Source organism: Prenolepis imparis, unplaced genomic scaffold (genome assembly GCF_030444845.1).
Source record: "Prenolepis imparis isolate NDT839.2.m4 unplaced genomic scaffold, iyPreImpa1.0 SCAF_12, whole genome shotgun sequence".
NCBI lineage: Eukaryota > Metazoa > Arthropoda > Insecta > Hymenoptera > Formicidae > Prenolepis > Prenolepis imparis.
The window spans coordinates 13,664,545-13,736,633 of NW_028141170.1; the positions used below are offsets into that span (position 1 = coordinate 13,664,545).

The 72,089-nt window shown below is 40.7% G+C and overlaps 4 protein-coding genes and 2 pseudogenes across 4 annotated transcripts in view; 1 reads left to right on the forward strand and 5 right to left on the reverse strand.

Moving 5' to 3' along the window:
* Positions 1-1,858, reverse strand: part of LOC145943374 (uncharacterized) — a 2,559-nt gene extending 701 nt beyond the window's left edge. Inside the window, exon 1 of the mRNA XM_083050891.1 lies at positions 532-1,858. Coding sequence (XP_082907017.1) covers positions 532-1,858 — 1,327 coding nt within the window. The remainder of the gene's footprint in view (positions 1-531) is intronic.
* Positions 1,859-31,647: 29,789 nt separating this feature from the next.
* On the reverse strand, positions 31,648-32,775 carry LOC145943375 (uncharacterized). Its single transcript, XM_083050892.1, has one exon. It carries the CDS (start codon positions 32,773-32,775, stop codon positions 31,648-31,650), a length of 1,128 nt encoding a protein of 375 aa, XP_082907018.1.
* A 321-nt stretch (positions 32,776-33,096) lies between these two features.
* LOC145943377 (uncharacterized) lies at positions 33,097-35,256 on the reverse strand. The gene has a single exon (XM_083050893.1). The coding sequence runs from the start codon at positions 35,254-35,256 to the stop codon at positions 33,097-33,099; it is 2,160 nt and encodes a 719-aa protein (XP_082907019.1).
* Positions 35,257-35,384: 128 nt separating this feature from the next.
* LOC145943378 (uncharacterized) lies at positions 35,385-36,917 on the reverse strand. Its single transcript, XM_083050894.1, has one exon. The coding sequence runs from the start codon at positions 36,915-36,917 to the stop codon at positions 35,385-35,387; it is 1,533 nt and encodes a 510-aa protein (XP_082907020.1).
* A 4,431-nt stretch (positions 36,918-41,348) lies between these two features.
* LOC145943704 (uncharacterized) lies at positions 41,349-42,849 on the forward strand (annotated as a pseudogene).
* A 24,453-nt stretch (positions 42,850-67,302) lies between these two features.
* On the reverse strand, positions 67,303-68,671 carry LOC145943379 (uncharacterized; annotated as a pseudogene).
* Between the last annotated feature and the right edge of the window lie 3,418 nt (positions 68,672-72,089).

Consider the following 72,089-nt stretch of genomic DNA (forward strand, 5'->3'; position numbering starts at 1 on the left):
TCTTAAGAACATCTTCATCCATGTAACAATAAGAATCAGCTTCTTTTATACAAGATAATGTAAAATTCTTAAATTTTGCTACTCGATGAGAATGTGTACATCCAAAAGGTAATTTAACATTATTGGCTTTTTGAAAAATAGGATATTGTTCAGCCTCATATTCAATATTTATTACATTTTTAGATTTTTCCATTAATCTTCTGTGTAACTGCTGTAATGGTTGTTCACTTTTTCTTAGCATTTGCTTCAATTCTTGAAAATAATTTTCAAAAGGGAAAGCACTGAACATATCTAAACATCCATAATTCTTGACATCCTCATGCAAGTGAATCAAGTTATGCATGTTGTACGTAACGTAAGATTCAGAGTATAATATTTTAAATGTTTGTACAAAATGTACTAGCAATTGATGTGCATATTCATTATTATATATACAATCGGCAGGATTGCAAAGAATGGAAATTGCACAGTGTAGAACATAAAAATGTTTTACATAATCATTTGGCAAATATGACGACAAAGTGACCAAACCTGTATATAAGAGAAATAATCTTAATTCCGTCGCTTTCCAGCGATCCAATTCATCTAGACCTCTTGGTTTCCTGGAAAATTCCATGGGTATGTATGGTATTAACAGTTTCAAATCTGCAGATAATTGCTGAATTTGAGAAGCACGTAATTTAATACCCTTTATTCCATGGATCCAAAATTTTATAAGTCTTTTCATGACACCGAGACAAATGAGATGCATGTAATCCAAGGGAAACTGCGTTATCATTTTCAATCCAATTTTTTCCAAAGGTGAATCATTCAAATGATGGTCTTCATTATACCGTAATAAAAATTTTTCATCCGTGCGTAATGGAGCATTTTCATTAAGAAATAACATTCGATTATCCCTCCACTCACCTTCCTCTTCACATTTGTCACATCCATAATATCCTGTATGGCCTTTAATGCATTTCATGAATGCTTTAGCAGGAGCATCGCATATTATAGCATTTACCACAACCTTGTATTTGTTTCTTCTATATTGAAATCCTTTTTCTTGAATGTCATTATATTCTTCAATAAATTGATTAATAATTTCATCAGGGTTGGTTGGTTTACAGTATCCATGGAATACTCCAATAATAAATGGTTTTTCCCGATAATCTGCGTGAATAATTTGTCCCAAAAGTGGCCAAAATTGTGATTTTGAACTTTTTGCTAAGGGTAATCCGTCAATACTTAAGTTGATTTTAATTGGATTTTCAAGATGTTTATAAAGAGGTTTAGTTTGTTGTAAATGATCTTTTAGTGCTTTTTGTAATCCATGATAATAAAAAGTGCCAGATTGATTAATCATTGATGTTATTGGAGTTTCCAATAATGTTCGTGCATCACAAGGAAGATTTTCATGTCCATTAGCTCTGAGACCTTTCAACAATTTTGTAAGAGCTACATGAGTAATATTATTTTCAAGACTCCATGACCGTAGAAAGTTTCGTAATGGAAGTTCTTTCTGTGGATTAATATTCAAATCTTCATAATATTGATTATTGTCAGTCAATTCTTCGTCCAATTCTATATCAGATTCTTCATCTTCACAATATTGATTATTATCAGTCAATTCTCTATCCAATTCTATATCAGGTTCTTTAAAATTTGAATAAGAGTCAGTCCTATATTCTTCGACATCTTCAGACACGTCGTTGTTATTTGAATTACTATTTTCTATAAAAACAATGTTGTCAATGGGCCCTTCTTGAGGAATCTCAATTTTTGGATGTGTAATATTAATTGTGCAATCTGTTTCTTGTCGCCGATGCCATTGTTGAAACCGACTCAAATCCTCGTATCTTTTTCTTTTCGGCATTATTTTCAAAATTATTATATCTATAATTATTTATTTTCAAAAATTACTTTTTACAAATAATTTGTTATTATTCATTATTTTTTAGTATATTTTATTATTATTTACTATAATTATTATTTTATTATTATTATTACTATTTTATTGTTTATATTATAATTATTATTATATATTATTATTATTACTCTTATTATTATTGTTATTATTCGATATTACTTTGCACAAATAATTCGTTATTATTATGCAATATCAAGTAAAGTATAAAATATCGTAAAAGTAAAAAAAAGTACTTTTTAAATATTTTTTACTTTTAAATTTGCTATCATAACATGTAATAAGAGATACAAAAAATGTGTTTTTAATACTTTAGTTTAAATATAAGTAATACAGTTTCGGATGTTACATTCTAAATTTTATTGCTATTCTAAGTAAAGCATGAAAGATGGACATTTTTTGTGTCTTTTATTATGTTATGATAGCATATAAAAAATATTGGAAAAATTCTTTTTAAAAAATAGAAAAAAGAAAATAGAAAAAATATAGATATAAACATAAGTATAACAATATATAAGTGTACATATAGACACACATTGTAAAATAGACACATTTTATATTTATTATACAGGATGTATCATAAGCCATGTCTTCTTTAAAGAGTTATCAAATAATCGAAAAATTTATATAAATTATTATTATTATTAATATTTCAATTAAAATATGTAACTGTTTTGATAACAATAAATTGTTTTGATAACAATAAATATAATATTAATTAACTAACAAATAGTAAGATTAAAGATGTTCAAATAATTTGCTATCATTGTTTGTGACAGAAATTGTGATCTGAGAGACGTAAGAAATGCTTCAAAAAGTGGCTTATAATATCCTATATAAACTGTATATTTATATCGTCATATACTTACGTCGCAGAATTTACAGCTGATATTTGCTTTAATTAATATACTATCGCAGATTTCCTTCACAGTCTGCAAATGTGAATAATTGCACTGATAATGAACGATTTTCGTCGTACCGTTCCTCTAATCCAAAGGAAATCCTGTAACCGAAAGCGAATGACTCAACAAAATATGAAAACGATCAACTCTGACATGTCAATATCAAATGACATTGTAAATATGTTTTGAATCTACCAACAAACATTAATGTATAATAGATTTTTTTATATGTAACTGCAAAATTTATATTAACGTTGTTTGTTATTGCACATTATATTTATAATTTTATATTAAAATTTTTAAAGGAAAAACATCTCTTAATTTTATCTCTTATCTAATATTAAAGTGAAACCATATATAAGTTATTCTTGACGTATATCAACTTAAAGATGTATTTTAGAAAAAATAAGTTTTCTAATTATTATCATTATTAGAATAAGTAATTTAATCATTATGTTACTATTAAAATCTGAATCTATTTGGAACGAATAACCCATAACATACTGTTCAAACTTGTTTGGTGTGAATAGAGAGAAGATATAAAGAACTACTTGAGAAAGTGCAAGGTCTTTTCCACGGATTCAAATAAATAAGATAAATTAAATAAATTACAATAACATAAATTATTTTAAACAATTCAAACAGATAAAAAGAATTGAAATAAATGTATACCTTGTAACAGCAATGTTAGGATATCATCCAGGATGGATAATAAAAGACATCTTTAAATATGACGAGCAGCAAATATTGGTTCGATGCAAGAAAACAGTGCTATCCAGAGAGTCATTTTTCCTATTAAAATTTTTTTATGTTTATACATATACAATATGTATAATATGTATAATAAATAGTAATAACAAGAGTGGTCTTTAGGGGCTGCGCACAATAAAAGGAGTAAGCAACAGGAATAAATAGACCAAAAAATTTTTCTGCGTTACTACATTGCATATGTTTCATATTGAATTGTTCCTTATTCTCTGCTCTTGTCTTCTGTTTCTTAGACTCTGTTCCTTATTCCTTTTATTGTGTGCAGCCCCTTATAAGTAGCATAAATAGTATGACCTGTTTTTGGATCAAATGGCAGTTGTGCTAAATAATAACTCGAAGAAGTCGAATATCCTAGTTTCCTCATCATTCTTATCACTGAAAAGAAAATATTACAACTACATAACCTCAAATATGTAACAGAATAATGTAGTTTAAAATAAATTATTTTATGTATGTAATAAATATTACATGAATATATTATAAAAATATTCTTTATAATTTCATGTAGCATTCAATAAAAATTTAATTAAAAGAAAAAGAACAATCGAAGTCACACACTACTCATCTTAGGAAAGTCGTTCCTCGCAGAGATAATTGATCCGCACAATTAGAAGATATCCTACTCGAGCTTAGCACATTGTGAACACTCGCACAGTTTTACACATTACATCACTTTTCCACATAATAACACACTTTTGTCATTCATTCACGCATCATGCGTGAATCGGAAAGCACAACACCTTAGACATATATTGTGTGTCCGTCAGCGAGAAATAAAAAGAAAGGTTAGGTTAGGTTAGGTTAGGTTAAGTTAGAAGTTTAGTCCCTCTCGTAGGGACGGGGGCGCTGCCTGCTGCCCAATCTTGGGGGACCTGGCGGAAGTGTTCGAAGACTGTATGCTGGGACTATTCACGCCATGCTCCTGTACGGAGCCCCGGTATGGACGGAGCGTCTGGAGGCCACCCGCGGCCCAAGAAATGCCTTAAGGCAAGTGCAGAGGCGGGTGGCCAATAGAATTTGCCGGGGCTACCGGACAGTGAGCTGGGCAGCTGTGGGGGTGCTCTCCGGAGTACCCCCTCTGGAGATGCTCGCCCGCATGTACGCGGACGTGTACACGCGTACACGCGAATATCAGCGGGCGGGCATCACAATGACGGAAAGTCTCCGGCATGCCGTGAGGGTCCACTCCCGACGGGCGTTGATCAGTAGATGGAAAGACAGCCTCGCAGATCAGAGGCTGCCAGGTCAGCGCACCGTCGGGGCCATAAGGCCCTGTCTAGAAAGCTGGCTAGACAGGGTCAAAGGAGGGGTGTCCTTCCATATGACGCAGGTGCTCACCGGACATGGTTGTTTCGGTGAGTACCTGCAAAGGATAGGGAAAGAACGCACAACGCGGTGTCATCACTGCGGCCACGAGTGCGACACCGCCCAGCACACACTTGCAGACTGTGTTGCCTGGGCGGGTGAAAGAACGGAGCTCGTGGCCGCTGTAGGGAGGGATCTGTCATTGCCCTCAATAGTGAGGGCAATGACAGATAATCAAGAAGTTTGGAAGGTGTTCTCCTCCTTCTGCAGCAAAGTTATGATGCAGAAGGAGGAGGCTGAAAGAGAGAGAGAGGGAAGGAGGAGAGAGAGAGAGAGAAACGGAGGAAGGGGACGTGCCCCCTCTTTCCCCGGCATCGGCGGCCTTGGCCGTTTGTGGTGTCGGGGATCGGGGGGGGCACGCCCCCAGCGCAAGTAGAGGAGAAGATAGCGAGGAGGAGGAAGGGGACGCGCCCTCTCTTTCCCCGGCATCGGCGGCCTCGGCCGTTTGTGGTGTCGGGGATCGGGGGGGGCCCGCCCCCAGCGTAAGAAGGAGTAGCGAAGAGGTGGAGGACGTGCCCCCTCCCGCCCCGCCGTCGGTGGGCTTGACCACTTGTGGCGGCGGGGATCGGGGGGGGTACGCCCTCAGAAAAAGGAGGAAGATGGGAGACGAAAGTGCGGAGGACAGGGGCGGGCCCTCTCTTTCCCCGCCATCGGTGGGCTTGCTCACTTGTGGTGGCGGGGATCGGGGAGGGCCCGCCTCACACATACCCGCGTCGAAATACGACGCGGGATGAGGTCTCCGGGGGGGGGCTAGGGACGTCTAAGTCCCGGGGCTCCTCCCCGAAGACCTCTCGAGAATTGGGGGCGCGGGCGCGTCGGCCTCGCTTAGGCGGGGCCGGTGCGGTCGCGCCCCCAAACGGGCAACCCCCTCGGTTGTGGCCAAATCCTAACTCCCAAGGGAGGGGAGGGGGCCGCAACCGGGGGGGCCGAGGGGAGGGGTCTTTCGCCTGCGGGGTCGCGCTTTGCTCGGCCTTGTGGGGTGCGACCTTTCCCCTCACGGACGTAGATGCGGCGGGAAGGCCCTCTCACCGGGAGCCGCAAGGCACCGGTGGGAGGGCATCAACGCCGTAGAGGGTACCCTTCCCCTTCAGGGAGGGGCTTCCCTGGTGAGGGCCTCCGGGGTGTTTTGCCGAATCCCCATTCCTTCGGGAGGGGGAGGGGGCACCACTCTGGAGGCGGGGGTGGCGGCTCGAGCGGGATACTCGAGCCGTGACCCCGCCCCCTAAACTCTTTGGGAGGGCGCGACGTGGGGTTGATACCGCCCTGCGTCGCAACCGCGAGGACCCCGCACGATGCAATACGCGGGGGGGAGAGTGTCGCCTTCAGCGGCACTCTCCTAAGGAGGGTTAAGGCGGGGGGGCGGCGAGACGGCATGGGAAACCAGCATCCTCGCCGTCCCCCATTAACGCCCGAGAAGGTATCCGTAGTGGTTTTAGTGGGTAGGTCTTGCCCCCCCTGACCGATCCATTCGTGGATCGGCCAAGGGGAGCAAGGAGTCCCACATAACCACCCGTCCTCTTCCCGGAGGCGGGGGTATCCATGAGGATTTCCACTACGCAACAAAAAAAAAAAAAGGGACGGGGGCGCTCGGCCGCCTGCCCGCCCGCCGGCGACTCGCAAGAGTTGGCCGGCGGGGGGGTGGGCGGCCTTGCGCCCCCCGTCCAGCCGGGGTTTCTCCAAGGAGAAACCTCGGCGTTAGCGCCGGGCGTCGATGGCCGAACCCTAAACCCCTTGGGGGAGGGGGGGCTGCCACGACGCCCGGCAGTGGGGGGGGCCGCGGGGGGTCCAAGCTTCTGCTTGATCCCCATTGCACGCGGTCCTCCCCCGCGAGGGAGCGAGGGTCTGCCGCCCTCCCGCCGAGAAAGACGCCCAGGGTCGGGCGTTCTCGGCTGGAGGGAGCAACCTTCGCGAGGGAAGTCACCCCCCCGGGGGTGGTTTCCCTGAGAGGGCCTCCTCGGTTGACGGTCGAACCTGGCTACCTTTAGGGAGCCGGGGGGAACCCCAACCGGGGAGGCGGGGGGTGGCAGCTCGAGCGGGTAACTCGAGCTGTGACCCCGCCCCCCAAATTGGGAGGGCGCGGCGTGGGGTTGATACCGCCCTGCGCCGCAACCGCGAATACCCGCGCTTGCGGGGGGGAAAGTGTCGCCTTCTGCGGCACTTTCCTCAGGAGGGATAAAGGCGGGGGGGCGGCGAGTTGGCATGGGATACCAGCATCCTCGCCGTCCCCTGTATAACGCCTGCGAAGGTATCCGTAGTGGTTTTAGTGCGGTAAGCCTTGCGCCCCCTGGCTGATCCATTCGTGGATCGGCTAAGGGATGCAAGGAGTCCCACATAACCACCCGACCTCTACCCGGAGGCGGGGGTATCCATGAGGATTTCCACTACGAATCAAAAAAAAAAAAAAAAAAAAGATGGCTCTCTCGTGGGATGCGGCCTTGCCGTGGCGAGAGGGCTCACCCCTTGCAAGAGGATAGTCTTGCAAGGGGTGCTAACAGCATCCCGTACCCGAGTAACGTCGGGTACATCAACTCCCCGAGTCTGGGGAGTTTCCCCAGTCCCGGGGAGCCCTCCCTATGGGAGGAGGGGGCCCACTTCCCCTATAGAGCTTCGGCTCGTATGTGGTAAGGGATGGCGACCCGGAATACAAACGCCCGGTGGCATGGCATCGTTAGGAGAGGGCATTGCACGGCGCTTCGGCGCTTGCTCTCCCGCCATGCATTTTTGCGGCCCGGGCCGCGGGGTTCGTACTCTGTTTCTCGGGGGGGTATTTTTCGGGGGTTTCTCTCCCGGGGGTATTTCCCCCGGGGTCTCGGGGTGGGGATTTCTGCGGCTGGGGCCGCGGGGGAGGGGACCAGCTGTGATCACCCGAGGGGCCTTGCCCGGAGGGTTTAACCCGAGGGGCATCGCCCGGAGGGGATCACAGCGGTCAGTCGCCGGGGCCGCTCGGACGTATTCCGAGGCGGGGCCCGGCGACAAGAAGTACCCCAGGGTGCTGGTTGGGAGTCCCCAGGCTGGGTAGCCTGGGTCTCCGTCCCAGCGTCCCTGGGGGGTAGCCGCGCCCGGGCCACTCGGACGTATTCCGAGCTTGGGTCGGGCGCGGCGTGGAGGTCACGCGTGGTTACCCGAGGGGCTTTGCCCGGAGGGGTTACCCAAGGGGCATAGCCCGGAGGGTGCCACGCGGACCTGCCGCCGAGGCCGCTCGGACTTATTCCGAGGCGGGGCTCGGCGGCGAGAGCAGGTACTCCTGACCGGTCGGGACCGTTTCCCCTTCCGAACCGGCCGGTCAGGAGAGGCGTAGTCCCTTCCGCTGGACGTGATTCCCGGTGGGGGGACGTGCTGGTCGCCACGGCGGGCAAGGTGTGGACGGGGAGCGGCGTCCTCACCCCAACCGTCCGTGGGGCCCCCTGGGTGGCGCCACCCCCAGCGGTGCCCGCGCTGTCGGAGGCGCGGGACCCCCGAAAAACCCGTGTGCGGTGTCACAGCTTCACACGGGGGAGTAAGGGGCTGGAGTCGGGCCAGGGGGGGTCTTTATCCCCTCTGGTTTCGGCATAGGTGGGCTCCCGGTGAGTCCACCGGGCCCGGCCGGCGGAGTGTGCCGGTCACGTTTCGGGCACTTCGTCGGTCGGTGGGAGATACGCCGGCCCACCGAGCCGCTGGGGGTAATGGGATCAATTGAAATGGCAGACACAAAAAATACAAATACAAATACCACAAAGCATGAAATTAAAACTAAAACAGAGGGCGGACTTCAAGTCCACAAAAATGAAGACTCCCCCAAAATACTGGAGGATCACACAAAGACGGACGAACAACTCCCACAGTGCCGAGTATCTATGAAGAGATGTGACTCGGATGGTAGTGCAAGGTCGGACTGCTCAATGTTGAGCCAAAGAGGTAAAAAGAACTCTGCTAAACCAAAGGGAGCCACACGAGACCTCCCCTGCGAAAGCAAGAGAGTCACACGGAGTGCAATGCATAACAAAAGGAGAGGACTTTCAGGCATGGAAATAGAGGGGGACACTGATGGTGATACTGAGGTGGATACCGTCAGTATGACAAGTACCGTCGGTATGACAAGTGAGGGAGAGAATGCCACCGAGGAACCAGGAATGGCGAATACCTTCTGTACGGAAGAGTTCCCTGCCCTTCCCAGCACGGAGCATGCGGCACAGCAAAAGGAGACAGAATTGGTGGTCGACAATCCTTCCGTTTTGACGGGAGTAATTGAGACAGAGAAGAGGGGTCCAGGAAGATCTCCACACGACCCCGCAAAAAACGAGGGAAGAAAAGCAGCGGACCAAAATAAGGCCTTGAGGAAGGAAAAACAAGAGGAGTTAGAAATCCTAAGCCCTCTGTATAAGCCAAAGGAAGGAAAATCCTTCGATAAATTTCGGGAGATGATTCAGTCCAAACGCGAGGAGTTTAGTGACAGATCCTCAATTAATATAGAGGCAGAGGTTGCTGAATGTATGGAAATGATTTATAAAATAGCGGTCAAATCCGGGAACCTAAAAGGAGAATTCCAGAAAGAACTGCAGGAGTCAGCCGCGGCAATGGGCGCAGCAGTCACCGAATTCTCTCTCCGAAACAGCCAAAAGGAGGAAGGGAAAAGAGACTCCGAGCTCGCTGAAATTAAAACGAGGCTGGCGAATCTGGAAATAGAACATAGCAGGCTCAAAAGAGTGAACGAAGAGCTAAGGAAAAGGAAGGTAAGATACAGGAAAGAGAAACCCACAACTTCTCGGGGAGATGTTTCCTGGAGGGAAGCTTCGGAGACACCTTTACCGTCACCCGAGGAAGGTACGTCCGATGAAGAAGGAAAAAAAAAGGACAGACCACGCAGTCCTAGGAAGGGAAGGAAAAGAACCCCACATCCATTCAGAGATGGGGAGGTCCTTAGAGGACAGGAAGGAGCCTCACTTCCATCCAAAGATGGGGAGACCCCAGAAAGGAGAAGGAATAGGGAGATGGGAGATTCACTTCCACCAACTAAGGGTGGGGAACCCTCCAGATACCGAGGAAAAGAGAAGGAATCGGAGGAGGAAAGGATGGAGGTGGAGATAGAAGTGGCAAATCCCTCCATGACTTTTAATGATAAAAATTTTCCTGCTCTAGAGCAAAAGAAAAATAGGAAGGGGAAAAATACCCATCCCATCTTAGAGGAGAACGTTGTGAGGACATATAATCCTCAGCCGCTCCAGACGACAAGGAAAGGGGCCCTCGATAGAAGCATCGGGGGTCTCTTCACGTTAATGGAATCGCTGCAATCCGAGGTGAAATCCATGCGGGAAAGCAGCGTTCCCAAAATAGAAGGGATAATCGAGAGAATTCTCGACGAGAGATTGGGGGACACCCACGAGGAACTTAAGTACAAGAAAGGTTCCGCAGTTGGGAACATTCCCCAGAAATCAGCCAGACAGGAGGCCGCTCCAGTAATAACAAGCAAGGGAAAGGGGATCAAGGTCACCAAGATGACGACCCTTAATCCCCCAGCCAATATGGGAAAGTCTGCTGCAACAACAGCAAACAAGAAAAAGAAGGGGAAACAACAACAGCAACCGCCTAAGCAGGCGAACGCTGTGGTGCGACAGGCTGCTCCAGTGGCCGCGACAGCTCGGGATCCATGCGAAAGTGAGCAATGGACCACCGTGGTCAAGAGGAAGAGGAAGGAAGGAGATATGAAAAAGGTGGAGGAGGGGAAGACTCGCCAGGCCATAAATAAAGGTCAAGGCCAATCCAACCGACCCCAAACTGGCCAAGAGGCCAAAATAAAGTCGGCGAGAAGGAGAGAGCCGCGTACGGCGGCCATCATGCTCACATGCCCGGAGGGTAAGTATGCCGAGATACTAAGGGAGGCTCGAGCAAAAATAGAGCTTCGGGACCTCGGCATCGAAAAAATAGAAATGAGGAGGTCAATTACAGGGGCTATGGTATACGAAATACCAGGCGAGAAGAGGGGAGAACTTGCAGACAAGCTTGCCGGGAAACTGCGAGAAACTCTCCAAGGAAAGGAGGGGGTCCGAGTAAGTCGCCCGGAAAAAATGGCGGAAGTCCGGTTGACAAGACTGGACGAATCCGTCACAGTAACCGAGGCGATTGAAGCAATTGCTGATTTTGGCAAATGTGAACAGGAGGAGATCCAAGTGGGAGAGATCAAGATCTCCCCGAACGGATTAGGGTCCCTTTGGGCTAAATGTCCGCTCGTTGCGGCTAACCGCCTCATGAAGGAAAACAAGGGGCGTATTAAAATAGGCTGGGGGCACGTTCAAGTGACACTATTAGAGGAGAGACCTCTGCAGTGTTACAAGTGCCTAGAGGGAGGACATGTTAGGCAACGTTGCCCCAATCGTGCAGACAGAAGCAACCAATGCTACCGTTGCGGTCAAGAGGGGCACGTTGCCAAAGACTGCAAGGAGGACTTCAACTGCCCGGTGTGCAGAGACAGAGGCCTTCCCGCAAAACACCGAACGGGAAGCAAAGCCTGTACACCGGTGCAGAAAGGAGTTAGAGGGGTGGCGCTGAACAAGCTGGTTGAGAAGAACCAGCCATCAACACAGCCCACTCCGAGAAGGAAGGAGACTCCTGGAGAAGAGCGAAAAGATAAAGGAAAGAAGGAAAGAGGTCATGAAACCGCAATTGCTGCGTCAAACGACAAGAGTAGGACACGACATCTGGAAGAAGAGGAGGGAGTGAAGGAATCGGGAACAAAGAGGAGAAAGTTAAGGAATAAACATGGAGGGAGCGAGGCAGATGATGAGAGTGACGGGATGGAGGTTGAGCAGGAGGGACAGCCAGAAAAACGACTATGAGCCGTGTGATACTGGCAAATGTAAACCACTCCGGGCCCGCACAAGAGATGATCCTGCAGCATATGTGCGAGCTCAACTGCGGACTCGGAGTGCTTACGGAGGCGTACAATGCTCTGCAAAGAGCAAACTGGGCAACCAGCGCCGACGGGAAAGTAGCCATCATCAGACGCGAGACCAGAACCTCCCCGCCATGCACCTTATTATGGGCGAGGGAGGGATATGTCGGCGTCTCCTGGGGGCAATTGGTGGTGGTCGGCATCTACATCTCACCCAACGTCGCGGTCGCGGAATGCGAGGCCAAGCTAGAGGCCCTGTCACGTGACCTGAGTGGGTGCCGAGCGCCACCAAATGTAATAGTCCTGGGGGACTTCAACGCCCATTCGGGCGTTTGGGGTTCCCCCAGAGAGGACTGGAGAGGAAGGGCGGTCCTCGACTGGGCGTCGCGGCAAACATTAGTGTTAGCCAACAGGGGGAGTAACCACACCTGCGTGAGGCCACAGGGGAGGTCCATAATAGATTTAACATGGGCAACCCCCTCTGTGGCTGGACAAATTACAGGGTGGAGGGTGGAGACGGAGAGGGAAACACTATCTGATCACCGATGTATAACCTTCTCCGTCTCCGCCTATAAGCAAGAGGTGCTGCGACGCCGCAGAGTCTTGGACGGCCTTCAAAGAAGATGGGCCCTCAGGAGAATAGACGTCGACCGATGGATGGCTGCTGTCGTCGGTGCTGGTGCAGCAATGGAAGGGTTTGATGAGTGGGACCTGTCCACGCAGCAAGAAAGGCTGGCGCAGGCCGTTGTACGGGCCTGCGACATAGCCATACCAAGGGTCAGGTTCCGCCCATTGAAATGTGTGTATTGGTGGTCGGAGGAGATCGCGGAGCTACGACGTGCCTCCGACCACCAGAGAAAGAGGTTGCGAAGGGATCCTACGGACCCTAGGTACGAGGAAGGATGGAGGGCGTACCGAGCCGCACGGGACGCCCTCCGAAACGCGATAAGGAACGCAAGGGCGAGGTCCTGGGAGGAGCTTCTCCTCTCCCTGGATAGGGACCCGTGGGGACGGCCGTATCGTATGGTCTTGAGGAAACTCAAAGGCGCGGCGTCCCCACTGACAGAGTCCTTGGACCCCCAATTCGTCGAGCAAATAGTCGAAGCCCTCTTCCCGGTCATGCACGCAAGCGTGCATCCTATGCGTGATAGAGAGTTTGACTGGGAGGAGGAGGAAATGGGGGTCAAGGGAGGGGAGCTCATGGGCGCCATCAAAGGGATAAAGAACGGGAAAGCTCCTGGCCCCGATGGCGTCCATGGGAAGTTGTGGGGCCTCGCCCATAATGAGTTGCGAGAGGAGATGAGGCAGTTGTATAATAACTGCCTCAAGGAAGGAAAAATCCCCCCAGTCTGGAAGAAGGCCAAATTGGTCCTTCTTCCAAAGGAGGGAAAGCCGAGGGACCAGCCCTGGTAAGATCCTCGAAAGGATAATTCACCGCCGTCTCGTCGGGCACCTGTCCCGGAGTAGATCCACTGATCTGCACGAGGAGCAATACGGCTTCCGCACCGGGCGATCGACAATAGATGCGATCAGTCGCGTCCGCTCGGAGGCGGAGGCCGTCATGGAGGGGGGTGGGGTGTTGTTGGCGGTATCGTTGGATATCTCCAACGCCTTCAACACCCTACCCTGGCACCGGGTATCCGAGGCGCTCGACATACACGAGGTGCCTGGATACCTGGCTGCCATAATAGTGGACTACTTCCGGGACAGGACGATAACATATATCGATAGAGAGGCGAATGTATGCGAGAGGGCAATGTATTGTGGGGTTCCACAAGGATCTGTACTTGGTCCGCTCATATGGAACCTCACATACAACTCGGTCCTTCGGACTAACCTCCCCCCCGGCTGTAAAGCTATATGTTACGCGGATGACACGTTGATATTAGCCGGGGGAAAGGACTGGGGGGAAGCCAAGGCGATGGCAGAAATAGCCGTAGGAAGGGTCGTGCGCTGCATTAAGGAGCTAGGACTAAGGGTGGCGCCTCAAAAAACGGAAGCTGTTTACTTCTACAACGGACGTAAAAGGGCGCCACCCAGGACGGAGCTAATGATAGAGGGAACCCCTGTCTTGGTAGGGGCACAGATAAAATATCTGGGCCTCTACTTGGATGGAAAGTGGACCTTCCGCGAACACTTCAACCGCATCGCCCCGAGAGTTGAGCGGGCGGCAATGTCGCTCGGCCGCCTCTTACCGAATCTCGGGGGGCCGAATGCGGGTGTTCGCAGGCTGTACGCCGGGACAGTCCACGCGATGGCGCTGTACGGATCCCCAATATGGGCCGCGAAAATGGAGGCCACCCGCAAACTGCGAGACACCATGTGCCAAGTGCAAAAGCGGGTGGCCAATCGCGTGTGCCGGGGATACCGTACGGTGAGTGCGACAGCCGTGGGACTGATGGCGGGAATCCCTCCCCTGAACATCCTTGCCAACATGCATTCAGACGTATACTGGCGAATACGGGGTGTTCGGGAGGAGGGAATAATTCCCACGGAGAGAGACCGGCGTGCAGTGAAGGTCCACGCCCGACAGGCCGCTGTCGACCAATGGACCGAACTCCTGGAGAGACCGGGGCTCCCGGGGCAGCGGACTGTCGAGGCCATCCGGCCCTGTCTACGCGAGTGGATAGACAGGGCCAAGGGAGGGGTTACCTATAGGATGGCACAGGTGCTCACCGGGCATGGATGCTTCGGTGTGTACCTGTGCCGCATTGAAAAGGAGCGCACGACCCGTTGCGTCCACTGTGGACACGAGCGGGACGATGCGCAGCACACACTCGAGGTGTGTGCTGCGTGGAATCAAGAGAGGAGGGAGCTCGTGTCCGCAGTGGGCGCGGACCTCTCGCTCCCGGCCGTAATTGCGGCGGCGGTCGGGAGTGAAGACAAATGGAGGGCCTTCTCCTCCTTCTGCGAAACAGTAATGCGGCAGAAGGAGGAGAAGGAAAGAGAACGAGAACAGGAGGGAAGAAGGAGAGAGGCCCTTGGCGAGGAGGGCAGCGAGGAGGAGGATGCGAGTGACGGCGGGAGCCAGGATCGCACTTTGGGGTCGGCGCCAGATGCAAGTTATGGCACCGACCCAGGATGAAACTAATGGGAGGGGAGTTTTTGGGGATGTACCTAACATCTGCTCCCCAGCTCCCCTCCCAGGCCCGGTGGGAGGGAATTGGTAGAAGCGAGAGAGGTGATAAAGAAAAGGTGGAAACGAGGGGGGGGTCTCTTCTAGCGCAGCTGGATGAGATCCTCCCTCCTGCGGGGACGGGGGCCGCCTGGCCGCCGGCCGTGGGACTTAGGTCCTTCGGCCGGTGGTTGGGTGGCTCTCGCCCCCAGGGTGCCGGCCTCCCCCCTTCCTCCCTGTGGCGGGAGGGGGGTGCGCCGGCTTTTCTCCCTGGCGGTGGAGGCCAAACCTCAACTCCTTTTGGGATGAGGGGGAGCCCCACCGCCGGGGCTGTGGGGGCTAGCGTTGTCGGGTCTTAGGGCCCGGCGTCGCTGACCGCCCACGTGTAGGAGGGACGGGGGCGCGTGGCCGCCCGCCCGCCCGCCGGCGACTCGCAAGAGTTAGCCGGCGGGGGGGCGGGCGGCCTCGCGCCCCCGTCCAGCCGGGGTCTCTCCATGGAAAGACCTCGGCGTTAGCGCCGTGTGCCGATGGCCGAACCCCGAACCCCTTTAAGGGAAGGGGGGGAGCCGCGACACCCGGCAGTGGGGGGGCCGCGGGGGGTCCAAGCTTCGGCTTGCATTCCCCATTGCACGCGGTCCCCCCCTGCGAGGGAGCGGAGGCTTGTCGCCCTTCCGCCGAGAAAGACGCCCAGGGTCGGGCGTTCTCGGCTGGAGGGAGCAACCTCCGCGAGGGAAGTTACCCCCCCGGGGGTGATTTCCCTGAGAGGGCCCCCTCGGTTGACGGTCGAACCTGGCCACCCTCCTGGGTGCCAGGGGGAACCCCAACCGGGGGGCGGGGGGTGGCGGCTCGGGTGGGACACTCGAGCCGTGACCCCGCCCCCCAAACTTATGGGAGGGCGCGGCGTGGGGTAGATACCGCCCTGCACCGCAACCGCGAATACCCGCACTTGCGGGGGGGAAGGTGTCGCCTTCCGCGACACTCTCCTAAGGAGGGAAAGGCGGGGGGACGGCCAGACGGCATGGGATACCAGCATCCTGGCCGTTCCCCATTAACGCCCGAGAAGGTACCCGTAGTGGTTTTAGTGAGGTAAGGTCCTGCGCCCCCTGACCGATCCATTCGTGGACCGGCCAAGGGGAGCAAGAAGTCCCACATAACCGCCCGTCCTCTACCCGGAGGCGGGTGGTATCCATGAGGATTTCCACTACGAATCAAAAAAAAAAAAAAAGGTTAAGTTAGATGCGAACTTTTGGAGTCGAAAAATATACTTTTAGAAAACGTAATCCCGTGTAATTATTAAATTATATAACATATAACACTTGTTTTAAAACATTGGTTTTAATTAATATATATATATATATATATATATATATATGCATGTTTCTTAAAAATCTTAATATGTTTGAGATATCTTTAAGATGTATAATAGATATCTTTTAATAATGTCTTCAAGACATATTTTAAGAGAAATCATTTAGATATCTTTAATAGGTCTATTACAAACATGTTAAAGATATCTTTTAAGACGTCTTTTCGAACGCGTATAGATATCTTTTAGAAATTCTACAAAGACATCTTCAACAAAATCTCTTTAGACATCTAAAAGATGTCTTCTAGATGTCTTTTAGAAATGTCATAAAGATTTCTTTAATAAGATATCTTTTAGATATCTACAAGACTTCGATGTTATGTGGGAGCATGCCATATATATAATATTAATGAAATATCCGATAATGAAAGTGTGTATATATAAAAAAAAATATATATTTGAATAAATACCTTTTATCTAATGTATACTCTTCTCTCCTTTTCAATTTCGCTATATCCCGCGAATTTGCTCTATATCCCGCCGCCTCTATTCACTTTCCGCCAAATCTCGATATATCGATGTCACTGCGAGTCGCTAATATCGCTGATATATCTTTTGCCACAACGTTGTCTCGCTAATTTCAATCTGCGCTCTCGTATATATCTTCTGTACGTTCGTACGTTCACACGCTTCTGTACAACTCGCCATTAAATAAAATTGAATAACGCGGACAGCGTCGACTGTTAAAATGACAATCGACAAATTATTTCATAGACGTCTTTAAGACGGCCTTAAGACGTCTTTAAGACGGTCTTAAGGCGTCTTTTCATAATGCCTTAAAAACGTCTTTTTTCCGAAAAAATAAGGGAAATGCATTATATATGCACTTCATCCCATCAATCAGTGTGATGAAAGAGTGTGAAACTCTCACCTACTAAAAATCCCTCTATATATATGCAGCTATCGATATAGTCTCTCCTGTTGTAGACTCGGAATTATTTTTCAGACGTCTTCAAGACGTCTTTCTGGTAATGTCTTAAAGACGTCTTAAAAACCTATCTTTAAGACGTTTTTAATACTTTTTGATATATGTCTTAAAAACGTCTTAAAAAATTGTCTTTTAGACGTCTTGAAGGCGTCTTTTAATAATATCTTAAAGACGTCCTAAAAAACTATTTTTAAGACGTTTTTAAGACTTTTTTTGATAAATGTCTTAAAAACGTCTTTAAAAAAGTCGTCTTTAAGACGTCTAGAAAATGTCTTTTAGTAATGTCTTAAAAACGTCCTAAAAAAGTCGTCTTTAAGACGTCTAGAAAATATCTTTTAGTAATGTCTTAAAAACGTCCTAAAAAAGTCGTCTTTAAGACGTCTAGAAAATGTCTTTTAGTAATGTCTTAAAAACGTCTTAAAAAATTGTCTAAAAGACGTCTAACAGACGTCATTCGGTAATGTCTAAAAATTGTCTTTAAAAAGTCGTCTTTAAGACGGCTTTAAAATATCTGTAGGACATGCTTGTTGTCTGGGTAGTTATTATTATGACAGAAATAGTAAAATGATAGCGTAACAAGAAAGTAGTTGCAAATACCATTATATATACTACATACATTTGATTGACATTCAATACTATTACTATACATATATGTGATATACTATATTTCTTTCATAATATAATAACTGTTTTCTTATTATACGCTATACCATTCTATCTTATTTCTTTTATAAGTACATATTTTCTTATTAAGCTACCATTCTATCTTATTTCTTTTATAAATATTTATTGTTGGTATAAAATAAGGAAAAATTAATAAATTATCACTTTTTACGTTATTTATTATTATTTCTAAAAATATATAAATGTTCTTATCCATATTCTTGGAGAAAATTAATAATGTTATATTTGTTAAATTATTTAATATTTACTTTTTCAGTTACAATATAGATAAACGGAAGAAAAAGAGGAAGAGGATAACAAAAACAACGGAAGAGGATAATAAAGAATATAATTTCTATATTATTCTCAGGTATGGTTTATTAATTAAATTAATTTCTAGGAAAATTAAAGAAATCATAGTAATTAAACTCATTTTTAGGAAAAATAAAATAAAATTTATTTCTTAGAAAATTTAAAAATTTAATTTAATTATAAAAAAATTAAAATTGAAAGATAAAAAATTAAAATTAAAATCTCATTCCACAAAATTCCATATCTTTTTCACCATGTCCATATACATATAACATTTTATATGAGATTTCATTTGAAATTATAGTTACCCCTTGCCTTGCTTGAAAAGGGAGCGGGGGCGACTTTACGTATTATAGTTAGAAAGTTAATTGACCATCCCTAAAATCTTTTATTTTTAATTGTACAACAAAATGTTCCAGAGAAAAGTTGTTTAATTTGAAGGGAGACAGAAAATGGCGCTACTAACTTTTTTCTGAAGGGCATTTATGTTTTTTTTAAATATAGATCGAATCCTCGCAATTTTCGGCATAACAAGTTATAAGGTAAGATGGCCAAAAATGAATAGTTTACGAGATATTTTATATTTAAATATTTTAAACAAGGTTTTAAGATTTTATTGACCAACACTGACTAAAATTAATTCTTATATTATAAGACTTTATTTGGGAATAATCTCAATTCGAGATTTATTTCCCGACTCCCCTCTAACCCCCCTATAAAATTATAGGCGAGAAAAATATAGATCCGAAAGTCGCTGAATCGGGAATCGAACCCGAGACCTTTCGCTTGCCGGGCGACTGCTCTCACCAACTGAGCTATTCAGACCCTTCGATTCTATACCCCTCTCTGCCTTGATAAACAATTTCAATCAACACCATTATTTGGTCCAGGTGTGTAAATAACAATATGTAAGATGTGATTTGCCAGTCGAATTTTTAAACAAGGTTTTAAGATTTTATTGACCAACACTGACTAAAATTAATTCTTATATTATAAGACTTTATTTGGGAATAATCTCAATTCGAGATTTATTTCCCGACTCCCCTCTAACCCCCCTATAAAATTATAGGCGAGAAAAATATAGATCCGAAAGTCGCTGAATCGGGAATCGAACCCGAGACCTTTCGCTTGCCGGGCGACTGCTCTCACCAACTGAGCTATTCAGACCCTTCGATTCTATACCCCTCTCTGCCTTGATAAACAATTTCAATCAACACCATTATTAGGTCCAGGTGTGTAAATAACAATATGTAAGATGTGATTTGCCAGTCGAATTTTTAAACAAGGTTTTAAGATTTTATTGACCAACACTGACTAAAATATTTTAGTTTATTAAAATTACTGTTAAATTTAGATATAAAATATTTCGTAAACTATTCATTTTTTGGTTACCTTTTTATAACTTTTTATGCCGAAAATTGCGAAGAATCGATTTATATAAAAAAATTATAGAAGTTTCATTTAAAAAATTATAAACTTAAGAATGACCTTATATCTTCAAATGACCTTAAAAAGCGCCCTTTAGAGAAAAGTCAGTAGCGCCATCTTCTGTCTTCTTTCAAATCAAACAACTTTTGTCTGATTTCATACACATTCATGTATTATTATTAATAAATATATAATTAGATATTTAAAAACATTTAGAAAACGTAAAATTTGAGAAAGTAATTTCTTAATGAACAGTTTGTAATGTTTGTTCACATTCTTAGCTAACAGTATTCTCTTCTTTAATTATTTTTAGTCGTGGTAAAACTGGAGAAAGTTGTATTAATCCATGTATAAATTATAAATACTAAATAATAAATTCATTTATATTTATCAAATAATTTGTTGTTTAAAGGTATGTAATTTCTAAAGATCCACTCCCTTTAAATAATGTTAATGTGAAACAAGTTTTAATTTTCCGCGCAGACCAAGAACTCCATAATGTTAATGTGAAACAAGAAGTTTAATTTTCTGCGCAGACCAAGGTCTCCAGAATTGACGATTTCAGTTGCGGCTTCTCACGTGGATATACATATAGGTAAGTATAATCAATTTTAATTATTTAAAAAATCACAAAGAGGCTCCTGTGCGCCGATACAGAGCTGCTGTGCGCCTGTCAAAAACGATTGCTGTGCGCCGAGATAGGGCTGCTGTGCGCCTGTCAAAAGCGGCTGTTGTGCGCCGATACAAGGCTGCTGTGCGCCTGTCAAAAGCGGCTGCTGTGCGCCGATACAAGGCTGCTGTGCGCCTGTCAAAAGCGGCTGCTGTGCGCCTGTCAAAAGCGGCTGCTGTGCGCCGATACAAGGCTGCTGTGCGCCTGTCAAAAGCGGCTGCTGTGCGCCGATATAAGGCTGCTGTGCGCCTGTCAAAAGCGGCTGCTGTGCGCCGATATAAGGTTGCTGTGCGCCTGTCAAAAGCGGCTGCTGTGCGCCGATACAAGGCTGCTGTGCGCCGATACAGAATACTGTGTTTATAAAAAAATTGTTATACAAAATATAAAAGTAAAACTATTCTATATAAAGTAAAAAGTCTATATAAAGCTATTGTTTATATAAAGCGTTTATCTTATATATATACATACGAAAATGGCTGTAAAGACAAACAAACAAATAGTTCTAATGCCTAGAGAAAAAGATATAATTATGCGAGGCGAATGGTTAACCGATATACATATGGAACATTTTGACAATCTTTTAAAAAATTGTTCAGATTATAGACCTGTCCAAACGTGGCGATTACAACTTCCTGATATTATTCAGGCTATGCCAATTGATAAAAAACATATACAAATATTACATAGTTCGTCAGGTCCATCAGATGGACATTGGGTGTGTAGTTATTACGATACAAAAAAAATATTTATTTATGATTCATTAAATAATAAAAAATTGCATAGACAACATGAACAATTCTTAAAAAAATTATTTCCAACATTTAAATTTGAAAAAAAATCTGTCAAATTTCCTACTGTACAATACCAATCAAACGGTAGCGATTACGGGGTTTTCGCAATAGCCTTTGCAATTTCATTGTTATTCAATATTAAACCCGAAAAAATAAAATATGATCATAGTTTAATGCGTTTGCATTTAATTAAGATTTTTGAATCTAATGTTATTGAGCATTTTCCACAAGATCCACAATATGCTCCTCAAAAGGTGCTTTCATTAGTTGTAATAAAAGCAAGAGAGACTGAAGCAGATCGTATACGTACGATTTAAACTTTGTTGTTCCGTCTCACATCGACGTATATACATCGATGTGAGACGGAACAACAAAGTTTAAATCGTTTAGAAAAGCAACGTCATATTTACTAATCTAAAAAAGAATTTGTATCGTCGAATTATCGACGTCCCAGTTATTCGTCCACAATTTCGTTTAAAATTTGCTGCTCGATATATAACGGCCGTTTGGTTCAAGGACAAACTGGGAATACTGGTGTTATAGCCCGAACTATAACCAGTAGTTATTAGGAATAATAATATTGTAAAACATTTTTACTTATAAACGAGCGCTCTCGCCAAACGCTCGTCGAACGAAAATGCTAACGCAGCGAAATACGCACGAAGCACGGAAATCACGAGCTGCAAGCGAAGGCCAGGGACTTCGACCTGCTTCGCTTGCATTTAGACCAAAAACGCGTGAGTATTGTTAACCAATCGGGGACTTGTTTCCAAGGGCCTCGCCCGTTAAAAATCAAAGAACAAAAGAAGATATAAGACGGAGAGCCCGCCCGCGAAGGCAGTCTCGAATACAATTCCTAAACATCAAGACGTGGTCGCTAATAAGAATCCGGAACATCAGGACGAGACTCACTAATAAAAAATCTGAATCATTAAGAGAATTACTAATAAACGCTCGTTAGTCAAACATCGAATGTTACGCGAATATATATATATATATATATATATATATTTAAAGAAAGGTCGAGAAATAAAGTGAAACCAAATTTAATCAGAAATAAGAGTCGATTTAATCAAAAGAAGAGAGTATAGTTCTCCTAACACCCTACGACGTCCCGGTCGACCCGAGGATCCTCATCCTTAATTCGGCGCATCCTTAATCAACCCCAGTGCCTTGTTCGAGGCACACAACAAATTGGTGGCAGCGGTGGGATTGCGCCGACGGACCGCCAGGACCAGCAGGAACCTGAAGACCTGAAAACAATACAAAAGTATTAGAAAAATCAGGCACGTCGAAATAATCGACGGACAATACAGAAAGCAGCATACTAAAAAATAAGACCCGCAATACACACATACACAACGTGTGGAAGCAGGCACGTCAGTTAGAAAAACAACTGACGGAAATAAGCAGAAGCCACAGTGCAGTGAGAGAGAAGGACGGACAACGCAAGCAGTACGAAGAGCGATAAGCAAGCAGCTGAGAATCGAGTAGGATCGCCAACGTCCTAAGGACAACGCCGACCTGCGACAATCTCACGGACAACGCGTCATCACGGAGCGACGACCTGCCGTGTCAAGCACGAGCACCGAGCCGCCAGCCGTTATCAGCCCACGAGCGATTGAGTTGCAGTAGCAGCAGCCAAGCCGTACCGAGCGATAAAGAGCGTAACGATGCGAACCGTAATACTGTAAGTCCGATCCTTATAATATTTCTGCGTGAATGTCGGAAGGGAACAAGACATCCCCGAAACCGATAGCGAACAAATCTTGGCTACATAGCGACTCAGCCAAACGAGCGATTCAAGCGTTACCCTTAACTGTAGAAAGACTCGAGCGAGTTCGTAGAAAATTAGAAAACGAATATTCAAGCGAAAGCGAAAACGAATTACCCGCGAACGTCATTGTTAAGCGCGAGTTCCCCTTCGATAGCTTTGACGAAAGTATACTAAAGACGCGAACAGACGGTAATAACGAAAATATAAAAGAAATTAAAATACGCGCAAGCAAAACCCCTAGCAACGCGTCACAGAAAAGCGGATGGTCAACTACGTACGATAGTAGCGATTTTGACTCTAACGAAGATAACATGTCGGTAATGCACACTCCACCAAATGGTGCAGCGGACGTATCCGTGGGTGCTGTGGACCGCGAAATTGGTCGCCTACGCGAAACTATAGAGCGCGGAAACGTACATCGCGTAGAAGTCGACGTACACAGGACACCCGCCGAACATAGGACACCCGTCGAAAACAACGCGAACGAGGAAAATCCTTTGATGCGCGACGTATTACAAGGCCTACGAGATTGATGCGCGACGTATTACAAGGCCTACGAGATTTACGAATCGAAATGCGGACAGAAATAAATAAAATGTACGATTGGAGGTCACGCGGAGAGAGATCAGACGACAGTCGTCAAAGCTCCCGCGAACGCGCACGCAAACGGGATGCAAATAGGCACCGCGATAATCGACATCTCCGTGAACACACCTGTAATCAAGATGCGGAAGAGAGATGCGATAGTCAGCAAGATTTACGCGAACTCACTTCCGAGCGAGACAGAAATAATCAACGTGATCACCGCGACTACCCTCGCAATCGAGACGCAGGAGATCGACGGAATCTACGCGAACACACACGCGAACAGGGAGCGGATAGGCGCTTAGACAATAGGCAGATTAGATCCCGCGAACGCGCTTATGATCGAGATTTGGACGAAGAACACGAGCCTCGTATGGCTTACGGACGAACCGAACGTGACATACGAAACCGGCGGAACACCGCACAACGCTACATGTCATTAAAAGAAGCGCGAATAATGATACCGGAGTTCGACGGCACAACGCGAACCCGATTACAAGAATTTTTAAACTCCTGTACGTACGCAATTAAAAATATTCACCCCGATGACGAGGAAGCGTTAATTCAAGGAATATTATTTACTAAATTACGGGGAAAAGCCATGCAAGATTTCGAGACACGAGACATTCAAACGTTCGAAGAATTGAAAGACCAACTAGAAAATTCTTATCAAAGTAAGCGGAGTACAGCGCATTTACAAATCGAGTTCAATTCGCTCAAGCAAAACTTTAACGAACCGGCACAGAGTTTCGAACAACGCGTCGACAAACTTGCCAGGAAATTATATAGCTCAATGATTGAGGGAGAAAAGCGTTCGAGCACCTATAAGCGTGCTATTTTAGAAACCATATAAAGCCAAGCATAACTAAATTTCCAATTCGGGTTACGTAACGAATTGAAAATACTCGTGCGATCACAACGATACACAACACTCCAAGAAGCGATAACGGGCGCAACCGCAGAAGAAAAGTTAATAGGATCTAACGCATCGCGAATGACAAATGCATCGCAAAGCAAAACTGGGCAACAACCGCGATAAAGTCAACATAAAATCACGCAGTGTTATAAATGCGGAAAATCGGGACATTACGGACGCGATTGCCGCAGTAATAAATACGTGCTCCCAAAACCGGACAAGCCCCCTCGCGCAAATACCGTAGAGAAATTCTGCAATTATTGCAAAAAATGCGGACATAATCGCGACGAGTGTTGGACTCTAAATGGAAGGCCGAAAACAAATACACCGGACCGCGATAAGGGAACCGATAATAAAAAATCGCGAAGCATAAATAAAATTGAAAACCGTAAGAAACCACAATCGCGAAAAAGAGATACCGAATCCGAGTATAGCAGTGACGAAGAAGAATGGCAAGAAGAAAAGAATAAAAAGACACGCGCGATAGAATATCAGGTGACTCACGTGCGACAGACGCCTCGTGGAGCAGCGAGCCTGAATTCAATAACTCTACCTATACGCGAAGTAAAGAACGGCAAGATTAACATGCTCTACGATTCTGGAGCTACTGTCTCTTTAATAAAAGTTAAACATCTGAAAGGTGAAACCGAGATATACAACGACAAAATTACTTTGATCGGCATAACCGGGCATAAAGCGCGAACAATAGGAAAATTCTACGCGACTATCGATCTAGGCAGCCGAAAAATCAAACACGCGATTTATGTCGTAAAGGATGACTTCCCAATGGAATACGAAGGGATCATAGGAATCGATTTTCTACAAAAGCAACAAGTCACGTGCGATTATAAAAAACAGGAGATTCAAATAGGAAACGCCGTATTAAAATTACGACCGTACAATAAAATTCAATTAAAACCGCGTAGCGAAACGATAATACAAGCGGCAACGAATTGTAATAAGATAGGCGTGATAAAGGCCGAAGAAACAGCACCGGGAATATATATCGGACGATGCATGGTAGAACCAAAAAATTTTGTGTGCCCCGTCAGTATAATTAATACGACTGACGAGACCGTAGAGATTAGTACGCCGCTCGTAACCGTAGAAGACATATGTGAAGATAACGCACACAAAGTATACACGATACACACGAGCGACACTCATAACTCGTCAACGCGCGACGAACGAATCTGACAATTATTACGCACGGATCATCTAAACGTCGAAGAAAAACGCTCAGTACAACGGATATGCGAAGAATATAGCGATATATTTCATTTAAATGAAGAACCACTGACATGCACCGCGACGATAAAGCACGAGATAAACACGCGCGCCAACACCTCGCCCGTCAACGTAAGACCATACCGCCTTCCCGAGAAGCATAAAACAGAAGTAAATAAGCAAGTGCAAGGAATGCTAAAAGACCAAATTATTAGAACAAGCATGAGTCAATGGAATGCTCCATTATTAGTAGTGCCGAAAAAAGCCGATGCGTCAGGAAAACAAAGACTCAGGGTAGTAGTAGACTTCCGGAAAGTTAACGATTTAACTATAGGCGACTCATTTCCTCTGCCTAATATTACCGATATATTGGACCAGTTAGGGAACGCCAAATATTTTACGACGCTTGATCTAGCATCAGGATATCACCAGATACCGATGGCCGAGCGCGATAAAAATAAAACCGCCTTTTCAACCCCCTATGGACACTACGAGTTCAACCGAATGCCGTTTGGATTAAAAAACGCGCCTGCAATCTTCCAACGATTAATGAATTCGGTACTAACAGGAATACAAGGGCTCAGATGTCTCGTTTATCTCGACGACATCGTAATATACGGATCCAGCTTAGAGGATCATAACAAAAGACTCGTGGAAGTACTACAGAGATTACGAAAACATAATTTAAAATTGCAACCAGAAAAGTGCGAATTTTTACGTAAAGAAGTAATATACTTAGGGCATATTATTTCCGAGAACGGCATATTACCCGATCCGTCGAAACTAGACGCGGTAAAAAATTTTCCGACACCACAAAAAATAAAAGACATACAATCGTTTATCGGACTAGCGGGCTACTATCGCAAATTCATTGAAGATTTCTCGCGAATCGCGAAACTGTTAACAAAACTAACAAAAAAGACGGAAGTTTTTGTATGGGGAAACGAACAACAAATCGCGTTCGACACCCTAAAAGAAAAATTAATGACCGCGCCAGTGTTAAAATATCCGGACTTCATCGAAGAATTCAACGTGACCACCGATGCCTCCGACTACGCAATCGGAGCCGTGCTGTCACAGGGACCGGTAGGCAATGACCGACCTATCGCTTACGCCAGCCGAGTGTTATCTCGGGCAGAGCAAAATTATAATACGACCGAAAAAGAATTGTTAGCAATCGTATGGGCAGTTAAACATTTTCGACCATATGTCTATGGAACAAAATTTAAAATAATAACCGACCATAAACCTCTAATTTGGCTATTTAACGTCACGGACCCCGGATCAAGACTCATCCGCTGGAGATTAAAATTAGAAGAATACGATTACGAGATAATTCACAAGGCCGGACGAGCAAACGCGAACGCCGACGCGCTAAGTCGACACGTAACTCGAGATGCAAGCGAGAGAAGAAAGAGAGAAATCTTCAAAGTAGAAGAAGAGGAAGAAGAGAGAGAAGAAAAACTCGCCGATAACGCTAGAGTATATACCGAAGAGGAGAAACAACAAATACTCTACGAATATCATGATGCACCCACAGGAGGACATCAGGGAATCGAACGCGCACTAAAAAGAATTCGATTAAAACATAACTGGCCAGGATTAACAAGAGACGTCGAAAAATATATCTCGAAATGCGAATCCTGCCAGAAAAATAAATTATCGCGACGAGTAAAAGCACCCCTCATTATTACGGACACGCCGAGTAAACCATTCGAAAAATGCGCGTTAGATATAGTCGGACCGTTAACAATTACTAATAACGGAAATAAATATTTACTAACTTTCCAAGACAATTTAACCAAATTTAGCAAAGCGATACCGATCGCAAACCAAGAAGCTAACACGATCGCGAAAGAATTCGCCACGAAAATAATTTTCGAATACGGAATTCCCGAAAAAATTCTAACCGACCAAGGAACAAATTTTGTAAGTGAAATATTTAAGAATACGTGCAAATTACTTAAAATCGATAAAATTCAGACAACAGCTTATCACCCCGAAAGCAACGGAGCATTAGAGCGTTCACACCGTACGTTAGCCGAATATTTAAGACACTATATAAATGCCGACCAAACAGACTGGGACGAGTGGATTCCCTACGCAATGTTTACGTATAACACGACCCCACACACGGCTACGGGGCATACACCTTTCGAATTAGTATACGGACATCAAGCGGACCTACCGACAGCCCTAGCGAGACCGCCTAAACTAGCGTATAGTTACGACGACTACTCACAAGAATTAAAAGAAAGAATACGGGCGTCAAACCAACTCGCGAAAGAAAATATTAAAGAAGAAAAAATAAAAGCCAAAGGGTACTACGCTAAATCCACGAAAGAAACAAAATTTAAGATAGGCGACAAAGTACTAGTATACGACGAAACGCTCCGACGGGGACGATCGAAAAAATTAGATGCACTATGGGCAGGACCGTACGTAATAACCGAAAAGAATTCCGACGTAAACTACACAATTAAAAAGGGAAGAAAAGCAGTGCGCATGCATACGAATAGACTAAAACTATTTATAGAAAACTAATACTTACTCAATCATCATCCGCCTCGCAAGCATCTCGACGGTCAGGACCGTACGGCTAGGGCCGCCCTTGTTGTTGGGCCTGCAAGATCCGGTAAACCGGAATCAGGAAGGCCTCCTCCGGAGGCACAGGCACTACCTCCTGTACGGTGCGCACCCCCGTGGAAATGTCCACGGACACCCGCAGAGAAAACGGGGTGCCCGCAGCCCGGCGGATAGCTGCATGGGCCCGCCCCAAACGGGTGGCCGGTAATTCCGGCCCCACCACAGGCGAGCGACGCACGACACGTGCACGCACACATGCGGAGCACGTAGGCTCCCACCAGGGGGTGACCTCATCACACCCCAAACAATAGAAAAATAAGCCGTCACTGAACATTTTTTTTTATTAAAAAGAATTTTGTTTTTTAATATCTTTAAACCTTGCGGCACAAAGGTTGTCATAAGACTAAACGATGAGATGCAGAAGCACCCCAGGACTCAAGAGTCACACATGAAACTAACACCTTTCTCACCTGATAAAAGTTGCAAACTAAAGAGATACCATTAACGATAAAATAAACACTCAATATATTATTACAGGACACTCACACTCTTAATCTGCAACGTTGCAGCATCCGCGAATCAACGCGAGAAGAATCGACCGTATGAAATAACGGAATTCAAGCATAGCCCAGGGATATACTTTGAGCAAATTGGTCAACTACACTATTCCAAGAAAACATTGAAATTAGTAGTAAAATTAGACCTAGCACCCCTAAACTACAGACAGGAACAAATAAAAAGTTATCTAAAACAAACAGAAACAATGTGCGTTTCAACTATTTTGCGACTCCCTTATTATAAGAACATATGTATCAATTCAAATAATATCGCGAAACGAAAATTAAAATATTTGAATAACATAATGAATCAAATCAACACTATATACAAAAGACCTATAAACAAACATCGAGGACTAATAAACGGAATAGGCTCAATAGCGAAAACATTATTCGGGACCATGGACGCAAATGACGAAAAACGCATAAACGAACAGCTAGAATTATTAGAAAATAATCGACAAGTAACAGAACACGCGATTAGAAACCAATTAAAATTAGTAAATGCTACTGTAGCGCATTTAGATAAATTAGAAAATATAATTGAACATAACGAAAAAATATTGCGAAAAACCGTAACCGAATCTATTTCTTTTAGAGGAAATACGTGACCATTTCAGGGCCATAGATACAATTATAAGCGAATTAGTAAAGGATGCAGAAAATATAATGGAATATTTAACATATATACGAAAAGGCGAAATGCACCCTAAATTAATGCCAATTAATGACATTGTAATTCATTTAAAAGAAGCGGCAGCGCAACTACCTGAAGGATTATATTTTCCTTTTAAAGTCCGCACAGACGACTGGTCAGCGATAGAAAAAAACACCGCGATAACAGCGTACTGTGATCCGACAACAATATATACTATTTTGCGTTTCCCTTTAATTGCGCAACCGACCTATGATTTTGTAAATATGATAAGTAATAAAATTCCCCACACCATCTTATAATAATGTATACAATTATATCAAAATAGATAATCAAATAATTGTTATAGATAAAGAAAAATTAACGTATGCGACAATGACGGAAAGCGAATTACGAAACTGTAATAAAAGTAATACACAATATGTATGTAAACGCAATTCATCTGTACACCGCGTAGATTTAGACGCACCATGCGAAATTCAAATGTATACGCAGCGACAACATTATCAGAGCAAATGTAATGTAAGACACTATGTCTCAACCCACATGTTAAGGATAGCATTACACCAAGAGCACACTTGGTTATACTCGACGGACGCCGAACAAATGATAACCATACAATGTGACGGTCGAAAATAAAATAATAAGAAATACCGGCGAAATTACGCTAAACGGAAATTGTAAACTGACAACACCAGACACAATAATAGAAACAGAAGAAAAAACATACGAAACCGTTCTAGAAACCTTTCTACCTAGTATCAATATAACAATTCCAGGAGACGGAAATATAACAAGACATAACGAAGACACGCTAGAAAACATCTCACAACATCGCTTAGAATTAACAAACCTCAAAGCCAAATTGACAGACATAGATAACGACTTACAAAACAACGAACAAAACTTCTACGCAACGAAACAATTTATCTATCCGATGACATCTAGCGGAATAATAATAATATTAATTATAATAACCATTATAGTATTTTGGATAATAATACGACAAAGAAATAAAAACAAAAGACGACCATCAGTTAGGATAGTCGACTTTGGCATACCAAGATCAATATTAAGAAGAAGCCAAAGTACTAGATTTTAGAAATAAGAAACGATTATAAAACTACATTGTAAACGGGAATTATAATTGTAAGTAACATTAGAAATAATTTTAACGTAAGATAAGAAAGGAAGCGAAAAACTTCTTACCTCCGTTTTTCTTTTTTTTACGGGGGAGGGATGTTATAGCCCGAACTATAACCAGTAGTTATTAGAAATAATAATATTGTAAAACATTTTTACTTATAAACGAGCGCTCTCGCCAAACGCTCGTCGAACGAAAATGCTAACGCAGCGAAATACGCACGAAGCACGGAAATCGTGAGCTGCAAGCGAAGGCCAGGGACTTCGACCTGCTTCGCTTGCATTTAGACCAAAAACGCGTGAGTATTGTTAACCAATCGGGGACTTGTTTCCAAGGGCCTCGCCCGTTAAAAATCAAAGAACAAAAGAAGATATAAGACGGAGAGCCCGCCCGCGAAGGCAGTCTCGAATACAATTCCTAAACATCAAGACGTGGTCGCTAATAAGAATCCGGAACATCAGGACGAGACTCACTAATAAAAAATCTGAATCATTAAGAGAATTACTAATAAACGCTCGTTAGTCAAACATCGAATGTTACGCGAATATATATATATATATATATATATATATATATTTAAAGAAAGGTCGAGAAATAAAGTGAAACCAAATTTAATCAGAAATAAGAGTCGATTTAATCAAAAGAAGAGAGTATAGTTCTCCTAACACCCTACGACGTCCCGGTCGACCCGAGGATCCTCATCCTTAATTCGGCGCAACCCCAGTGCCTTGTTCGAGGCACACAACACTGGATATAATTTATTCAGTATGGACTCGATTCTTGATCTCGCAAGATTTATTGTGAAGAAAAAAAACGAGCTCGAATCACGAAGCTCGCAGTCGTTACAATTAGATAGCCGCGCGTATAATACATATAATGAACATGAGGTTAATATAATGTGACTATGTTGATCAAAGACTCGAGGCGAAGTGCCTGTTCGTCTCACTGATTTCGATAATTGCCCGATTTCCGAGAATCGCCGAATTTTCCCGAATTCTCTCGATGATTCCTTATTTTGCTCGTCGCTATTGTGCGGTCGTGATATATCGACGACCGTTTGTACCAAACTTCCCGCCCGCCTTGAAAGGACCCCTTCAAGCACGCTGCGAATGTCCCGCCTAATCGTCCGGAGAATGTCCATCGTCGTTAGCTTCTCTTCGGGTTTGATCGTCGTTCTCCAACGGCAGCATTGCCAGTTTTGATATGGGTCTGGTTAGACTTCCTCGCGCTGTTTTTATCGTTGCTGCACGAACCACGCCGTCAGCGCCTGGGTGTATTTCTTCCACCCTTCCGAGCAGCCACTGTAAAGGGCCCAGTCCCGGCTGCTGAATCAAGGCGAGCCTTCCGATCTCGCATTTCTCGCCCTTGCTCGTCTTCCACTTCTGACGCTCCATCAATGTGTGTAAATATTCTGCACTCCAGCGCTTCCAAAAGTGTTGACGAATATACTCGACACGCTGCCATCGGAGCAATCGACCTTCCTTTTCTTCTGTCAAATCTGGTGTGGGAAAACTGTTCAATGCTGTGCCAATCAGAAAATGCCCGGGTGTAATACATGAAAAATCATTCGGATCTTCGCTCAACGGTGTAAGCGGTCGCGAGTTCATTACTGCTTCGATTTCGCACAAAACCGTTTGCGCCTCTTCCAACGTTAAGTTCGCATTGCCCACTACTCGATATAAATGAAATTTCGCGGACTTAACGGCGGCCTCCCACAGACCCCCGAAATGCGGAGCGTGGGGCGGTATAAACTTCCATGAAATATCATGAGAATACAGTAATTCCTTGATCGCATTTTGTGACCGTTCGCTATTTATTAATTGTATAAACTCTTTAATTTTTCTATTTGCTCCAACAAATGTAGTACCGTTATCTGAATATACGCATGTCGGTTTGCCTCTACGCGAAATAAACCGCTTTAATGCAGCTAAAAACGCGTCGGTTGTTAAGTCGGTTACAAGCTCGATGTGCACAGCCTTCGTTGAAAAACATACAAATATAGAAATATAAGCCTTGTGCATCTTAGCATTGCGCCGCTTGCCTTCCTTTAGTGATATCGGACCGGCATAGTCCACACCCGTGAATTCGAACGGTCTAGAAGGGATTACTCGACTCTTCGGCAAATCCGCCATTAATGCCTGCGATGCAATCGGTTTGCATTTAAAGCAGATGACACATTTTCTCAGGATTTTACGTGTTACCGATCGCATCGCCAGTGGCCAAACCCGCTGACGCACGGCACACATTGTGGCCTGCAAACCTGCATGCATATTCCGAATGTGCTCCCTTTCTATAAGAAGACTCGCAAGACGACTCTTTGGCAACAGCATCGGATGGCGAGCGTCGTATGGCAATGCAAAATTTCGCAATCTACCTCCAACTCTAATAATTTTGTCATCGTCAAAAAACGGCGCTAGTGATAAAATTTTACTCGACTTAGCTATTGCCCGATTCTCGCTCATGGCACAATATTCTGCCTGAAATGCTTCTTTTTGCACGATTCTAATTAACATTCGCAACGCCGTTGTTGTTTCGCGATGAGAAACAATCACCTCATCATGTCTAATTTAACGCGCCTTGATAAAACGTACGCAATATGCTATGATTCGCAATATCTTGTCAATATTTGAGTGCTTATCTAATAATTCTAGGACCGTAGGTCGCTCGATAATTGTCACCGTCGCAGCTATTCTTTTTTGTTCGGGGGCTTCCGCTGACATTTCGGCGATCTCTTTATTCGGCCAGCGTGCCTCCTCCGCCCCGAGAAACGGCGGTCCGTTCCACCACATTGAATGTTCTATTAGTTCTGATAAACCGATTCCCCGCGACAGAACGTCCGCCGGATTGTCTGCCGATGGCACGTGACGCCACTCTACCCCTTCCGTTAAGCGCTGTATCTCGCCGACGCGATTCGCTACAAATGTCGTCCACCTGCGCGCCAGAGACGAGATCCATTGCAGCGCCACCATGGAGTCCGTCCACAGTACAATTTTCATTGCCGACAAGTCGATCGACGATCGAATTTTTTCGATCAATCTGGCTAACAACAACGCGGAGCTTAACTCCAAACGCGGTATGGAGATCGTTTTCACCGGGGCGACTCTTGATTTAGCTGTTAATAATCTAATTTGAGAGCAACCGCGATCCGATTCTCTGCGTATATAAACGCACGCTCCGTAGGCGCGCTTGCTAGCGTCACAAAATCCGTGTATCTGGAGGCTTCGTGCGTTAGCCCCGATTCCTACCCACCGAGGTACTCTTAATTTGTTTAAAAACGGTAATTGATACCTCAGTCTTAGCCATCTCTCATGAATATGTTCTGGCAACGATTCGTCCCAACCGACCCCGGACTGCCAGACATCTTGTAAAATTATTTTGCCCACGACGGTTATCGGCCCCAATAAACCTAACGGATCAAACAGGCTTGCAATTTCGGAAAGTATTGTGCGTTTCGTAATGGATTCACATACCGACTCGCGATTGTACTCGAAGCGAAACTCGTCGTCCAATGATTCCCATATGATCCCGAGAACCTTATTTCCAGCGTCTTTGTTCAGGGTCCTTGCCCTTGTATCGAACCTTCGTACTAAATGTGTGCAATTGGACGACCATTTACGTAGTTCAAAGTGACCAAGTCTCAACAATTCGACTACTTCCTCCCGAACGCGTTCTACTTCGTCTATAGTATCTGCTCCTGTGAGTAGATCGTCCACGTAAAAATCTTGAAGCGCGCATTTCGAACCGAGCGGGTATTCTGCGGCGTGCTCCCGCGCCAAGTGCTGAATGCACCTTGTTGCAAGAAACGGCGCCGAGCTCGTTCCGTACGTTACCGTGAGTAGTTCATATGTGTCAATCGGCGCGTCCGGGTTACTCCGCCATAATATACGTTGCAGTCTATTTTGCGAGTTATCAATTAGTATCTGTCGATACATTTTTTCCACGTCCGCGGTGAATGCGTACGCGAACGCGCGAAAGCGCATTAATATTGATACTAAATCTTGTTGTATAGTTGGTCCGACCATCAACGCGTCATTCAGCGAAATTCCTGTACTGCTCTTACACGACGCATCGAATACTACGCGCAATTTGGCATTCTGACCTTCACCCTTCATAACACCATGGTGCGGCAAGTAGATCGATATCCCCTCCTCGCGATCTCGCGTCGAAATCCGCCTCATATGTCCTAACTTCTCATATTCGCGTAAAAATTCAATGTACGAGATCCTAAGCACCGGATCGCGCCGCAAGCGTTTCTCCAAACCATAGAAGCGTCTCAAAGCTATATCCCTCGATTCGCCGACACGGCCTAGCACATCTTCCTTCACCGGTAACTTAACCACGTATCTACCTTGCTCGTTAACCGCCACGTTTTTTAAAAAATGCGTCTCGCACGCCTGTTCCTCTATCGTAAATGTGTTACGAATACTTGTTATTTCCTCCGCACGCCAGAATTTCTCTACCCTCTCATGCAAGCCTGCCCCACTCAAAGCAACGTGTAATGCATTCATTCGACTTAACGGTTGCGCAGTGCCGACGGCGCGTCCCGCAATAATCCAGCCCAACAACGTCTTTTGCAAAATCGGATGCTCCGATGTTGCTCCGATCTGACCTACGCATAAAAGTCCCCAGCATAAATCCACTCCGATAAGCATGTCAATGCTCGCCGATACGTTAAACTGCGGGTCCGCTAATACGAGGCCCGATGGCAGCTTGAACGTTCGACGCATAATAGTAGTTGCGGGAATCCTATCTGTGATTCGATCCACGACCACGCACTCCAAGCGTGCCGCGAACGAATTCACACGTGATCGAAGCTTTATTCCGGCGACTCGATTCGACGCTGATAATGCTCCGTTTACTCCGAAACGGAAACATTTACCGGGCGAGATTCTACCTGCAATCGTTCGAGAAGGCCGCTCGATATGAAGCTGGCCTGCGAACCCGAGTCGAGCAATGCCCGACATGATTTGCGCGACCCCTGTCTATCCAAAACATAAATAACCGCCGTCGACAACAACACGTCGCGATCGCCCCGTTTAACGCTCGCATGCATGCTCGCGGCTACACGACCCGAAAACCCCGACGATCGCTCCAACATCGGCGCGCCATCGTTATTCCTTGTCTCTACTTCCGCCCGTCGCAAATGCAACAACGTATTGTGCTTTAATCCGCAAGTCTTGCATCCGCCCGACACACACTTACTCGCCGTGTGAGTCGTGACACGCAAACAATTAAGACACAGACCGCGCCGCCGTGTTTCGGCAATTCGTCGATCAACAGAAAGCGCGACGAATTCCTTGCATGCATAAATAGCATGCTCTCCGGTGCAATAATTGCATCTGCCGCGAACGACTGCCGCGCATACCGTTTGACGCTTGTTATTGGCTTGGCGTTGCGAACGCGTATCCATTCGACCGGATGCATCCCCGGCTCCTTTCTCTACGGACTCTAATATTTGACTGCGGTGCGCAATATATTCTAAAAATTGTTTTAATGTAGGCAATTCCGAGCCCTTCAGCGAGGCATGCCATTCGCGAGAAGTAACGGAATCCAGTTTTGAACTCAAAATGTGAATCAATAAGTCGTCCCAGCTATCAGCCGGACGCTTCAGCGCGGTTAATGCTCTCACATGTCTCGATACGCCATCCGACATCCGCCGCAACTCGATCGCATTTTCTTTAGTCATTGCCGAAAGTTCGAGTATCGCCTTTATGTGAGCCTGAACGACAACACGTTTGTTGTCGTATCGTTCTTTCAATAGGCTCCAAGCTACATCATAATTTCGATCCGATATCTCCAACGGAGATCTGACAATATTTATCGCTTCGCCGGTCAAGGACGCCCTAAGATATTGAAACTTTTGAACGCTTGATAGCGTGTCATTGTTATGAATTATCGTCGTGAAGATATCACAAAATGGAAACCACTCATCGTATTTGCCAGAAAACGATGGCAAATTTAATTTTGGCAGACGAATATGAGTGGCTGAATCCATGGACTCCGCTGAGCCCGGCTCCGATCGCGGCTGCACCGCCTGCTGCGCCGGAACAGGCCGCGTCAAATACCGAATCCGCGCGCACGCTGCATAAAATGATTCCTCGAAAATCACTCGGTCACTCGCTTCCTGTTCATCAATCGCTTCGATCCGCGATTGCAACTCGTCGTATTCGCTCCAAATTGCATCCAATCGAATACGTCTTTCTTCTATGTGCGCGATATTTTCTGGCGTTTCGGCGTTTGCGTTATTAACAAATGTTTCGATTCGCGATGCCTTCAACGTGGCTCGACGCCGTCTAAACGTTGCCGTGTCACTCGAACGAGCTCCCGGTGCGCCCGACGTCGACGCGCCCGACGCCGACGCGCCCGACGGACTGTGGTCGATAGGCATGATTTATCTTGAATGCCTTCGCGATAAATTACAAATTACAATTACGCATGATTGGCACAGCAAAAGAAACGAACAGCTCACCCAAACTTCACAGGTGCAGCGGTCAAGACATGCAGTCAGTCAAAAGTCGCCTCGAGAATATGCTTCCTCCACGCTGCAGCAGACTCCGTGATCTCGCTCGCTCCAACATGAAATCCGGCTCGAAGGACCATATAATGTATCGTCGAATTATCGACGTCCCAGTTATTCGTCCACAATTTCGTTTAAAATTTGCTGCTCGATATATAACGGCCGTTTGGTTCAAGGACAAACTGGGAATACTGGATATAATTTATTCAGTATGGACTCGATTCTTGATCTCGTAAGATTTATTGTGAAGAAAAAAAACGAGCTCGAATCACGAAGCTCGCAGTCGTTACAATTAGATAGCCGCGCGTATAATACATATAATGAACATGAGGTTAATATAATGTGACTATGTCGATCAAAGACTCGAGGCGAAGTGCCTGTTCGTCTCACTGATTTCGGTAATTGCCCGATTTCCGAGAATCGCCGAATTTTCCCGAATTCTCTCGATGATTCCTTATTTTGCTCGTCGCTATTGTGCGGTCGTGATATATCGACGACCGTTTGTACCAAACAGAATTAAATAATAATCAATTACAATTAACGGAAAATGCTTTAAAGGATTGCATGAAAACAAACAATAATATTTATGAAGAAAGTAAACAACATGATTTGGAAAATCACTGCGTAAATAAACGTGCACGCTATACAGAAGATTTAGAAAATAATCAGACTGAAAAACACGATTCATATGAGCAAGATTTAGAGAATAATTGTATTGAACAGCACGATCTATATGAACAGAGCTTAGAAGATAAATGCGCTAAACGACGCGATCGTTATAAACAAAATTTAGAAGATAATCGCGCTAAACAACGCGATCAATATCGGCAAAAATTAGAAGATAATCGCGCTAAACAGCGCGATCGATATAAACAAAATTTAGAAACTAATCGCGCTAAACAGAGCGATCGATATAAACAAAATTTAAAAGACAATCGCGCTAAACAGCGCGATCGATATAGACAAAATTTAGAAACTAATCGCGCTAAACTGTGTAATCGATATGAACAAAATTTAGAAAATAAACGCGGTAAAAAGCGTAATCGATATCAATGCAACTTAGAAAATGAGCGCGCTAAAAAGCGTAATCAATATCAACGGAACTTAGAAGATGAACGCATTAAAGATCGATATCGATATGAACAAGATTTAGAAAATAAACGCGCACAAAAGCGAATGCGTTATTCGAAAAACTTTGAGCATGAACGAGATAGACAAAAAAGATTGGATCCTAATTACAAATGGCTTTATAATAAGCGATATTATCAGACAAGAAAACAGAACAAACTCAAGACAAAATCTACATTTGAAGTAAAAACTTGCAATATTGCCAAAAAAATTACTAAAAAGTATGAACAATTTTGGTCGAAAAACACCATAAAACTTCGTAAGTCTTCAGAAATAATTATAAAAAATATTATTGAAAAAGTCAATATTAAAGGTCATATTGAGAAACGATTGAAAGCCGAAAAAATTGTACGTTGGTGCATGTGTATTAGAAAAAATTATATTCGCAATATATACAAAATGTTAAGTTTGATTAAAAAGAAGTCAGAAGTGTATTTGACTCTTATCGCAGATTGTTCTACAATTGAAGACAAATTAACTGCGCTATGTGGCGAATCTAGACATACAGCCTCATCTGAAAATTATTTTATTGAGTCTACATATCATCATGATGTAAATCCATTGGAACCTTTGGTAATAAATGTAGAAGGAAAAATAGTAAACATATTACCATTAATAACAGAACGATAAAAAATCTTGGTCGTGTAATACTTCAAACTGTAAAATTAACGATCCGCTTTTAATTGACCGTTCTCAGAAGTCTCTCGAAACCGTAAATATATGTACTTTAAAGAATGAACCAAAACTGATGTGTAATACTGCAAGCTGTAAAATTAACGATCAGCTTTTAATTGATCGTTATCAGAAGTTTCTCGAAACCGTAAATACATGTACTTTAAAGAATGTACCAAAACTGATGCAAAGTATTCATAAATGTACTGTAAAAATTTCAAATGAGAAATTGGGTCATATGCTTAGCTGTTATATTGATTTAACACTTTGCAAAGAAATGTTTCTTCCAGTTCAATTATTATCGCCTCATTTTCCAAAAGTAAGATATATGAAGCGTTTAATTTATCAACTTACAGTTTTTTATCGAAAGATGGAAAATCTAGATGATGCATTAAATCATGCTGATATGAACACTTTAAATGAAATTGTGACTTCTGCACAGGAAAAAGTAGATATGTACAGACATCAACGAACTGATACAATTTTGAGTGATGATGATATTATTTTGAAATATGGTAAAGCATTTAAAGCGTTGACTAACTCTGTGGACACACCACGACATGTTTGCGTATCGTGCGAGAAATTGTGTTATAAAAAAAATGTTTCTAAAGTCAATAGTCTTCAGACACAAATACATATTCAAATTTGGAGAGATTTAATGACGTATGTACAACAACAAAAATTTGATGCGCAATATATATGTAATTATTGTGCAAGCAAATTTCGTAAGGGCTTCATGCTTGCATACTGCGTCTTAAATAATCTCTTTACAAATCAAGTGCCTGAAGTAATATCATATCTTAATACATTCGAAAAAATTCTTATACAGAGAGCTAAAGCGTTTCAAACTGTCCTCAAAATGGGAACTGTTATGAATAAAAAGTTGCCTCAAAGACAAATGGTACCAAAAGTTAAAGGTAGAACATTTCATTTACCACTTCCGTTACAGGAGACATTGAATAAATTATGTTCTAATACTGATCCAATAAATATTAATCATGAATTATATATATTAGTTAGAGGTATCCCGACAAAATCAAAGATTATTTGGGAAGAGGTAGTTGATGTTAAAAAAGTATTTGACGCTTTAACGTGGTTAAAGCGCAACAATACTTTATACTCTCATATTATATTGCCAAATAATCACAATGATTTACGTTTACCAAAATTAAAAAATTCTGAATTTCAAATGGAAGAGACAGAAGATAATGCAGAAGTAGCTGATCATGAGACTGAATTATTAAATAATCCGATAGAAGAGATAAAAAATGATACATTAGAAGGCCAACGGAAAGCAATGTTAACTCAAGTTACTAATGCTGAAAACGATGGCTATTATGAACAATATACTATCTATCCCTTATATGAAAAGAAAGCAAATAAAACTGCGACAGCTTTATATCAAATGTTAAAAATTCAGGACTTGCCTTTGAATAATCGTGAGCAACATTTAGATTTAATGTGTTTTCCAGATTTATATTCTTCTGGTATTAATGGACAACGTGAGATTAGACAAGTTAAACTTCATGATCATGAATTTATTAAATATCGTTTAACATCTAAACATCCACAGTATAGATTAAATCAACAGTACTTATTTTATTTATTGAATGTAAATATGCGTCAATTAAGTCGTGGAATTTTTCATAAAATGAATGTAACTAATCCGCGACTTCGTTATACAGCTGCAGAATATTTAGACGCAATATCGAAAGAATTGTTGGAATCTAATTTGAGTACAATATTTGCCACACTTCGAAATACGGAGCAATATTGGCGTAGACCGAGAAGTGATTTAAATTGTATGACACAGCATTATGGGCCTGCGACATGGTTTTTAACACTAAGTCCAAGTGAGTGGTTATGGAAAGATTTAGGTGAATATATTCGTGAAGTAAATGGATGGCATGACGCTTCCTTAAGCGTTAGCGTACTCATTGCTAGAGATCCTGTATCAACATCCAGGTTTCTCGATAATAAGTTTCGGGCAATGTTTGACTTCATCAAGTCCAAAGATCATCCAATTGGAGAAGTAACGCACTATTTCTGGCGACGAGAATATCAAGGTAGAGGTATACAACATTTTCACTTATTAATTTGGATTAAAAATGCATTGATTTTCGGTGAATCTACTATGGAAGAAGTCTCCAAATTTATTTTACAACATATAAGCTGCAAAATGCCGGATAAAAATATTTCGCCATTATTATACAGTCGTGTTGATACGCATCAGCGACATATACATAACGATTACTGTCTTCGCTCTAAAAAAGTAGGACGTAAAGTTATTACATCTCTCATATTATACGTCCAAGACGTCGATGTCATTTTGGATTTCCTCGTCCCGTTACTGAAACTTTGAATATGAGAGATGTGGCAACTTCGATAGCCGGTAGAAAACAATTGAAACATAAAAGTAGACTTTATGATCTTCCTCGAACGGATAATGAAGTTAATATAAATGACTATAATCCTGTTCTTCTTACTGCATGGAAAGGTAATATGGATATACAATTTATTGGTGAAAAATCATCGCTGCTTACCTGGTATGTTACTAAATATATGAATAAAGCGGGAAAAAGTGAATTGTCTGAGACTATTCTTGATTGTAAGGATAACAAAAACAAATCATTAGCGAGTCATCTTTGGAATATTGCTTTGCGATTTACTAATAATAGAGAATGTGGAGCTCTTGAAGCTGCTGATACATTGTTAGGTATTCCTTTGCATGGAACTGATCGAAATACAACCATTAGATGTTAATCAAATACGATATAGAAAATTAAAAAGTCGCAGAGAAATTGAAGCTCTTGATGCTGAATCTACAGATATATTTTATCAATCTTTGATAGATGATCATTATCCACATAGACCAAACGAACTAGAAAATACGTCTCTTTATGAATTTGCACAGTGGTACGATATCTCGAAGATCAAACCGAAAAATAAGTATATTGAATATTATAAAATAGGTAATGGTTGTTATCTTAAACGGCGACAGCGCGGATACCTTATTAATCATTACAGATATAATGTTAATACACAGCCGGAAAATTATTTCTTTGCGTTGTTGCTTATGTTTAAACCATGGCGAAAATTAGAGGATCTTAAAAATGAATGCGATACTTATGCCGAATCGTTTCACAAAGTAAAACTGCATCTTGTAGAAGCATTGCAATATCATGAAAGATTAGAAGAATTGCAAAAAGCATTTGAAACTGCAAAACAGTTAGTTCAGCAATGCTTAGATGACGATTTACAAAAAGAGCAGTCTCAGGATGATCCTGAAAATGCGATAGGTATTCAAAATATAGAGGCTGGTGAAGCAATGCAAGATTTTAAAGATCTTGGTGATAGAGCGATTCGAGAAATTGATGTATCTGAAATGATAGTAAAATTAAATACGGATCAAAAACGAGTATTTGATAAAGTTATCAATGTTGTAGAGTCCGATAAATCAATATTACGATTATATGTTACCGGAGAAGATGGTACTGGAAAAAGTTTCTTAATCAAGACTATTAAATGCTGGATAAAACAAAATCTCAACAAAGATACTGCTGTAGCAGCACCTACTGGTATAGCAGCATTTAATATAGATGGTTTGACAGTTCATAGATTGCTTCAATTACCCGTTGAACATGGTCAAACTCCTAAGTATAAACAATTATCTGATCATGTATTGAAAGTTTTACGAGCAGATCTTAAAGATGTTATTCTTTTTATAATTGATGAAGTGTCAATGATATCTAATTTGACTTTAATATATATACATCTTCGATTGTCTGAGATTTTTGACACTAGTGATTGCGATGATGGTTGGTTTGGTGGAAAGCATATTCTTTTATTGGGAGACTTGCTTCAATTACCTCCTGTACGCGAAGATCCTATCTTTATACATTTATCAGATAAAAAAATTGCTAAATGTCTTGGTTCTTTAAATGCTGTTAATTTATGAATTACATTATTTGAGTATGATGAATTGACAATCAATATGCGCTAGCAAGGAGATGATTCTTACCGTGAGTTATTGTCGCGAATTCGTATAGGTTTAATGACAAAATCTGATTGTAAAATTCTAGAGAGTAGAAAAATATCTTTCAAAGCTGATTCTTTCGAATCTAGATTAAATGAATTATGTGATTTTATTAACAGTTTACCATCGGACATTGTTTGTTTATTGCCAACTTGTAATATGTGTAATGTCCTTAATGATGCAATGTTAAGTCGCATTGTTTGCAAAGAAATATTATTAATTGCTCAAGATACGATTGAATGTATATCATATGTAAAAAAGAAAGTATTAAAAGTATTGTCAAATAACGATGATGATAATTCTCGAACAGCTGGGCTTTCAAAACAAATTACAATTAAAATTGGAGCAAAAGTTATGATTCGGCGTAACATCGATGCTAGTTTGGGTCTTGTAAACGGTACAATTGTTAAAGTAATTTCAATTGTACGAGAAACGTCTACTGATGACGTAGAAAAGATTAAACTTCTTTTACCATCAGGTTTAGAATATGAAATTGAAAGAGTAAAGATTAAATTTCAGGTATTGGATAGAGCGTATGTTATACGAAAACAATTTCCATTATCTTTAAGTTATGGCATCACTATTCATAAAAGCCAAGGATTAAGTTTGCAAAGTGTTGTTACGGATATTGGTAACTCTGTATTTAGTTGTGGTCAAGTTTATGTTGCCTTGTCGCGAGTAACATCTCTAGAAGGATTACATTTAATTAACTTTGATCCTTCAGCAATAGTTGCTAACGATGAAGCTATTATTGAATATAATCGTTTAAAACACAATCCAAAAGCAGCAATGATTGCTGTGTCAAAAGAACGCTGTCATAAAGTGAAAGATGTTCTATGGGCGTTACCAAAAGTAGTTGCTTCTGTTCAAAAATCAAGTTCAGATCAAAAAATTCAAGGTATTGCTTCAAATCAAAGAATTCAAAGCACTGCTTGGATTATACATGGTTTTCAGAATACAGACAAAGTTTCATGTTATGCAAATACAGTATTGCAATGTTTATTACATTTAAATGTTATTAGGCAACAGCTGATTAATTGCGACAAAACAGATGTTTTACGTTTATTAATGCATCGATATGAAAATGGAATCCGTAATCTAAATACATATGCAATACGGCAATGTTTAGGAGAATATTTTTCGAGCATCGTAAAACGAAATGCGTATGATTTTCTTACGGCACTTTGCGAAAAATATGATTGCATAAGAAATTTGATACAACATCAGGTAACTTCTACCAAGCGATGCAAAACATGTGGCAATACAAAAACTATTGTTGAAAATAATATTGCTATTTCAATTTCCCTTGATAATTTAAAGGAAAAAAGTTATAATCTTAATGATTTATTAAATGCTACGTTTTCACATTGGTTTCACTTACACAACGAATCATGTGAATATTGTACTGGAACTGATAAAATATTTAAAAATGAAGTAACATTAACAAGAGAAATAATTGTTATTCGTTTAATACAATTTTTATCACAAGATGGTAAATTAATAAAAGCAGAACACAAATTTAACTTATGTGCTGTTCCAACAACTAAAGTATTAATAGCGGGTCAATTGTACAAGACGATGAATGTTATACTTTATGATGGTTCGTGCACCGATGAAGGTCATTATATAAGCATATGTAGAGAAGGACTATCTAATATTTGGATCGAAATTGATGATGCGCAAGTTAAAAAGAGGCAGTGGCCTAGAGGTGCTAAAGATGTTTATATGATATTTTTACAAAAAATAGCTAATAAATAATGCAAATTCGATATAAAATAAAGTAGTTGAAAAATTCTCACTAAATAGATTTTTATAATATCAAATTTATGATTAATATTTAATCATTTAATATTGTATTTCAATCAGTCCTATATAAAAGAATGTATCGTAATGTATTACCCTGTTGCCATAATTATTAGCAATTTCATGACAACGCTTTATATTCAGCATTATTCGTGGTGCAAAAAAATATTTTTTACATAAATCGTCAATAATTTGCCTTTACTACTAAAAATGAAATTATGTAACACACTTTTCGCTTTATTTATATATTTAATAATGAACTAGATAAGCAGCAACGATTATTCATCAATGGACTTAGAAGTCCATTTTTTTATTTTTTTTTATTTGTATTAATTTTAATAATTTTTGCATAAAATTTTAATTTTTAATATTTGTATTAATTCTTAATTCTATTTTTTATGTGTTTTGTCTTATTCTTTTATTATTACGATTCTACATGGGTTTGCAACTTTCAGCGTGAAGAGAGGTCTATAATTATACGATTCTACATGGGTTTGCAACTTTCAGTGTGAAGAGAGATCTATATAATTATACGATTCTACATGGGGTTGCAACTTCCAGCGTGAAGAGAGGTCTCTATAATTATACTATTCTACATGGGTTTGTAACTTAAATACTATTCTACATGGGTTTGTAACTTAAATTTTTTACTGGTTCATTACACGACTCTATATAAGTAGGTTTACAACTTTAATTTTCCACTGGTATACGTTTCTACTTTCACTTGGCGCAATTTTTTTTGATATCATTACTTTTGTAGTACGATTCTACATAGGTACGATTCTACATGGGTTTGCAATGGATAATTTTTCATACCATTCTACATGGGTTTGCAATAGGTAATTTTTCATACGATTTTACATGGGTTTGCAATGGGTAATTTTTCATACGATTCTACATGAGTTTGCAATGGATAATTTTTCATAGTATTCTACATGGGTTTGCAATGGGTAATTTTTCATAGGATTCTACATGGGTTTGCAATGGTTAATTTTTCATACGATTCTACATGGGTTTGCAATGGGTAATATTTTGTTACTGGCGTGCCCATACTTGGCGCCTTTTTTGACCTTTTTTTAAAGGTAAGTTTTTATAGGGATTATATCATTTATTTTTGCATATGATAAAATGATTCTGCATGGGTTTGCAATGGGTAATTTTTCATACGATTCTACATGGGTTTGAAATGGGTGATTTTTTGTTACTAGCCCATACTAGGCGCCTTTTTGTACCTTCTTTTTTAAAGGTATCATGTATCTCGCGAAAGGAAGAAAACACGTCTCGCGTACCGCAACTAAACGTATACTGATCCGAGATCCGAGATATCAGTTCTTCCACTTCTTAACAAAAGATAAACGCAAAAGCGAACAAAATAAATTAAAGCACCAATCACATGACGTTTTCGTGTATATAATTTTAAAATATCTCATTTATGAAATATAATAACATTAACAAAATATAAATATTAAATATAAATAAGGAAATAGATTGGCTATGCAAGACGTACGCGGATGTCGGTGCGTCGAATCCAACGAAAATTAATTTTTCGTTGGAATTAAATAATTGTGCACGGGGCACAACTTTTGCTTGGTATACTGCCAAGACATTTTTTGGAATAATCTCAATTCGAGATTTAATTCCAATGATCCCCTCTAACCCCCCTAAAGAAATAGGCGAGAAAAATATAGATCCGAAAGTCGCTGAATCGGGAATTCCCGATTAATTTTCGTTGGATTCGACGCACCGACATCCGCATAGTACGGCTCGCATAGCCAATCTATTTCCTTATTTATATCTGATATATAGCGAGCGTTTAAAAATTCTTAGTGTAAAATATTAAACATTTAATGAAATACTAAAAAAAAATTTTATACATATAACTTGGCCTCGAAACTCTAGTTTTCAGGGTGATAGAACCGAACACTATTCTATTGAACCATTACGTTGATATCTGAATGTTAATAACGCTATCAGCACTTTTATGTAAATATTCGCATAAAGCCTTATAAATTTCTATTTCTAAATTAAAAAAGTGTCTATTTAAAATTTGTTGTCGGATATAGGATAACAAAGAAAAAGCATTTCTTTACAGATATTGTATTTTAGAGAAAGAATAAATTTATTTATTGTGCACAAAAAAATACTACAAATTACAAAAATATACCAATAAATCATATATTTTATCTTACAAGGATTGTTTTATTTATTAATACAGAGTCTCTCTAGTCTCTACAATCTACAAAAGTTTTTTTACTGTAAAATTAATTTAGTTTGTTAAAGTTTAAAAATAATTATTTATTTCTCTCGCGAGAATAATAAAATATATTTTTTATGTGCGCACATATATTATATAAATTAAATAAATAATTTAATAATTAATTTTAATAAGAATATTTCAATAATATAATATATGCATTGCTGTCCATATATGTACTAAGATTGAAAAAAGATCACGCGCAGCTAATAAAACATATATTAATAAATCCATAATGCTTTTGTACTTTATATCCATAATTATGGATCTAGCACGGACATGAACCAATCGGTCGTTTTACCGTGGCACCGAAAGTGGATCTGGCTACGTAGTTCCGCCGGCTCTAAAATCCAGTTAGCGCCACTGTACCGGCTAGAAAAAGCGTTTCACGAAAAACGGCGGCGTGGCCCCTCTCATTCTTCTCTCTGACACTGGACCGTGCTATAGCTCGGACGGCTCGATTCGACCCTTGAGCGTTGAACCTAACGGACGTATTATAAGAGTGCTGTTCTTATGTGATACTTACAAGGGGAGGCTACGACGTGATACCAATCGATTTGAACGAAACTCATTGTAGCGATAGGTATTGATGTCGAGTAATATTGGATAAAAGGATAAGATGCGATTCTCAACCGTTTGCGAGAAAACCTAAAATGAAAATTTTGAGCGCGTTATAAGCAAATGGAATAGAACGTTTTTTCGAAGAGCGCGTGGTCCAGCGGCTAAGTACCAGACACGTAACGTCAACGTTGCGGGTTCAAATCTTTTTAAGTTTTTTTTTTTTTTTTTTTTTTATAATAAAATGCTATTATGACACACAATGAATGTACATTACATAAGTTAATACGCTTAATGGATTAATACGTCTATTTATTTTATTTTACAAAAATGAATCTTTTTATTTACGTTCTTTTTATTGTAGAATAAAAAGATTCATTTTTGTAAAATAAAATAAATATACGTATTAATCCATTAAGCGTATTAACTTATGTAATGTACATTTATTGTGTGTCATAATAGCATTTTATTATAAAAAAAAAAAAAAAAAAAAAAACTTAAAAAGATTTGAACCCGCAACGTTGACGTTACGTGTCTGGTACTTAGCCGCTGGACCACGCGCTCTTCGAAAAAACGTTCTATTCCATTTACTTATAACGCGCTCAAAATTTTCATTTTAGGTTTTCTCGCAAACGCTTGAGAATCACATCTTATCCTTTTACCCAATATTACTCGACATCAATACCTATCGCTACAACGAGTTTAGATCAAATCGATTGCTATCACGTCGTAGCCTCCCCTTGTTAGTTGATTTCTCAGTTTTATTGAGTTCTTCATTAGCTATAGTGGTTTGGTGGTTATTGTTGTTACCTATGTACAGTTAATAGTGATTTAACATAATGTGACTATGGATTAACTCATCCATCAATATCTTTTTTTTCCTCTTTCTTTGTCATTCTCATATCTCATATATTTCATCCTATCCTGTGATTTTCTTGAATCATGGAAGTGGAGGCGGAGATGATCACTCCGCCTACTCGCCCGGAGAAAGTTTATCAGGGAGCTAATTTAGCGGAATCAAGACCAGTCACCAAAGCCAAAAGGAACATTTTAAAGAGAAACTCTCTCACTCTCTCCTCGCCAGAAAGATCTTTTGGCGCCAAAAAAAACTCATGATGGAACCTAAGGATCCGCGACTGATTAATAAGTATTTTATTGATTCTAGGCCTCCTTTTATCATTTTCATGGAAAAAATTTCTAAGGACATCCACAATTTCCCATCCTTGGACAAGGGGGCATCCGCCTGTTCGTCAACTCAGCGAAAGGAAACGGATGTCGACGTGGCGAATACACATAAAGATAACAACACAGGCAAGAATTCTCGCATTTCAGAGACAGGGCAGATAGGGGTCATTGCTTTTGGTAAGCGCGTTATCAGACATATAAATATTTTTGGGGATGCTTTCGATCTGAAAGTGGCAGGCAGAAATAAATTTTCTGTCTGCTTCAAAGAAGGTCACACGTCAAATAAATTTGTTGATGCTTTCAATCGGGCGATAGAGTCGATGTTTCCGTCGGAAAATTGGTTGGCTTACGTTCCCGGTTATAAGGTCATTAAGCAATATATTGTCAAGGGCATAGATAATGACGATTCCCCTGAGGAGATTATGACAAATATTCGTCCTCCTCCTGAATGGGGTGCTCTGTGGACTCCGCCTTTTCAGATTCGTAGACTGAAGAGGAGAGTTCAAGCGAGCGATAAAACTGTCGAATTTGTTGACACAAATACATACGTTGTTAGTTTCAGATCATCTGCAGCTCCGAACAGTCTTATTTATATGGGAAAAAGGGTCTTTCTAGAACCCTTTATACAAAAGGTTAGACGGTACCAAGCGTGTCAGAGATTTGGACATATTGCTAGGTTTTGCAGAGCTTCAAGCAACAATAAGATATGCTGTAGATGTGGTGAAAAATTGATCTCACATGATGAGGGAAAGTGCAAAGCAGATAGGCCAAAGTGCATTAATTGTGTAAGAAATAAACTCCATAACTGCGAACATGAAGCTTCCAGCGCTTCTTGTCCAGTGTTCATAAAACAAAAAAAAATAAAAAGAATCATGGCTTTTCATGGTGTATCTCCTGCGAAGGCTGAAACTCTGCTTGAGAGGGGGGAGGTTGATCCGCCTGGAGGATGGTCTCGGCCTCCTTTGGGGGCTCCCCTTCCTCAATTGCGCGATTATATTCCTCCCAATTATGCCAATATATTAAAAAAAAACTTGAACACTACTGGCTTGAATCATAATTCTAATGAGTCGAGACATATTCAGGATAATTATAACGGAAATGCTTTTGCGGATTTGGGGAATTCTTTCCCAAGACTGATAAAACATGCTGGTTCTCTTCCAGCTTCTATACCTCCTGCTTCAGTGTCTTTTGGAGTTTCCTCGCAATTTCGGACTGGAAAGTCTGCAAAGAAGAAGGAAAAGACTAAGACTTCCATTGGGATAGGCTACCTTAAGAAACCATCCTTGGACTCTGCGTCAGGGCCTTTAGGGGGTACCGTGCAGGATGCAGGCTCGGAGGCGGGAGGGAACCGGGATCAAAATCAGATCGAAGTTCGAGCGTATCCCCCGCAATTAAATCGCTCTTCTTATTCTTCATTAAATCCGTCGTCGGACATTCTGGAATCCTGGATTTCAGATTGCCATAAGTATTTCACTTCTTCCAAATCACTACAAAAAAAGGTACTCATGCAAATGGGACAAAATCTCCTTAAAAATGCTATGTGTACATAGTTTATGTTCTTTATTCTTTTGTTAGTCTTAATTTAATTCCATTTAATTATTTGTTATTGAGTGAATTATTCATACATTTATTTATTGTAGTTTATTTGTTTGTATATTTGTTTATTTACTTATTTATTTTATTTTACTTTTTTTTTTTTAAAGACTGGAAATGCGTTTACGCACTCGTCCGGCACCCCTGAGGGGGAGTAACCGGACTTGTGGGGGACTCACAACCTGACCACCGGTGCGGCCAGGCTGAATACCACACGGTACTAACCCCGATGTTAGTACCGATGCCCTAAAACCAATCTGTAGCCCGTAGCCGAACGGGGAAACACCCGGAACCGCTCGCGCATAACCTCAGGTGATTCCCCATGGCCCGACCCGTTTCCGGGCCCTTCCCGAAGGGAGATGGCCCCCCTTAAACCAAAACCCGTGCTCTTGCGAGCTAGAGAGGAGGACCAGGCTACCAATCCTCCTCCCCTCGTCCCAAGGTGACGTGCAATGGAGTCGAGAGCCCTCACTCTCTTCCCCTGCCAACCCCGAATGGCGAGCCGCACAGCGACTCACTCTCACTCACCAAGCATACGACAAACGCGTATGGACGAAAGACGGAGGGCGTAACCGAAACCAGCCACTCTCCCCCCATCGAGGGAGAGAAATGCCGGCCGCAGCCCCCATTACCACACTAGACTTCACAACGAAACGTAAAGTACCAAGAACAGAAGGCGTAACCGGACCACTCGATCCCTGTTTCCGGGGAGCAGGCAGGCCGCAGCCCACATATACACTAGACGTTGACAACATTAGAGAAAAACCACAGACAGAGGACTCAACCGAAACCAGCCGCTCTCCCCCCAAAGAGGGAGAGAATGCCAGCCGCGTTCCCCATACACAATATAAAACTAACAACGACGACTCATTCGCTCAATCACGCAAAACAGGAGAGGGAGGTAGCCCGACGCTAGCCGGGTCCACCTCCATCTCCTGCGACACACTCACAGGCATACCCGAAGAAGTCTCCCCATCTGGGCGCCCCGGGGCCTGCCTCCAACCCTTGGGAGCGTCCTCGCGTCCCCAATCACCCCGCTTGGGCGGAACGACCAGCTTGGCACAGTTGGAGGAACCCAATCTGTGCTTCGCCGGCCGCCCACGATCCGCACACACGACGCAATATGGAGGGGCCGCGCACGAAGCTGCCCGGTGCCCCTCCTTGCCGCATCTGAAGCAGCACGCGGTGCGATCCACCGAGGAATCACACCACGATGCCGCGTGCCCAAAACTCAGGCAGCGGAAACACTGAATGGGCTGGCGACTCAACGGATGTACCGTCAGAGTCGTCCAGCCCACGCAGAGCCCCCGCGCCACCGTAAGTTTACGCCGGGCACCTCAACCACAAGGTCCCGTACTGGGCGTTCGGGGGCATCCGGACCTCACCAGCCCGAATGTCCCCGACCCCGCATCCGCCGACAGAGGCCACCTCGGCCAAAATGTCGTCCCTCGAGACAAAGTCGGTGACGCCCTTAAGGCGCACTTCCTCGGTCCTCGAGGGACGAGCCACTCTGACAGCCCGAGAGCCAGCAAATACCTCAGAGAGGCGGGCAACCAAAGTGTCAGCCTTCGCCGCCGACTCCTCGCCTGGGATTGTGAGGAGGATGCCTCCGGCAACTCCTCTCCGCATCCGCAATCCGCCAATCCCCAAATCCTTCAGATTGACGCCCGCCTTCGCCTCAGACAAAACCGAGGCGTAGGACGGGCGATCCTCCCCGTCACCCACCACCGTCAGCGAAACAGCTGAGGTGGAAGGTGCGTGTACCGCTCTCCCCGCATCCCGGGCCCCTCGAACAGAACCCGGGATGACGGAGACCCCTTCAGTGGTCCCTCTGGGCAGGCGCCCGCGTCGGGATCGCCTCAGCTTCCTCCTCTTAGACGCCCCGACCCGGGGGGCATCCGCGGAACCCTCCGCAGCTGCAGAGGGCGCGGAGCCCTCCGAAACCGGGGCGGCACCAGCAACAGCCACCACTTCACCACTCACCGAAGAAGGGGGCACGGAAGTCCTTCCCGGGGGAGGAACTCCGGCCCGAGGCTCCCTCAGCAATATCGGCGTCAATGCCGCCACCACCGCTCCAACGATATCGCCCCTCAGATCAACCAAACGGCGATCAATGAGGGACGACACCTCACCCAGCAGGGAAGACCCATCAACCGGATCGACCCCCGTCGAAACATCAACTCCTCCCGATCTCTTGTCAGAAGGAGCATCCTCCGACGGTGAAGTAGGAGGCCTCTTCCTCGTAGAAGGCGCCAGAACCTCCGCGACTCTTTCGATACCCTTCTTCGTATAAAGAAGGGCATCAATGCCCGCTCCTAAAGAGGGGAGCGTGACCCGAAGGGCCCCAAGCTCTGCTGTGAGCCGCGCAACCTCCCGCTCAAGACCCTTGATGCGCCTCCTCAGGCCATCATTTTCTGCTCGGACTCCTTCCAGTTGGGGGTCGGCCGAAGCACAAAGACGCTCCTCCATGCAGCCGAACACCTCTGCCAACCTCGTGGAGGCCACCAAAAGCTCCCTGGCAATGATGTCATCGAAACCGCCTGTAACCTCCGTCACCTTCGAAATTTGCCCCAGGAATCCCCGGGTGAGCTTACTCAACTCAACCACGGAGACCCCGAAAGCCTCTGACGAAAGATCTCCCCAGAGAGAAGGTTCGACCGACCAACCGCAGAGAGGTCCGGACCAATCGAAGGATCCAGGACCTTCTCCAGATCTCCGAGAAGGAGCTTCTCTCTCCGGGCCGCATTAAGCCTTTCCTTGGCCTCAGCCAAGCCCACGTAGTCTCCCGTGGTTTTCGGACGACCCTGCTTCCTAATACTAGGCTTACCTTTTCTTTTAGGGTAACCCTTCCTTCCCGTCAGGAGTCGCTTATCATGAGGGGCCCAATCTGAGTCCCTCTCCGCAATTCCTGGCGAACTTCCCTTGGTTACTGTCCGCTTGGAACTCCTCACCGGTGAGTCCTCCTCCAAGACCTCCAGGCTCACCGAAGAGGAAGTCTCCACCCGGCCACCCGGAGAGTCGTCCTCCCCGTCATCCACGGAGACATACATAGATGCCTCCGCAATCGGGACACCACTAGATGACGACGTGGTCACCGGAGAGATCACCGGGGACTCATCGCCATGATCCTCGGGCACCACCGATTCACACCGATCATCCCGCGCACAAGCTTTAACAACCATGTCTATGGGGGTGAGAGACCTGTGGTTGTGCGTGGTGACTCTGACGAGTCCAAGAGTAGTGCCGGGTCTGTGTCGCCAACTGTGATTGTGCCCCGTGACGTGGGGTTCGAGAGAACACCCTAAGTGTTCTCTCGAACCCCACGTCACGGGGCACAATCACAGTTGGCGACACAGACCCGGCACTACTCTTGGACTCGTCAGAGTCACCACGCACAACCACAGGTAGACCGTCCACGAGCGATTTCTCCACGCTAGACGCTGTCTCATCAGAGTCACCACGCACATCTTCCAGCGGACTACCTTCCGAGGACTCCTCGCTGCTTAGACCAGCGAGTCGTCTCTCGGCTACCCGCTTCATGTCTAACATAAAGTTAAAACGCCTGTTATTCGTGCGCTCCTCCTCTGGCCACAGACCCACTATCTCTTCCATCTGGCGGATGATCTCCACAGGAGGAATCCTGCCAGATGTCCAATCAGAGCGGTACCAGGCCACTCTGTCCTGTAGCTGAGGCCACTTCATCCACTGGCGACAAATCGCATTGTCCCTGGCGATAGCCGCTTACTCCGCAGTCCTCGCCGGCAAGACTGCGGACGGCCCGACGTACGATGACGACGAAGGGAGAGCCGGGACAATACCCTCCCCCCGCCGGTCTCTGGTTACCGACTCCAGAGAAGTAACTTTGTCCTTTGTACAGTCCATGTTTGTATATATAATTCACTGTTTTTTTATCGAGGTGTCCTTCCTCTAGGAGGTTGCCTTACCGGGCTAACGGATCCTCTTCTCCGGAATTTTTATCGAGGTTTTCCTTCCTCTACCAGCAGTGGGCCATCTTCCGAAGAAGAAGACCCTATAGGACCCGCTGGCATCCCCTTGTTCCATCAAAGATGGAACTGTACACTCTTAGCACCCGATACAAGTATCGGGTGAGCCCTCTCACTACGGCAAAGTGGTGTACGACGAGAGAGATTTTATTTTACTTAAGTTTAGTCTACTTTACTTTTATTTATTTTGTTCTATTTTATTTTATTTATTTATTTATTTATTTATTTCACTTTATCTTATTTTTACGGATTTATTGCTTAATGTATCTATTTATTTATACATCTATTTATATATTCATTGATTTGAAGATAATCATATATACATATTCACACAAGCATTTATGCATATAATATTTACATATTCACTTATTTATTGTCACGACTCAGTTTTTGCCTTAGGGCTTTATCTGTTTATTTATTCAATTATTCATTTATTTATGTATTTATTTATTTATTATATATTTAATTACTTATTTATTTTATTTTGTTCTATTTTTAATGAATAACAAATCGCATATCAGTATACTTCAATGGAATTGTAGATCTCTCCCTAGGAGAACAGCTGAAGTCCACTACCTTTTAAAAGAACACAATATAAATATAGCAGCCTTATGCGAAACAAGACTAGATGAGAAACTGCGTCTTACATTCACAAATCACAACTTGGTCGTTAAGAATCGTAACAGACAGGGAGGTGGTGTTGCATTATTAATCGATAAAAACTTTAGATACTCTTCCATTAATAACGCTCAAATTGATTCAATTTGCATGATCAATCATATAGAACTCCTTATGGGGAAAGTTTGGCTAGATTCATCTAATTATTTGTTCATTTGCTCAGTATACAGCCCTCCAAGAGGAAGCAACTATAATTATACAGGTGCTAACGTTTGGCAGGACATTATTCAGTTCTGTGCAAACTATGATCCTATCATTATATGTGGAGACATCAACGGCAAGAGTCCGCTGTGGTCCTCGAGAATAGCCTGGGCAGATATCGAGGGTAGTAAAATTGAATGTGCAATTACCAACTCTAATCTAATCTGTTTAAATAATGGTGATATTACATGGACATCATCAGATATGTCAACTTTCTCGTCATTGGATGTCACCTTTACCTCGCCTTCGATAACAAATAAATGCAACTGGAAGGTCTTGGAGGATATTTACGGTAGCGATCATTATCCCATCATTACTTCAATCAATGATATTTCCTTTTCCTCGAATTTTGGTAGACCTTGGTTCTCCTTGTCTAAAATAAGTTGGAATGTTTTTAATAGAGAGTGCATAGTAGAGGCAGATGCTTTTTGCATTAACTCTGAGGAGTTAAATTCTTCATATGAAAAACTATTGGATATCATTTATAACGCATTAATAACTGCTGGTTCTAAACGCAATGATTATCGTAGAGTACGGAGACGCCCGCCATCTCCCTGGTGGGATAATGAATGCAATGAATTAGTCAAAGAAAAGAGCACTATTTTTAGGGAATTTAAAGCGCATCCCTCTGCAGATAATTTACAGAAATATTTTAATTGTGGCAAACGAGCCTCAAAAATCTTTAAACGCAAGAAGAGAGAAAGCTTTAGGGAATTCTGTTCGTCACTGGATGCGAACACTCCGATTACTAGGGTATGGAATTGTGTTAGGGCTTTTTCCAATAATAATGGTGGTGCGAATAATAGCACCATGCTTTCTGAACAGAAAATATACGAAGCATTTGATAAGATTGCGCCGGAGAGACCGGTCCCTTTGCAAATCAATCCGGATATTATAGGGGAAATCCCTTTTAATGGAGGTAATTTTGATCCAGCGTACATGTTGTACTCATTTTCTTCTGCGGAGTACAAGGCGGCTATTTACTCTCTCAATTTAAAATCTTCTCCCGGTCCGGATTTAATTTCGAATAAAGTTATCAACCGTTTGCCAGAGGAGATACACACTTTAATACGAAATATCTTTAATCTCATGTTTCATAAAAGTATATTTCCAAATAAATGGAATGAATATTTTGTTATTTTTATTCCTAAATCGGGTAACAGGGAAGCATATAGACCTATTGCATTATCCAACAACCTACATAAGGTCTTCGAAAAGTTACTGCAGAGGAGATTGGAGTGGTGGGCTGAAAACAATCATTCCTAGCTTCCAATATGGTTTCAGACGCGGACTATCATGTATGGACAGCGCGGCCACACTGGTTACTAACATCAAGTTAGCCAACTTACAGCGTAAATTCACTGGGGCGGTTTTTTTGGATTTGGTTGGTGCTTTTGACAATGTTGTTCCTGAGGCATTAATATTATTATTGAACAAATACAAAGTTCCTACGAAAATAATAAAATACATTAAAAAAGTGACTGCTAATCGTAGTCTGATCGGATCTGCCTCCGGAGTGACCTTGCAGCGGAGGATCACATCACGTGGTCTCCCTCAGGATTCCATTCTGTGTTCTATTCTTTTTAATCTATATTTGGCGCTTATTGACACCTGCCTACCTCTGCCGGTTCAAATTTTAATGTACGCGGACGATATAGCAATATACTGTTCACACGAATCGCTGGAATTTATTATGGAACAATTAAACCTAGCGCTCGAGAGATTACAGCACTTCTTGCATAGCCTCGGTCTCACTATATCTCCATCAAAATCTACGTTTACTATATTTTCCAACCAGAAAATGCGTAATTTATGTATATCTGTAAGAAGATCCAGATTTTTATTGCATTTGATAGGAGAACCGATTCCTTGTTCTTGGTCTCCTCGCTTTCTGGGTGTTTTTCTAGACCCGGAATTGAATTGGAAGGCTCACGTGGCAAACTTGAAGAACAGAATTGCTCCTAGAATTAACGTCTTGAAGGCTATCTCGGGTATAAGATGGGGAGCGCACCCCGGAATACTGCTTATGGTATACAAGGGTCTGATCAGGTCGATTCTCGATTGGGGATGTCAAGTCTTTCATCCCTTGGATGAACGATCTAGGTTGAAATTGGATAGATTGCAGTATGCCATGGGTCTCATGCGTACGACGCCAACGAATATAATTTTGGACATAAATGGAGAAATGCCCCTAAGTGTTAGGTGGCAGTTTTTGTCGGAAAAATTTTTATGCAAAATTTTAGCTCGTAAATCCCATCCGCTCAATGAGATTTTAAGTACCATTGCATTGCCTAACGAACAGGAAAAGCCTCCTTTAGGAAACATAGTGCATACTTTCCTGGATAACATAAATTCCTATAAACATATGATTCAATTTGATCTCCTGGAATGCTTGGATTATCCTTATGAAGTTCAATTCTTCCAACCTTCGATTGATTTGCATTCCGGTTTTCTTGTCAGGAGTAATGCAAGTGTGGTTGACGCCTTTGATGACCTGTTGTGTAATTTTAATACGCACCTCAAAATCTATACTGATGGCTCCAGGGCGCTGGTTGCAGATAGACATAGAGTGGGCTGTGCGTCATCGTGCCGGAGATAAACTATTATGGTAAAACGCGTATTAATGACCTTGCAACCTTGCAACCTTGTTTTTGATGCTGAAGCTTTGGCCATAGAGGGGGCAATTAATATGATCCTGGATAATGGGTCATCTGAGACCGTCATTTTTTCACTCGTTAAGCGTTCTTACCGGTTTACAGGCTCCTGGATGTTCTGTCTCTGCTAATCTTGTGATTTTGAGAATTAGAAACCAGCTTTATAACAGTCATAAATCCGGTCTGAGCATTAAACTGATATGGATTCCTGGGCATTGTGGCATTTTGGGAAACGAACTTGCGGATGCGTTGGCCAGGGAGTCCCTTCATTTGCCTGATCCCTTCTTGATTTGTAAATGTCATTATACGAACCTGTACTCAAAATTCAAATGCTTAGCGAAGCGAAGGGCAGTGGACGTTCTACTGGAGAGGTCTCGCTACAAGGGAGCGAGATATTTCTGCCACATAGAGAAGCCTTTGTCCACCCCTTGGTTTCATAAGATAAAAGGAGGCCTAACGCGCCCGGTAGTTACCTTGATATCGAGACTTAGGTTGCTATCATGTTGCTACACATGCTCATCTGTGGGATAAGAACATTGTGGATTCTCCCTCATGTCCTTGTGGTGCGGAGGCACAGGATGCTAACCATATATTCTTTTGTTGTCCTGAGTTTTCTGATCAGTCTGAAATACTTGTCACATCCCTTGCGAAGATTAATCCTTTGATCCCTATGGATATTCATAAAATAGCCTTTTCCAGTAACATAAAAGCCTTTAAGGCGCTTTACGCTTTCATTGCGAATGCGGATGTTTCCATGTAACGAATAACTACGTCTGAAGTAACAAGATTGATGGCGTATAGGCTTATTCCGATAGGAAGCTTAATCGGCCAATAAGAAGAAGAAGAAGAAGCTCGGGCAGCTCGAGCGTCTGCCTCATTGTATCTCGGCGCGCTCTTATTCGCCTAACTTTAATATTAAATATTTCGATTATTATTGCGAATTTAGCAAAATGGTATAAGACTTTTCTGTTCAGTTTACTGTGCCCTAACTGCTCACGAGCGTTGTTAAGGGTGCTTTGGGACACCCTGTATATGTATATTGTTGTTGCAGATAATATCATTACTCCATATATTTAATAAAAAGAAGATTAAAAGTATATGGATGAGAACTGGTGTTTTGACAACGTGGTATGACCGTTGGCGATTAAAAGTATACGTACTATTGAGTTCTTCGTCATCATTATTAGCATCGTCATCAATATTTTTACTAGTGGATGCTTGTATATTAATGGAATTTGATACGTGAGTATTTTTTGTCATATAATCTACAAAATATATATAAAATTAAAACTAAGAATATTTTATATAAATTAATTATGTTTTTACAGATATTAAAATGCAAAAAATTAAAATATATTTAAATAATAAAATAACTAGAAAAAATTGAGATAAAGAGGAAAATGATAAGAGAAGAGAAAAGTATACGTACTGTTCAATTTCGCAGTATTACTTATAGTAGTATTGGATGGTGGAACATAAGATGCACTAGATGTTGAAGCATGGTAAGATTTTGTTATTACATCTATATGATACAATTTATAGGGGTGAAATGTGGCCCCGCATGTTCAGTATCTGGCTGACATGCGGTGGGTCCCAGGTTCGAATCCTGTTCGAACCAATCACCCCATATGCCTGCTCGGGACTGATGGAAAGAAAAACGGAGTCGGTGAGAGAGGGGGAGAGCAGGATGAGTAAAAGAAAAGGAAGAAAGGATGGAGGAAAAGAGACAGGAAGATGGTCTGTGGAAAAAAGGAAAGAGGCGGAGTCAGTGAAAGGAAGGAGGAAAGCAGGATGAGTTAAGGAGAAGGAGAGAGGGAGAAAGGAGATGAGAGCGAAGGCGATAAGGAGATAAGGAGAATGGAAAGAGGAAGAAGGAAGGAAAAAGAGAGAAGTGTTGTTAGTATATTGTAAGGCCGAAATCAGACGGTACGGAATAGAGCGTGCGGAATAGAGAGTGCGTCATAGAACAGCCAATCAGCGCTATTCCGCACGTTTCTGTACTTTTTCGTGTCGTCTGCGAGTGCGTCATGAGTTTGTCATCGTTTAATTTCAAAACTGAAACGGAAAGTTTGTTATTATTAAAATAATAGACATGAATAGTGATGTTAGCAGCATGAGTGAAGCACAATCTAGTGTAAGTGAATAAAAAATGTCCAGTATTTTTTTAAAAATGCGAATTTTTGTAGATTTAATAACATTTCTTGTATTCTGTATTACAGTATTATCAGTGCATGTACTGTAATTTCAAGCTACCGAAAAAAAATTTTAATTTTGAAGAACATCCATGCTTTGCTAATTTGGATCATTCAACAGAAACTATTTATATTGATGAAACAGACCGTCTATAAGAGGTTAGTTTATATTATTTACTGTATTGGTACATTATTGTATTGGTACATTATTAAAGAACTTAATAAAGTTAATTTGATTCATTAATTTCATTAATTAATTTTTACTGCAATCAATATAAAATGATTAGATTTAAAAAATTGTTATATTATAAATATAATTATAACTATATGGATAGCAGCTAATGTTGAACAAGTATCTGCAATCAATATAAAATGATTAGATTTAAAAAATTGTTATATTATAAATATAATTATAACTATATGGATAGCAGCTAATGTTGAACAAGTACAAGAAAATGTTGATGGACATGGCACAGAAGATCACGAACAATCTTCCTCGGTTTCTGATAATAAAAAAAAGGCCATAACAAGGAAGACAAAGAGTGGGCTGACTGTGATGAATTGCTAATAGACGCTGTGATGAAAAGACCTTGTCTATGGAACCATACTATTCCAGTAAAACAAAGGGGTCCTTTAGTTATCAAAGAAGCTTGGATTAAAATTGCCAGTGAATTAAATGGTAATAAACTTAATTTATTTTTAAATAAAATATGTTCTGCTAAATATTGTATATAATTTTATAGGCAAATTTGAAATAGAAGTGATCAAAAAGCGCTGGAGAAACCTCCGTGACAGTTATAAAAAGGCCAGGAATAAAGTCACTGCGTATACACCAAGTGGTTCAGCAGCTCCATCAACTAGTAAAAAGAAAGATGGGTTTCGTTATTATGAACAAATGGAATTTTTAAATGATACAATGGTTACAAGGCCGTAAGTATAAATTCTAAATCTATCAATTCTTGAAAATATTTATAAAATAAACAAGGATAATTTTGAAATATTTTTTAGCTGTCGTAGTAACATTCCAAGAGATACATTGGATTCAATTTCAGCCACCGGTTTAGATGAAACTAGCAATGTAGATAGTGAGATGATAGACGAACAAACGAATGATAATACCTCTGGCATATTCACCAGTGTATCTGAAGAGAACAATTTTACAGAGCATACCAAAAGTAAATATTTATTATTTTACATTTACATGAAATAAAAATAATTTTTATAAATTATAATATGTTTTAGAGCGAAAAACGACAGTCTAGTGATACTGAATTTAAAAATGATTTTTTAAAAATCTTATCAGAAACAAATAAACCTGCAGATGGCATCGATGGATTTCTAATTCAAATAGGAGAGATTTTAAGGAAACTTCCATATAAAAATAGAAGATTGCTTCAAAATAAAATTATGAATGACTTATTAGAAGCAGAACAAGAAGCTGGACTTTTATAACGTCACAGAAGTCTCTTTTTTTATTTAAAGTACTCACCATATTTTTTTCATTTAAAGTAACTATTAAAATTATTTATATTATTATTAACTTATGTATTAAGGGACAGGTTTTTTACATTATTCAAGTAAAGCAAAGAGAACAAATTGAGAACAAAATGTATACTTATTAATTAATTTATATTTATTAATGTAATAAATGAAAACATTAAAGTTAATGTTTAAAATTCATTATTTGCAGCTTTTTCCCACTGCCACTGCACAGCACCTTCCGTACAAAAATATTCAGCAAATCTTTCTCGATACACATTAGGCAAATTACGAGAACTCACATCTTCTATTATCTCATTATCAATATTTCGTATGCCAAGTGATGTCAGCTGATTGTCATTTTCATTAAAAAATAAATATCTCCTTTCTTGAGGGCGTTTCTGCAGTTTCTTACTAATAATATAATTATGCAAACAAACTGTTGCCAAAACCATTTTTTCAGCTTTGGAGACGTATGTGTTAATTGGCCTTCAAAAAATTCTCCACCTTGCCACCAAAATTCCAAAAGCACTTTCAATTACTCGTCTTGCTCTCCTGCGTCGATAGTTGTATACTATTTTTTTCAAATCCAAGTCACTTTTTTTGGGTATGGTTGCATTAAATGTACAGTCAATGGGTATGCCTCATCCCCAACAAAAACATATGGCAATACATTTTGGCCGATTGTAGAGGGTGCAGGTACATTTAAAGAATCAGCTTCTAATCTAGCTTTTATAGAACTGGCAGCAAACACACCAGCATCACTACGACGACCTTCTGATCCAACATCAATTAGTATGAACCGATAGTGTGCATCTGCAATTCCAGTCAAATTAAAACTGTGAAATTTTTTGTAATTGTAGTACACTGACCCACTATGAGGAAGAGCCTGAAATATTAATTTAGAATTAATGTTTTTCACTAATATGTAAAATAAACATGTTCAAATAATTATACCTCTATAACAATGTGTTTTCCGTCAATAGCACCAAGGCAATGTGGAAAATTCCAAATTGATTCGAAATCTGCAGCAACTTTCATCCATGCGTCTTGACTTGGAATTGGTAAAACAATATCTATTAATTTCTCCCAAATTATATTACAAGTTTCATGAATGATCATTGAAACAGTATTTGGAGAAACTCGAAATGCATATCCGATAGATCTCATGCTATCTCCACTAGCCAAATACCTCAAGCAAATTTGTAGCCTTGTATGAGATGCAATTGGCTCTCGAATATTTACTTTTTTTTCAAGATGAGGGCCCACCAGCAAAAACAGTTCTTCAAATATCGTTGAATCTATTCTTAAGTAATTGAAATGTAGAGGTTCATCTGTTGTCTTTAACATAGGAATCAAATTATCACTGTCACCTTGAAGAAACCGTTGTTCCACAGTGAAAATTGGTCTCACCCAGACACTTCTTTTCGATTTCTTTTCTGAGAGACTCATGTATAATGCAAATAGTTTTATTAACGTTTGTCTTATTTTTTCTTTACGATGATGCAGCATCGGATTTCTGAGATATATTTTCATTAAATACTTCATCGTTTCACTCACTATAAACACCTTATCCATTATTTTGTTGAAGTTTTGTAATTAAAAATACAAAACAAAACAGACGCTCCAAAAATACAAAACGAAACAGACGTTCCAAAATCAAAATCCGTTAGCAGATGCCAAGAAACATACACAAACAGGCATTCCGCATCATGCACGATTTTAGTGTGCTCTGTTCACATGGTGCGTCATAGAAGGTTTATTGACGTATCCAATACAGATATAATTTAGAAAATAAATTTTTATTTTAAAAGATTACGCGACTTTATGACATATTGTGTCTCAAATTGTATACAAGATTATTTTCGTTACAATACTTTATGCATTCTAATCAATTTTTTCAATTTTTAAAACATATTTCAAATTTTTGTCAATCTTTCAAGTCATTTTGACGTACCATGTGAACAGAGCACACAAAGCGTGCGTAATGCGTAACGCGGAATAGCGCTGATTGGCTGTTCTATGACGCACTCTCTATTCCGCACGCTCTATTCCGTACCGTCTGATTTCGGCCTAAGGTCGCTATGGCCAGGTTAAAGAGAGGTGGTGTGTTGTAAAAGGTTCGGGAATGCTCCTTGTGAAAAGCGCCTTGTATAACCCCCGAGGGGATATACAATAAATGATGTATGTATGTATGTATGTATGTATGTATGTATGATACAATTTATATTATTAAAATAAGAATGAAGTAAAGTCGACCCAACTAGCCAAAATTATATTTATTCAAAAAAAACACAACGTTTCGATCATATGGATGTGGTCCTTATCAAGTGTAATATTCATTAGTAGAGGTGCAGCCAAATTAACGATAACATCAACTTTTCCATAATATAGTTACAACATATTTAAATACACATAACATAAAAACCCAACTAGCCAAAATATAATTTTGGCTAGTTGGGTCGACTTTACTTCGTTCCTATTTTAAAATTTTACTAGCGACTTTTTAAGTATCTAATTATTATATTATTAATCTTTAATATTATTTTATGAGCAATAAAAGACATATAAACATCAAGCAATAGTAACATAATATCAATTATAATTTCCGACAATAATACAACACGTCTTGCACGTAACAGTTACGTAATAGTAATTGATGAGTGGGAAATTGGTGATGTTACTATTGCTTGCTTTAATGGGAGAAAACTAACTGTACTAAAATATACATACTGTCCAATCTGTCAGTATCCTTAATAGTGCTCGTTTTGTTCGAATACAAGACGCAACAAGCATTGATGGCATATGAGATTCTTTTGTTAGATGAGCTGGATGATATAATTTATATATAAATCTTTAAATATATTTAAATCTTAAATAATATTTAAGGGGGGACATATACACCCAGAGGCACCAAAAAATAGCCCTATATTCACGAATTTTTTTCTCAGAAAGTATTAGGATTATCAAAATGGGATTTTTACCAATCTATTATATGTATATTTAGTAATATAAGATACAATTTTTATTGAAAAATATTTAAAAATATGACAGATATTGCTGTTGACGTCAAATGCTATTGCGTTTTACGGTACCCAATATGCAATCTATATAGTTCATTCGAAACAAAAAAATTCGATTGATTAAAATATATTGATAAATCTAGTCTTTGTCGTAGGATTTTTTTTAAATCCCTTAGTTTTTTAACAGCCAAAGAATGATCGTTTTTTTAAAATAAAAAATTTGTTTTTATATATAGATAAGTGTCATTTTACAAATATTGCGACTTTTAAGAATTTGCTACGACAAAGACTATAGATTTATCTATATATTTTAAGAATCTATCAAGTTTTTTGTTTCAGATAAACCATATAGATTGCATATTACCGTACCGTAAAACGCAACAGCATCTGACGTCAGCAGCAATATTTGTCATATTTTTTATTTTTCAATAAAAATTTTACCTTATATTATTAAATATACATATAATAGACTGGTAAAAATCCCATTTTGATAATCCTAATACTTTCTGAAAAAAAATTTGTGAATATAGGGCTATTTTTTGGTGCCGCTGGGTGAATGTCCCCCCTTAATTAGCAATAAGACATATAATACACTAAAATATTACATACTGTCCAGTTCTTCGGTATCATTAGTAGTTCTAATATTGCTGGATGGTCGAACATAAGAGGCATTAGGTATTGATACGCGTTGAGTTCTTTTTTGTTTTATGAGCTGTATAATATAATTTAAATCTTTAATAAAAATATTTAATTATAGCAATAAAAGACATATAACATATAATATACTAAAGTAGTACATACTAAAGTAGTACATACTGTCCAGTTTTTCAGTATTATTAGTAGTTCTAATATTGCTGGATGCTCGAACATAAGAGGCATTAGGCATTGGCACGCGAGGTTTCTTAGATGAGCTGTTTAATATAATTTAAATTATTTATGTTTTTATATGTGTAATATCTGTAATAATATTTTAGCAATACAAGATTTATAACTTTAAAAAGATAAATAATATTAGCGGAGTTGTGAAATCAGTCGACCAAACTAGCCATAAGAAATTTTATTCAAATCACGACGTTTCGACCATGTGGTTGTGGTCCTTATCAAGTGGTTATACTGTAATTTATATTATAGAAATTATCACGATCAATTTATATTATATTATAGAAATTATCACGATCAATTTATATTATATACATAGAAATTATCAGTTTTTTATTAAGAAACTAAGCGGCAACATAAACTCGCAGAGAGATACGGAGAGTTTAAACGATATATATAATAAAATAATTAAGGTCACATAAATTCTCAGACCAAAAATATTAGAAGGGGACGATCCTCAGACGAGATATGTTGTTGCTAGACTGTCTCTCATTTTCAAATAAGTGACTTGTCATTCTTCGAGAATAGACTATTTTTAATTGTGTCATTATGCTGCTTAAATAAATCTAATTAAATGTGTAAGTAAATTCATACCTCTATATCAATCGTTGATTTGTAAGATTACGTTGATCGTGATAATTTCTGTAATATGTATGTATATAATATAAATTGATCGTGATAATTTCTATAATATAAATTACAGTGTAACCACTTGATAAGGACCACAACCACATGGTCGAAACGTCGTGATTTGAATAAAATTTCTTATGGCTAGTTTGGTCGATTGATTTCACAACTCCGCTATTTATCGATTAGTGACTGATATTAATATTAATTTGGGAATTTATAAATAATATTACTATTATTATAGTCATCATCCAATTCATCATAAAACCGTGGTTTTTTTATTAATCTTTTTTTCAAATTTTGTATCGAATTTGATTGAAGACTTTCGAATCTTCCTTCTTCAGACGTTGAAATGTCTGCTGCTGTTTTTTCCATTTTACGAGCTATTTCATAAGTTTCTATAAAAAAATGTTTCATTTAACTCTTACACCTCAAATAACTTTTTTATTTGTGATCGTACGATAAAATGTTTCAAACAAAAGTTGTTTGACTTGAAGGGGGACAGAAGATGCCGCTACTGACATTTTTCTAAAAGACTTTTTTCAAGGTGATTTAAAGCTCATTTGTTTATTTAAATGGAATTACTATATTTTTTTTATATAAATTGATTCTACGCAATATTCTGTATTAAAAGTTATAAGGGTAAGATTATTGAAAAATGAATATTTTACGAGATGTTTTTCATAGTTTTTTTTATAGTAATTCCATTTTAAAAAACATAAATGACTTTTAAAACCACCCTTTAGAAAAAAGTCAGTAGCGCCAACTTTTTTCCGCCTTCGAAATTCTATAACTTTTATTTGAAACATTTTCCTCTAGAAACAATATTTTTGGAGATAAAAATTCGTAACGCTTTATTTTGTCCACCCTATATGTATTTCAAATTATTGTTCACTCAACAATGTAACTATTGTACAAACATGTTACATTGCAGTTACATTGTTGCTTGATGCTATGAGAATATACCATAATATTATATTTTATTATAGTAAATAGTGATAATAATTACTATATAGTCCTATAATGCGCCGGTAAATTTGTTTATTCCAGTTATCACCGGGATGGATATTTTTTATTATGGCTGCTGTGGGATTAATTTCTTTAGGTGGCCAGTAAAAAGTTTTATTGTTTGAATCCACCCAAAGTTATGACACTGTTGAGCACCAATCATCATAAAATATAACATAGTACATCTGAAATAATAAATTAAATGAAACTGGATTATAAATATTGATTCCATGTGATGGATATATTTACAAAGTAAGCATGATAAAACAAATTATTTATCACTCACTTATAAATGTATAATAAAAGAGGCATTATATAATAATCATTGTTGAATAATATTTTAAAAGCTTTTTTAGCTATTTCTTTTACAGAAATTATTTCTAAATGCATCCCTTTGTTTGCTATATATATTTGCATATCTTGGGAATTACATGGATATCCTAGTATGGATCTAAAATTGATAAATTTTTTTCCAACGATAACGGGGCATTTATTTTTGAAACCAATATATTCGATACAAAAAATGGATCCATTCTTCAAATAGCAGCAATTATTTGCGGATTTTGTTGTTAATATAAAATTTTTAAATTTGATCTGCTTGTGCGAATTTACACATCCTAATGGTAAGTTCTTTCTGTTTGGTTTTAAAAGTAATGGTGCATTTACTGAAATATTTTTTTGATCCTTATTTGCAAATCTTGCATTTTCATTAATTCGATTATGTAACTGAGATAACGGTTTTTCTGCCTTTCGTAACATTTGTTTTAACTTTTTTAGATGATTTTCAAATGGAAACGCACTGAATGTATCAAGCGATCCACATCTTTTTACATCTTGAGAGAGATGTATTAAATTGTGTATATTATAAACTAAATTATCCTTGCCGTATAATATTTTGAACATCTTGACAAAATAAAGCAATAATTCATTTGCATAAAAATTATTCCGGAAACAATCTTCTGGGTGACATAAAATCCCTATAGCCGTATGTAAAACGCAAAAATGTTGAAAATAATCCGCATTTAGATATTTGTTCAAAATAATAGGTCCTAAATATAAAAGAAATATTCTATATTCTGTGGCCTTCCAACGGTCTAATTCATTAATACCCCGTGGACGACGTGCAAATTCAATGGGTATATATTCGTGTAATCCTATTATATCTCTTGATAATTCTTATATATGTGCTGTACGTAATCGTGATATTTGATGGCCTTTAACCCATAGATTTAGCATCTTTTTCATCACTCCTAAACAAATTAGATGCATGTAATCTAATGGAAAATTGTTTATCATGTCTATAGGCAAGTTTTCGAAAGGCGAAATACAAATGTGATGCTCTTCATTTTCTCGAGTGCGGAAATTGCTGTTCGTCCTCAGCGGAGCATTTTCATCAAAAAAAACTATTTTGTGATTAATATAATCACCCTTGCAAAAACATTTGCCACAGCCAAAATATGCATTGTGCCCTTTTTGAACGAGTTACATAGGATTTGGCAGGAGCATCACAAATAATTGCTCTGATTGTAACACGGTAATTTTTATTGTTGAATAAAAAGCCTTCTTTATGGAGGATGCGATACTCATTACAGAATTCTTCTAGCAAATCTTATGCATGTGTAGGTTTTTTATAACCATGAAAAGCAGCAATTAAAAAGGGTTAGGGTTAGGTTAGGTTGACATGAATATTCTTTTTCTTTGTTTATACTTTTTTTTTAACGGAGTTATGAACGATCAAAATGAAAATGACTATTTTCTCTTCAATTCTCGATAAATTGATAAGGAAAAATCGAAATTTAAATTTAAAAAATCGATTTTACAGGATAAACTTCAAGCTTTAACGCGAAAAAATTAAAATTTTTTTCAAATTTTTTTGTGCATGCGACACGTCTACAAAGTGAGAAGAAAATTTTCCATTTTGTTAAGTTCATCGTTTTCTGTATGTAAAAAATACCAGAATTAAAGAAAATGAAAAACAGCTATAACCTTTCGAAAGTAGAGATTTCAAGTTTTGAAATCCTGTTTTAAAATTTAAATTCTAATTTTTTAAAAATAATAATTAAAACAAAGTTATAGCTATTTAAAAATTGCCTATTTTTTAGACAATTTTTTTGATCCCTTAATTATTGTGAGGAGTGTAATATTTATGTATTATTAATTAAGTATTAAAGTATTATTAATTATTTTTCTTAAAACAACCCAGGTAGCAAAATTAGTCATTTTGACGTCGATTTAACATCAAATTACGTCAAAATGACTAATTTTGCTACCTGGAAAGTTTTTAACGAAAATAAATGGCAATCTTATAAATTTTATAATTAAATAAAATTATTTGGTGTTGAGGGGGTCATCTAATGGTGATCTTTATTTGATCTTAAATCAAAGTCTAGAGGGTTATTTAAAGGTCAACTTAATTTATTTAATTGAAACCACTACAATTTTTTTATATAAATCGATTCCTTGCAATATTTGGCATAAAAAGTTAAAGATAGGATGATCAAAAACTGAATAGTTTACGAGATATTTAAATATTTAAACTTCTTATTAAATAGCTAAACTATCTTTATAGCTTATCTTTATCTCTAATAATTACCCAGTGAAAACAACCTCATATTACGATAATGTTTCTGCACCACGAGTCACAATGAAGCCTTGAGAATCAAATTCGAGTGACGAAACATTTCAGCTTTTATTCTCTGTTAATCAGTACATGTCTCGGGAAACTCTAGATCCCAAAAACCTTTAAAAATATTATATTTATCATACATAACATAAAAAGTGATAATAAAATAAAATATTATAAACCTTCTGGTGTATTTGGTCGCTCATATTTGTGTCGATGTCGCGAGCTTTGATTCTTCCGTTTTTGTAATTCTTCTCTTGACAAAGACAAATTATTATAATACTAAAAATCAAATATCATGAATTATTCTTTTATAGGAAAATATTTATATTTATTTATTTATATTTTTTTATTTATTTTATATCTTATATTATTGTATTACTTCTCTGCATTCCCCCAGCAATCCCAGCCGTTTAACTTTGCTTTGTCAGCTTTACATCGCATGTTAAGCTGCTTATTTGAAATGTCCTTTCTTTTTGACCGTCTGTAAATATTTTCATTAGATATATAAAAGCAACTAACATTACCACAATTGTGAAGTGACATTTACACATTAAACTTATCCAAATTTTTTTCAGGTGGCTTGTTTTCTGTGTCATCCAAATTGAAATGATCCATGTCATTTATATTTGCAGCTTGCTCTGCAGGCAGATAAAAAATTTGTCTTCGCAGGCAAAGTCTTTTATATTTTAAATATAAGTACTTTATCTTTTTTTACTTTATTTATTAATAATTCATCTTTTTTTTAGTTTTAATCGATTTTTTTATTTTAATATCAATCTTGTTAAGCATTTTTATTGGTGAAAGACAACTTTATGTTAATTTTACCTTTCAATGTATTAACTGCAGTATTCATTAAAGATTTATCATCCATTTGCGTAAAAGTATGTTTAGGCGAAGGACATAATCCAAAATCTATAGGATATTTCAGTAGTGATACAAGGAGAGTTCTAACCCGGGTCCTCTGAAGCGGGCGCGGGGCGCGGGGGGTTCTCCGCGGCGAGGGGTATGACGTCACGCGGGGCGGGGGTATCTCCGTGGCGCGGGTGCTGACGTCACGCGGGGTGGAGGGGATGTTTCGGCAAAGGAGGGGGAGTTTTCTGAGTGCAATATTTGTAGATGGTATCTTTACGATTTTTTTATGAGGGATCTTAGACATTTTCCCAAAAAGGTATAGAACAAGCGCCGATGTCCGGCTACTCAAACTTGTCAACGGAGCGTTCTAGAGTCCATTAAAACTATGTTTTCTTTCAATTTATGTCCATAAAATTATTAGGATATTATGGAAAGGAATGATGATTTTAGGGCCGACGCTGCGACGAACATGTCGAAACGTGATTTAATAGGCCTCTACCTATTTGCGTTGACGTTCGGCAGCTTTGTACCCTCGCGGAAAATCCCCCATAAAACGGCAGCGAAACATCTTCCTTAATATTTTTTAAGGAAGAATGCAACGTATCAGCGCCAACGTTCGGCTGTTTGTAACCGGAGCGCTCTAGAATCCATAAAACTATGTTTCTCATTTTATGGACAAAATGTCCATTAAATGTCCATAAAATCATTAGGATATTATGGAAAGGAATGAAGATTTTAGGGCCGACACTGCGACGAACATGTCGAAACGTTATTTATATAGGTGCAAATGTAAAAGCGTTGACATTCAGCAGCTTTGTACCCTCGCGGAAAATGGGTCGTAAACGAGAGCGAAACATCTTCCTTAATATTTTTAAGGAAGAATTGCGATAATTTTGAGAGGAATGGGGGTTGAAACTTATGGAGAGTCTGTCTCCGCATCAAAAAGTCTGTAGCATTCGTATAGCACAGATCAGAGTAAAAGAAATGGATGAAGATATTATTATGACTGAGGATAGTGATAATGACATAGAAATTATAGATATTGCGGAAGATAGTGATAGAGAAGAAAATGACATAGTGAGTGAATCAACAGACTCCGATTATAATAGAGAAGAAAATGGCATAGTGAGTGAATCAATAGACTCCGATTATAATAGCGAGCACGGCTGGGACTTGGATATAATTGAACAATTATTGGGGGTGTCTGTAATCAGCAACATAAATGTTGTAACGAGGGTGTGCGCTATATATTCATATTATATACCTGAAGATTATATTAAATTATGCACTGCTTGTGTAGTACGAAATGTGGAACTATTTGTAAACATTTGTGCCATACGCGTGCATTGTACCACTTCTTATGAAGTGATTATAGAAGAGTGGTGCAGCAATTGTCACGCTCCGCTGCATCTGATATTCACGCGGAACATGTGTCCACTTTGTAATCATTGTAAGTATCCGTTTTATATTTATAATAAATTAAAAATTTGAAAAAACAAAAGTAAAATTCACTGTTTCTATTTTCAGTATAAGACGCAGCCTCCACTCTACTACCTCACCAGTCATCGCTGCAGTCACTGTAACCACCTCC

Bases quoted from the DNA above. Each gene is read 5' to 3' on its own strand.
- LOC145943378 (XM_083050894.1), bottom strand. From the start codon at position 36,917: ATGCCTATCGACCACAGTCCGTCGGGCGCGTCGGCGTCGGGCGCGTCG.
- LOC145943375 (XM_083050892.1), bottom strand. From the start codon at position 32,775: ATGTGTGCCGTGCGTCAGCGGGTTTGGCCACTGGCGATGCGATCGGTA.
- LOC145943377 (XM_083050893.1), bottom strand. From the start codon at position 35,256: ATGCGTCGAACGTTCAAGCTGCCATCGGGCCTCGTATTAGCGGACCCG.